This window comes from Lynx canadensis, chromosome C1 (genome assembly GCF_007474595.2).
Source record: "Lynx canadensis isolate LIC74 chromosome C1, mLynCan4.pri.v2, whole genome shotgun sequence".
NCBI classification, from domain to species: domain Eukaryota; kingdom Metazoa; phylum Chordata; class Mammalia; order Carnivora; family Felidae; genus Lynx; species Lynx canadensis.
The window spans coordinates 84,472,070-84,544,158 of NC_044310.1; the positions used below are offsets into that span (position 1 = coordinate 84,472,070).

Consider the following 72,089-nt stretch of genomic DNA (forward strand, 5'->3'; position numbering starts at 1 on the left):
AAAACCAATAGACATTCATAATCCTCATCCCATTGTTTTCTTAAAGAAACAAACAGCCTGTGGCTCCCTGAGGATAGATATTAGGTCCCTACCCCTTGGCTCTGCCACAATGTCTGACATATGTGGAGGTGCTCAATTAATGAAACCAGTGGTTTCCTCTCAGCTGTCACTTAAAAATACCACACTGAACTTGTAAACTAATACTACCTTAAGGCAGCTTCAAGAAATGTTAAATTATGCTTAATAAAAGCAATCAGTAAATGCATAATCTTGAACACGAGTAGCTTTGAATAAAGGATAAGCCTAAATAATAATAAAAATAGTAAGAACAGCACTATAATAATAGTAAAACAATAGTAATAAGAGTAATATTGGACACTTACTACATGCCAGGCACTGTGTTAGTACTTTACACGTTATTCCTTTACTTCTCACAACAATCGTGAGAGATAGGTATTATTGTTATCATCACTTTACAGTGTACTGACCTATTAGTTACATAGTTGTATAGGAAGGGACCACATCTTTCTTGTGTTCCACTGTGTGCCCAGCACCAGGCACAGTTCTAACACAACAGATATTTGTGAGCACATTATACTATTGAATAAGGAAGATATGTACCTAGCCCAGGGTTCCATACTTTTTATATAGCAAAGTCAGGACTCAGCATTAGATCACCCAAATTCCAAATTCCATTTGCTTATTGCTCTTTTTTTTTTTAAGTAGGCTCCACACCCAACTTGTGGTTTGAACTCATGAACCTGAGATCAAGAGTCACATGTTCTACCAACTGAGCCAGCCAAGTACCCTTATTGCTCTTTATTTGTGCCAGTAAAAAGTTAAAACAACCTAAATGTTCAATGGTATAGGAATAGTTACATGCATTTTGCTCTAGTAACTCTATGCAGTAAATATACAGCCATTAACATGTTAATTTAAAAACACTAACTAGCTACATGGAAAATGCTCATACATTAATGGGGGAAAAGAAAATAAAATTATATCTCTGCTTGATTACAATTATGTAAAAATTATGCATATATATTAATAAGAACTATAAGGGAGTAAAATATTAAGCCATCTTTTTTATGGCAGTTGGGGATAATGTATTGTAATTTTCATTATGTTATTTAATACAGCCTTCTAAAAAGTACTTTAAACAGAAGAAAAAGAGTAGCATGGAATATGCTTGTATTATGTGAAACTGCATTTACACCAGCGTGTTTGCATTTAAACACCACCTCAAACCATTCCCATTTCAAATAAATTGTGTGTTAGCGTTGAATAAGTAAGAATTCAGTTAAAGTCCTGGTAGATGGTTAATGTATAGTTTGGGGCAGGCAGAGATTATCATACACCTAAAGCAGAAAAAAGAAGCTACGAAGCCTTCAGTGCCTTCTCAAGAGGTCACCTTCATAAAAGTCTTCTATTTCTTTGTATAAGATCTAGAAAATCTACAGATCATTAATTATGTTGACAACCCTTTGTAAGATAAGGAATTTTAGTCACCAAATTCCCCGTATGTATCCATCTTCTTCAGCAAATTTAACACCAAAATGATGTTTCCTTCATTAATAATCTTTAGGTAGAAGTATTCAGGCATTCTGGGGGTCATTTCTGCAGCTTTCTTCTACAATTTAAGAGCCTTCACTTCCACTCTAGGCATCAGAGCTGAGATTACCGGATCTTCCAACAGGATAGATCACTGCCAACAGCTACACAGTCGGTGTGGGTTACAGCCCCCAATCTAAAGCATTTGAGTTCTGAGTTCTACCACTTACCAGCTGGGGACCAGAATTAGTTGCTTAACTTTCTGAACTTCAGTGTCCCTGGTTATAAAATGGAAACCATTATGGCCCTCAACTCATTGGTTTATAGAAAGGATTAATTGAGGAAATGTAAATAAGGTGCCTAGTCCATAATTAGTCCTCATTAATATTAAATATTACTATAATAATACCCATTAGTAGTATTGTATTTCCTTAACAAGTACCTGCAGTATTCCTTATCAAATACCTCCAGCAACTTCTGAATGCTTTGCATAGCCCTTCCACTGACTCTTCACCATATCTTCACTGTCTGTCTAACCTCTATTTATATCTTCTGTGTGTGTGTGTGTGTGTGTGTGTGTGTGTGTGTGTTCTAAGGTTACTTCATTTCTCTCTCACCTCTAAGAATTTGAAATCCTTCACCGAGATTTAATAGGTATACAAAAATTATTTGTTTAATGAATGGATAAATTCAATATCTTTTGCTCAATCTATAAATGTTAATTTAAGATTTCAGCATTTTTCCATTAAATTACAAAGCCTTTCTCTTAGTGTTTGATAACGAAAGCCACTCCAGTTGAGGTAGTAAATCAAAATAACTTCATCTTTTGTGAGGGAGAATGGACCATTGCCACAGTCCAGACTCGAAGGATACAAGAGTGATAGTCCCCCACTTAATTCATTAGTCTGGCCTGTGCATAAACCAGATGGATTTTGATGGATGACAGTGGAATAACACAAACTAACACAAACTAACCAGCACTCACCCCAGTTACAGCTACTGTCCCAGATCTGGTATCTTTACTACAGCATGTTAATAATGCCCTAGGAATGCCATATGTGCCTTTGATATGGTGAATATGTTCTATTCAACACCCTTCAGGAGATTAGAAGAACTTTGCATTCACTTAATATGAACAATTAAACATTAAAAATCTTGCTGCAGGGCTATGTTAACTCTACTGCCCTCTGTCACAATATAATCTGAAGGGACTTGAACCATCTGAACACTGCAGCACATCACATTAATACCCTATATTGATGACATCACTGTAATCAGACCTGATGAGTAAGAAGTAGCAAGTACTCCAGAAGTCTCAATAGGAAATATGCTCCCCAGAGAGAAAGAGAAACCATACAAAGATATTGGAGCCTACTATGGCCCATGACGTTCTTTGGGGCTCATTGATCTGAGGCATGCCAAAGATCTTCAAAATAAAGAATGAGTTATTGTATCTCTCATCAACTATTCCTATGAATTCAGTGTGTAAGAAGGCCTCTTCATTGTTTAGAAGTGGCAAATTCTACATTTGGCAATACTGATCTGTCCCCTTATTAAATGATGAAGAGACTATAATTATTGCAATGAGATGACAGAGACTAGGTAGCCAGATCATTTTCTTTAAAAAGGAAGTAGGATATAGAATTAAAACACACTTTGAATCACCATATCCATATAGAACACAGCTCTACTGCTCACTAGCAGTGTGACCTTGAGCAAGTTACAATGGCCTCTCTGTTTTCAGCTTTCTCACCTGTGAACTGAGAGTAATAATAGCGCTCACGCTCATAGAGCTGTCGTAAGGACTATTATGATTCAATATGTCTAGTGCTCTAATATAATGGACTGGATAGTCTGAGAAATGGAGGATAAGAAGAAGAAGCCCAAAAAATGATATAAACATTTATGTCATGAGCTGTTATTTTTAGTGAATGGGGTAAAGAAAGTTAAGGATTACTTTGACAAAAGAAAAAGTGAGGGGTTAGCTCTTATGCATAATGCACAGAGAAGCAAGGTCAGAGCGTGATGGGGAAAAAAAAAGATGCCTAGAGATGGGGAAGAGGACCCACACAGAGAAGAAGTGAGGGTGACTGGAAGACATGGGATGAGTAACCACAAAGGACAGACAGAAAGGACAAATTAGACTTTAGAGTTGGAAGGAGTGGGGCACCTGGGTGGCTCAGTCGGTTAAACACCCAACTCGATTTGACTCACGTCATGATCTCACGGTTTGTGAGTTCGAGCCCCATATTGGGCTCTGTGCTGACAGCTTGGAGTCTGCCTGGAATTCTCTCTCCCTCCCCCTCCCCAACTTGTGCTCACTCTCTCTCTCAAAAATAAATAATAAAATAAACTTTAAAAAAATTTAAAGTTGGAAGGAGTTAGGAAATATAACTCAGGTTGTGGAGAGTATGCAGCAGTAAAGAATAAATATCAAGGCCTTTACAAAGAGACAGAACAGTTGACAAAAGATTTGAACACTCTCCATGTTGGAAGAATTATAATTGAGAAGAGAAGGTGGGCATTTCTGTTCTTGCAGATACAACTGTCAGCACTCTGGTAAAATCACCCAAACTGGAGAGGGTGATTAACAAGAGAGGAGGTAATCAGAGTTATGAGAAAATAATTGCAAAAATAGTAGGTGAAATCACACCCATATGATCAAGCAATCAGTGGGAAGCAAATAAAACTAGAGATATTAAAGCCCCAAGCACCTAGTCAATAAATATAATCCTTCTCATGTCATTTGTTTAATGATTCCCACTGGCATGGATTTCATCAGCAAACAATGTGCCCAAGAATTGACAGAGAAGCTTTGAAGGTGCATAGAAAACCGATAGTTGGTTCATATGAACCAGAGAACTGTATCAAAATCTGAGCCCAGCACAATCAAACGAGAGTTTGGGCTCCCTACTAGAGAAAGACCTCCTTAGGTTGATATCTCACTCCAATGATGTGTTGCAAACTTGGACCACGTTTAACTTCTCCAGGCCTCAATTCCTTCATCTATAACATTAGAAGAATAATGTAGCTATTTCATATGATTGTTATAAAAATTAGATGAGTAAATACATGTCAAGTTCTTATGCCAGGTACTAACTAAACAGCATGTAAGTGTCCACTTGTATAATCTTTACAGAGGGTGTCCTTTCCCTTTCAAACTCACTGATAGGATCCATTCTATTAACTCTTTGTTTTGACATATTTAAAGAAGAAAGATTTAAATTATTTCCAAGTATTTGTTTCTTTTTTTATATATATATATATATATGAAATTTATTGACAAATTGGTTTCCATACAACACCCAGTGCTCATACCAAAAGGTGCCCTCCTCAATACCCATCACCCACCCTCCCCTCCCTCCCACCCCCCATCAACCCTCAGTTTGTTCTCAGTTTTAACTAGTCTCTTATGCTTTGGCTCTCTCCCACTCTAACCTCTTTTCTTTTTTTTTTTTTTTTCCTTCCCCTCCCCCGTGGGTTCCTGTTAAGTTTCTCAGGATCCAAATAAGAGTGAAACCATATGGTATCTGTCTTTCTCTGTATGGCTTATTTCACTTAGCATTACACTCTCCAGTTCCATCCACGTTGCTACAAAAGGCCATATTTCATTTTTTCTCATTGCCACGTAGTATTCCATTGTGTATATATACCACAATTTCTTTATCCATCATCAGTTGATGGACATTTAGGCTCTTTCCATAATTTGGCTATTGTTGAGAGTGCTGCTATGAACATTGGGGTACAAGTGCCCCTATGCATCAGTACTCCTGTATCCCTTGGATAAATTCCTAGCAGTGCTATTGCTGGGTCATAGGTTAGGTCTATTTTTAATTTTCTGAGGAACCTCCACACTGCTTTCCAGAGCGGCTGCACCAATTTGCATTCCCACCAACAGTGCAAGAGGGTTCCCGTTTCTCCACATCCTCTCCAGCATCTATAGTCTCCTGAATTGTTCATTTTGGCCACTCTGACTGGCGTGAGGTGATACCTGAGTGTGGTTTTGATTTGTATTTCCCTGATAAGGAGCGACGCTGAACATCTTTTCATGTGCCTGTTGGCCATCTGGATGTCTTCTTTAGAGAAGTGTCTATTCATGTTTTCTGCCCATTTCTTCACTGGGTTATTTGTTTTTCAGGTGTGGAGTTTGGTGAGCTCTTTATAGATTTTAGATACTAGCCCTTTGTCCGATATGTCATTTGCAAATATCTTTTCCCATTCCGTTGGTTGCCTTTTAGTTTTGTTGGTTGTTTCTTTTGCTGTGCAGAAGCTTTTTATCTTCATAAGGTCCCAGTAATTCACTTTTGCTTTTAATTCCCTTGCCTTTGGGGATGTGTCGAGTAAGAGATTGCTACGGCTGAGGTCAGAGAGGTCTTTTCCTGCTTTCTCCTCTAAGGTTCTGATGGTTTCCTGTCTCACATTTAGGTCCTTTATCCATTTTGAGTTTATTTTTGTAAATGGTGTGAGAAAGTGGTCTAGTTTCAACCTTCTGCATGTTGCTGTCCAGTTCTCCCAGCGCCATTTGTTAAAGAGGCTGTCTTTTTTCCATTGGATGTTCTTTCCTGCTTTGTCAAAGATGAGTTGGCCATACGTTTGTGGGTCTAGTTCTGGGGTTTCTATTCTATTCCATTGGTCTGTGTCTGTTTTTGTGCCAATACCATGCTTCCTTGATGATTACAGCTTTGTAGTAGAGGCTAAAGTCTGGGATTGTGATCCCTCCTGCTTTGGTCTTCTTCTTCAAAATTCCTTTGGCTATTCGGGGCCTTTTGTGGTTCCATATGAATTTTAGGATTGCTTGTTCTAATTTCGAGAAGAATGCTGGTGCAATTTTGATTGGGATTGCATTGAATGTGTAGATAGCTTTGGGTAGTATTGACATTTTGACAATATTTATTTTTCCAATCCATGAGCAGGGAAAGTCTTTCCATTTCTTTAAATCTTCTTCAATTACCTTCATAAGCTTTCTGTAGTTTTCAGCATACAGATCCTTTACATCTTTGGTTAGATTTATTCCTAGGTATTTTATGCTTCTTGGTGCAATTGTGAATGGGATCAGTTTCTTTATTTGTCTTTCTGTTGCTTCATTGTTAGTGTATAAGAATGCAACTGATTTCTGGACATTGATTTTGTATCCTGCAACTTTGCTGAATTCATGTATCAGTTCTAGCAGACTTTTGGTGGAGTCTATCGGATTTTCCATGTATAATATCATGTCATCTGCAAAAAGCGAAAGCTTGACTTCATCTTTGCCAATTTGATGCCTTTGATTTCCTTTTGTTGTCTGATTGCTGATGCTAGAACTTCCAGCACTATGTTAAACAACAGCGGTGAGAGTGGGCATCCCTGTCGTGTTCCTGATCTCAGGGAAAAAGCTCTCAGTTTTTCCCCGTTGAGGATGATGTTAGCTGTGGGCTTTTCATAAATGGCTTTTATGATCTTTAAGTATGTTCCTTCTATCCCGACTTTCTCAAGGGTTTTTATTAAGAAACGGTGCTGGATTTTGTCAAAGGCCTTTTCTGCATCGATTGACAGGATCATATGGTTCTTCTCTTTTTTTTTGTTAATGTGATGTATCACGTTGATTGATTTGCGAATGTTGAACCAGCCCTGCATCCCAGGAATGAATCCCACTTGATCATGGTGAATAATTCTTTTTATATGCTGTTGAATTCGATTTGCTAGTATCTTATTGAGAATTTTTGCATCCATATTCATCAGGGATATTGGCCTGTAGTTCTCTTTTTTTACTGGGTCTCTGTCTGGTTTAGGAATCAAAGTAATACTGGCTTCATAGAATGAGTCTGGAAGTTTTCCTTCCCTTTCTATTTCTTGGAATAGCTTGAGAAGGATAGGTATTATCTCTGCTTTAAACGTCTGGTAGAACTCCCCTGGGAAGCCATCTGGTCCTGGACTCTTATTTGTTGGGAGATTTTTGATAACCGATTCAATTTCTTCACTGGTTATGGGTCTGTTCAAGCTTTCTATTTCCTCCTGATTGAGTTTTGGAAGAGTGTGGGTGTTCAGGACTTTGTCCATTTCTTCCAGGTTGTCCAATTTGTTGGCATATAATTTTTCATAGTATTCCCTGATAATTGTTTGTATCTCTGAGGGATTGGTTGTAATAATTCCATTTTCATTCATGATTTTATCTATTTGGGTCATCTCCCTTTTCTTTTTGAGAAGCCTGGCTAGAGGTTTGTCAATTTTGTTTATTTTTTCAAAAAACCAACTCTTGGTTTCGTTGATCTGCTCTACAGTTTTTTTAGATTCTATATTGTTTATTTCTGCTCTGATCTTTATTATTTCTCTTCTTCTGCTGGGTTTAGGCTGCCTTTGCTGTTCTGCTTCTAGTTCCTTTAGGTGTGCTGTTAGATTTTGTATTTGGGATTTTTCTTGTTTCTTGAGATAGGCCTGGATTGCAATGTATTTTCCTCTCAGGACTGCCTTCGCTGCGTCCCAAAGCGTTTGGATTGTTGTATTTTCATTTTCGTTTGTTTCCATATATTTTTTGATTTCTTCTCTAATTGCCTGGTTGACCCACTCATTCGTTAGTAGGGTGTTCTTTAACCTCCACGCTTTTGGAGGTTTTCCAGACTTTTTCCTGTGGTTGATTTCAAGCTTCATAGCGTTGTGGTCTGAAAGTATGCATGGTATAATTTCAATTCTTGTAAACTTATGAAGGGCTGTTTTGTGACCCAGTATATGATCTATCTTGGAGAATGTTCCATGTGCACTCGAGAAGAAAGTATATTCTGTTGCTTTGGGATGCAGAGTTCTAAATAGATCTGTCAAGTCCATCTGATCCAATGTCTCATTCAGGGCCCTTGTTTCTTTATTGACCGTGTGTCTAGATGATCTATCCATTTCTGTAAGTGGGGTGTTAAAGTCCCCAGCAATTACCACATTCTTATCAATAAGGTTGCTTATGTTTATGAGTAATTGTTTTATATATTTGGGGGCTCCGGTATTCGGCGCATAGACATTTATAATTGTTAGCTCTTCCTGATGGATAGACCCTGTAACTATTATATAATGTCCTTCTTCATCTCTTGTTACAGCCTTTAATTTAAAGTCTAGTTTGTCTGATATAAGTATGGCTACTCCAGCTTTCTTTTGGCTTCCAGTAGCATGATAAATAGTTCTCCATCCCCTCACTCTGAATCTAAAGGTGTCCTCAGGTCTAAAATGAGTCTCTTGTAGACAGCAAATAGATGGGTCTTGTTTTTTTATCCATTCTGATACCCTATGTCTTTTGGTTGGCACATTTAATCCATTTACATTCAGTGTTATTATAGAAAGATACGGGTTTAGAGTCATTGTGATGTCCGTAGGTTTCACGCTTGTAGCGATGTCTCTGGTACTTTGTCTCACAGGATCCCCCTTAGGATCTCTTGTAGGGCTGGTTTAGTGGTGACAAATTCCTTCAGTTTTTGTTTGTTTGGGAAGACCTTTATCTCTCCTTCTATTCTAAATGACAGACTTGCTGGATAAAGGATTCTCGGCTGCATATTTTTTCCGTCTAGCACACTGAAAATCTCGTGCCAATTCTTTCTGGCCTGCCAAGTTTCAAAAGAGAGATCAGTCACGAGTCTTATAGGTCTCCCTTTATATGTGAGGGCACGTTTACCCCTTGCTGCTTTCAGAATTTTCTCTTTATCCTTGTATTTTGCCAGTTTCACTATGATATGTCGTGCAGAAGATCGATTCAAGTTACATCTGAAGGGAGTTCTCTGTGCCTCTTGGATTTCAATGCCTTTTTCCTTCCCCAGTTCAGGGAAGTTCTCAGCTATGATTTCTTCAAGTACCCCTTCAGCACCTTTCCCTCTCTCTTCCTCCTCTGGGATACCAATTATGCGTATATTATTTCTTTTTAGTGTATCACTTAGTTCTCTAATTTTCCCCTCATACTCCTGGATTTTTTTATCTCTCTTTTTCTCAGCTTCCTCTTTTTCCATAACTTTATCTTCTAGTTCACCTATTCTCTCCTCTGCCTCTTCCATCCGAGCCGTGGTGGTTTGCATTTTGTTTTGCATTTCATTTAAAGCGTTTTTCAGCTCCTCGTGACTGTTCCTTAGTCCCTTGATCTCTGTAGCAAGAGATTCTCTGCTGTCCTCTATACTGTTTTCAAGCCCAGCGATTAATTTTATGACTGTTATTCTAAATTCACTTTCTGTTATATTATTTAAATCCTTTTTGATCAGCTCATTAGCTGTTGTTATTTCCTGGAGATTCTTCTGAGGGGAATTCTTCCGCTTGGTCATTTTGGATAGTCCCTGGTGTGGTGAGGACCTGCAGGGCACTTCCCCTGTGCTGTGGTGTATAACTGGAGTTGGTGGGCGGGGCCGCAGTCCGTCCTGATGTCTGCCCCCAGCCCACCGCTGGGGCCACAGTCAGACTGGTGTGTGCCTTCTCTTCCCCTCTCCTAGGGGCGGGATTCACTGTGGGGTGGCGTGGCCCGTCTGGGCTACTTGCACACTGCCAGGCTTGTGATGCTGGGGATCTGGCGTATTAGCTGGGGTGGGAAGGCAAGGTGCACGGCGGCAGGGGGGGCAGGCTTAGCTCGCTTCTCCTTAGGTGATCCACTTCAGAAGGGGCCCTGTGGCAGCTGGAGGGAGTCAGATCCGCTGCCGGAGGTTTGGCTCCGCAGAAGCACAGAGTTGGGTGTTTGCGCGGAGCGAGCAATTTCCCTGGCCGGAACCGGTTCCCTTTGGGATTTTGGCTGGGGGATGGGCGGGGGAGATGGCGCTGGCGAGCGCCTTTGTTCCCCACCAAACTGAGCTCTGTCATCCGGGGGCTCCGCAGCTCACCCTCTCTTTGTCCTCCAGCCTTCCCGCTTTCCGAGGAGAGCTGTTAACTTATGACCTCCCAGACGCTAAGTCGCGCTTGCTGTTGGAACACAGTCCGTCAGGCCCCTCCGCTTTTGCAAGCCGGACTCGGGGGCTCTGCTTGGCCGGCGAGCCGCCCCTCCGCCCCGGCTCCCTCCCGCCAGTCCGTGGAGCGCGCACCGCCTCGCCGCCCTTCCTACCCTCTTCCGTGGGCCTCTCGTCGGCACTTGGGTCTGGTGACTCCGTTCTGCTAATCCTCTGGCGGTTTTCTGGGTTATTTAGGCAGGTGTAGGTGGAATCTAAGTGATCAGCAGGACGCGCGGTGAGCCCAGCGTCCTCCTACGCCGCCATCTTCCCCTCTCCAAGTATTTGTTTCTTAAAAACCGTCTTATTTATTTACAAAAATTGGTAAAAATAGGAGAAGAGGAGGCAAAGTACTAAGCCATCATAACTGTCCCCAGCAGTAGCTGGGTGTGGTTGTTACTCCTAAGTCACCAAATAAAAAATATTTCAACACACACAGTCATATGCGCCATATTTCCCACGTCAATTATAAAGACAATTAGTTCTCTTCACAAAGAAGTCTTTGTTTTGTGTTGATTCTACAATGGGTAACACATATTAGGGGCAGCTCAGAATTTCATTTTTAATTAGGATGAAATGGGTTTCTGGAAAAGAGAGTCTTGAAAAGCTAAGCTTTTGAACTTTCCAGAAGAGTTATAAACAATGAACTATGGTGTCTCATCAGAGGACCCAACCTCTAGGGTAGTAGAGACTTCCAGAGGCATTTTTTTTTTTCAAAATAGCAAGGACTGTGAAAGCAGAATATACTCTCTGAAAAGGTAGAGACGGAGGTCTCTGGGATGGCTGCTCACTTGGGAAAAACCTTCAGCCAAACTTTCTCCCCTGATGAGCACCCACCTCAGGGACATAGCCCTGTGCTACTGCAGCTGAGTAGGGGTTGTGGCTAGAAACATGATATTTCAGTAAAATAGCTTTCTTATCAACAAATACCCTCCAAATCCCAATGCTCATGAGGCAAAGGTACTACATTTCCTCTGAACAAGATAGAAACCCCTGTTCCAAGGATGGAAAATATTCAAGCAAAATTTTCCATGGTTATTTATAACATCAAATGTAAAAAAATTAAAATACTGTTTTGTGTGGCCTAAGTCAGCCTCAATTTTTCTTTCTCTAACATGGCAATTATCATTTCAGAATATTTCTCTGTTAGTTGTATAATCATTAAATAATTAGTGAGGATCTAGCCTTAGAGGAAAAATTCATCTAAATAGATATTTACCCCAAGGACTCAGAAACAATCTAGATGAAGTACAATAACAGAACTCAATCTAGATGAGACAGGAGCCAGAGTACTGGCTGGTTTCAAAGAAAGTATTTGAAATAGTTTGTGATTGTTGGAGAGACTCTGCTGTTTTCCTCATAGCAAGACCACTTGTCAGAGAAGCACATGATAGAGCAACAAAGCTCCCTATTAGGTCAAGTAAGTAGTCATTTCATTACATCCTTTTTAAATGTAACACGCCTCAAGAGTTAGAGCCATCCCAGGATAAGAACTACCATGTGTGTCTGCCCACCAATGCTCCATAGCACCCCACCCCCGTCTCTCATCTTTATTCCACCACTTCTCTAATCTCCTGCCTCTCATTTTGCCTCCATATATTGGGTCTGATTCTCCATTAAGTCCCTTGGATTGATGCTCCAGTCACAGACCATCAGTCGATTTCCAGGATGCCACTTCCTGTTTCAGTGCCCTGGCTTCCCACAGCAGCACACCCAGCCAGGCTGTACCTTCCCAGGTTTAGCCTAACACAAGCCTGACCTGCTGGCCAGGAAAGTAAGAAGGAAGTTTCAAACAAACTCTGGAATTACAGCAGGTCAGATACAGTACAGTGCCTGAGCAATAGACCCATCTCCAACCAGATTTGAGACAAATTATCTGTGACCTTCAGCCTTCAGAGATGTTGACCTTTAAACTGCAGCTCACAAGTGTTAGGTAGTGTCAGTCTTTGTGCAGAGGATACTAAGCAATTTGATGAGGGTCAGGGGCAAGGCTTCAGTCTTTTTGGAGAAGGAACAGTCTAGAAAAACAGCCCTAGATCCAAGGAAGTAAGAGACAAGATGATTACAATAACTAACTGGAGCACTGGTTTTGAGGCTTTGATCCCAATGAGAATTGAGGCACACAGGCCTGAGGTCATTCGGAGCTAGAGTAAGTCAGCAACCATGGTCCATTACTACATTAAGGAGAGAGCAATCCCGTTGCAGTGGAAGTGATAATAGAGACAGGATGAGCTGTTCCCAAGTCTGACTGTGCCAAGATGCTTTCCCTCCAGCCCCACCCTGCTTCCTCCCACTCTTCATTCTGAGGGTAACATCTAGAGGAGAGAAAGATTTACCGAGCACTGCCATCAAACTCCCACCCAAGCGTAGGCTGCCAGCAGGCAGATAGACTTAGCACTGATACAGTTCCCATGAAAATAGAAGCCTCTGTCTGTCTTATTGTTTGGTTTAGTCAGACAGATAGAAATCTCAGATAATGCTGATATGAGTAATGAAGTAATTTATAAACTGTTTGCCAGCAAATTGATCTTCATGTAATCTGCCACATTACATACATAGACATGCTCTAAGTAATCAGCACACAGATAATAAGTGTCATGGGGAAAATTCTTCATCTTATATTATCTTTCTTTTTATTTGGTTTTAAACTCTCCATGATGGTGAGTAACACCTCTGGTTTGCCTGGGACCTTCAACTTTGAGCACTGAAAGCCCCACACTCTGGGAGAACGCCCCAGTCTCATGCAGACTGGGATGGTTGGTCACTCTAGTGGGAATTCAAAAAGCCAGACTGGAGCCTTCCCGTACCACAGATTAAATATGTGGTTTGGGGCATATCAGTTGGCATAGCCTATCCTCAGATATAATGTAAGGCAACATTAAGACACACACAAAGCATTCCCTTAATCTTTTTATTATATCAGAGGTCCTAAACCAAGGATAGGCATCAACACCAAGTAAAACAAACCCTGAATAGTGTCAAGTTTCCCCTCTCCCTTCTGCCCTTTGTTAAGAACCACAGACAGAAGGTTCCAGATACAGTTGAGTATCTTCAAACATTTCAGTATTTATTAGGCAATGTATTCACTTTTAAAAAAATTTTTTTTTCAACGTTTATTTATTTTTTTTGGAACAGAGAGAGACAGAGCATGAACGGGGGAGGGGCAGAGAGAGAGGGAGACACAGAATCGGAAACAGGCTCCAGGCTCTGAGCCATCAGCCCAGAGCCCGACGCGGGGCTCGAACTCACGGACCGCGAGATCGTGACCTGGCTGAAGTCGGACGCTTAACCGACTGCGCCACCCAGGCGCCCCTGTATTCACTTTTAGTATGAATTTAATATGTATTCAAATAATACTCATTTACTTAAAAATATATTTGCCTTCCTGGAGCAAGCATTTCTCTTACTCCAGGCACCGCTAGCCTTTCTGTCTTACTGAAGTGGGGTAAGCAGTAAAAAAGCAAAGGAACACTTAGTAAGTTTACACTTGGTAAGAAACACTTAGCCCAGGAACTCAGGCTCACTAAAAGACTTATATTTATTCATAAAATAATGAAAGATGTCCCTTCCCCATGCCTTATGTGATGGTTAATTTTATGTGTCAATTTGACTGGGCTCAGGGTCCAGATGGCTGGCAAAACAATACTTCTGAGTATGTCTGTGAGAGTATCTCTGAAAGAGATTAGAATTTAAATCAATTGACTGAATAGCAACTGCTCTCACCAATGTGGTGGGCATCATCCAATTGGTTCAGGTCTTGAACAGAAAAAGGTGAAATTCCTTCTCTCCGCTTGGGTTGAGACATCCAATTGTCTACAATAACCTTGGGACCTGGGTGCTTCTGGTTCTCATGTTTTTGATTCAGAATGGGACTTAAACCAGTGCCCCTTCCCCACGTGATGATATCTATTTCCTAATAGTCCCTATTTCCAAATAAGATCACATTCACAGGTACCAGGGGTTAGGAGTTGATTTATCTTTTAGAGGAACACAATACAACCCACAAAAGATACTACCAGAAAAAAAAAAATCCAGTCACAGAGTGAGAACTGGTCTTTTCAACAAAAGTTTACACAAAGTCTCTCCTCTCTCTTTTGCTCCTTTCTCGCTCAGTTCCAGCACTGATAGCAGAGTTCTGTTTATCTTGAAAATACATGTTCCAAAAAATAAGTTGTAGTTGTTGAGAATGACAAAGTTACAGGAACATACAGTTCTGAACATAGCTCTAAAAACTAGCTTAACAGCTGAAAATGTCTGTATTTTCCACTAAAATGTTTTTCAGTTTTTGTAATTTCTGTGATATACTAAAGCAAACTCCTCCTTGCCATCTTATTTACATTGTCATTTTAAAGTATTGTTCTAAAATGTTTTTTTCCACCCCCAAAGGGCTGATTTTAAAAATACAGAAAGGGACTGCTTTTCTGTACTATCCTCCATTTGGATGTGGCTCACATATGAAGACTAGAGAAAAATAAAAATCAACATATGTGATAAAAATCAAAGCAAGGAAAGGCTGTTGAAGGGGGGAAATCTACCTCAGGGGGAAAAATGTGTGTTATTGTGACAGAGTAATTTTTAAGAAAAAAATTATTTATTTGTACTTTCTGTGTCTTTTTCTCTTTTTTCCTTCTCTCCTTCTCCTTCTTCTTCCTCTTCCTCATCCTCCTCCTCTTCTTCTTCTTCTTCATTTTTTTTAATGTTTGTTTAATTTTGAGAGAGAGAAAGAGAGAGCACAAATGGGGTTGGGGCAGAGAGAGAGAGAGCCTGATGCAGGGCTCGAACTCCCCAGCTGCAAGATCATGACCTGAGACGAAGTCGGACACTGAGCCACCCAGGTGCACCCCCACCCACTGCCTTTTTTTTTTTTTTTTGGTGTATTCAACTAGTGAAGATTGTTTAAAGAAAGGGGAAAAGTACCAACTGCCTCTGTTTATACAAAATTATTTTTTCTGCCTAATATCAAAACTGTGTAAATGTGACTATATAATATAAAATGAGGGACTGTATATTTGAACACTAAAAATATTTATTCATATTATAATTAATAACCATTAAAAATGTGTTGCCTAAATGCTCATACATTACAGAAATTCAAAAACAAAAGTTATTATATGTCAAGGTAAATAGTTAAGTAGTTTAACATAAATAGCTTAAATGTCTTTGACATTTTATGATCTGTTACCTCTAAAAAATCATCTTCTACTTACCATGTTGTTAACTCTATTCCAGCCACATTAGTTCCTTGTTATTTCTCTACTATCACAGACATATTTCTGCCTCAGGACATTTGCATTTTCTGTTTCTGCTATCTGAAAAGCTCAGCCCCAGACATCTACTAACGTTAGGATTTTACTCAAAAGTGGCCTCAGTGAGGCGTTTGCTGGCCTACCTAAAATTCCAGCATCCTATATAATACCTTTGTCCTCTTTTTCTTATTTATTTTTTTAGTTTTAGTTAGAAGTAATGGCTGAAATTTTCTTTCCAGATCATTCTGATCATATTTTTCATATATATAACAGCCAGGCTAGCTTCCCTAAAAGTTTTATATATGTGTGTGTGTGTATACACACACACACACACACACACACACACACACACACGGTATATATTATGTTTAGTATATATATTTATTTATATTTTTATATATTTATTTATATTATTATGTTATACATAAGTGGAAAAAAATATGAACTATTTTGTGGGAAACTTGCTTACACTGAGCTTTCCCCCATATCATTAAGTTCCTAAAGATATGACATTATGAAAAGTTATCTTTTCACTTAGGCTACTAGGCAACTCAGTGCCAAAATTGTTCAACTATAATTGAATTCATCTATATGTCCTGAATTTCTTATTAATTTTTCCTAATCTTGATCTCCCATTCAGTCTGTTTCCTTATTCTATTTTTTTTTTCATTTTTATTTTAGAGAGAGAAAGAGAGCATGATCAAGTGAGAGGGGCAAAAGGAGAAAGAGAAAATCTCAAGCAGGCTCTACCCTCAGCACAGAGCCCAACCCTGTGCTCCAACAACTCCAGGATCATGACCCGAGCCAAAAGCAAGTCGGTCACTCAACCAACTGGGCCACCCAGGCAGTCCCCTTTATTCTATCTTTGCCTTTTAATCCTATATTACACTATGTATTTTATGTGTTTCCTTAAGTTGTTTCAAATCATTGTGGAGTGTGCTTTGTGTAAGTAAATACCAAATAAGTAAATAACAGATAAAATACTAAGACCTTATATGGAGAGAAGATGAAATAATTCTTAGGTTTTATTCCTTCCAAATAGCATGAGAAAAAGATGGTCTTTGGTAGCTATTGTGGCTTCTTCTCCCCAACAACTCTCCTGCTCCAAAGAGTGTATATAACACGGTGGACCTAGCCTTCACCACGAAAAATAAGAGGGCAGTATGAGTTAGGGGCTTCCATTTGCTTCATTGTTTTTTTCTTTTGAACAGTTAAGGAAAGATACTTCAGGACTAGAATACATACAGTCTAGAACATAGCATATTCCAAACACTTGAAAAATATTTGCTTGGTCAGTAAGTCCATTAATGATTGAATTAATTAGCTGCTAGATGAATATTGTCCTCCTTGATGAACATGTCACTTCCTTTAGGGTAAATTATAATAATTGGTGACAATTCTTTCTTCTTTCTCTGTCATTTCAAGGGTTTGGTGGGCAAATTTTGATAAAGTTATCAAACTTCAAAAACATTTTTATACATATATATGCATTATATTATACATATATTTAAACAATTAATATACATATTAACTCGATTACACTGTGTGTGTGTGTGTGTGTGTGTGTGTGTGTGTGTGTGTGATGAAGCCAGGTTTGCTGCCAAGGGGTTGGAGTCAGGGACAATCTTCAATGACATTAATGTGTGTGTGTGTGTGTGTGTGTGTGTGTGTGTGTGTGTGTGAGATGAAGCCAGGTTTGCTGCCAAGGGGTTGGAGTCAGGGACAATCTTCAATGACATTAATGTGTGTGTGTGTGTGTGTGTGTGTGTGTGTGTGTGTGTGTGATGAAGCCAGGTTTGCTGCCAAGGGGTTGGAGTCAGGGACAATCTTCAATGACATTAATGTGTGTGTGTGTGTGTGTGTGTGTGTGTGTGTGTGTGTGATGAAGCCAGGTTTGCTGCCAAGGGGTTGGAGTCAGGGATAATCTTCAATGACATTAATGCATGGAAAGACCAGACAAACCATGAGGAAAAGACTCTGGAATCTATGAGAATCTACGAGGTTGCTCTCCTCTAAAGAGTTGAGCCCTCTTTCTGCATGCTTGTCCCTAAGAACTGAAAACAAAGTGCCCCAAACAACAGAGCCCACTGAGACAGGTCCCTTCATGTCTATCTCTTGGCAGCTGCACCAAGCCCTGAAGGTCTGCATGCTGGGCTCTGTCACAGCTTCCTAAGACCCACTAGGGAAGGAGTGCATGAAGGTAAATTCAGGTAGCAGCCACTCCCTCCACAAATAAGAATTCATGGTGGAGGTCTTTGACTGCTTCCTGGAACTTTCCTACAATTTAAAATCCTGAGCCTGATCCAATTTGTAAAACACGCAGGAACACACAGTTTCTAAGAGCTCTTCAGCTCTGGGGGGGAGCGGGCAGGTCCATATAGAAGAATCAAAGGTATCAAGTCCAATGGCACAAAGAGCAGCCAAGCCTGTAGAATGATGCTGTGAGCCCAGCAGTCCTGAGCCAAGACCCTGTTGACCAGCCTGTCTCTCACATAAACCCAGGCATCCCTCTCAGCTGGTGTTACTTCAGATTCCAAGGTTAAAAGAGACTTTAGCAGTCAGCAGTCTGGTCTTGGCATAAATCCATGATATAGAATTCCTGCCAGATGGTCATCTAGTCTCTACTCACTTGCTGTGAAGAAGCACAGCATTCCTATCAAGGGAGTCAATATATAAGCCCTTCCATATGCTAAGTCAGGCTCTATGCTTCCTGTATTTCCTCCTACTGGTTCTGGTTTGTCTTTAGTATGGCCACACTCTTCTTTCCTCAGACAGCCCTGTGCAGATGTGAAGACACTAAGTCAACACCCCCTAAGTCTCATGGGCCTGGTTCCTGGATTTGAAGATTGTCTAGACTGTAACAGTGTTATTCAGTGCATAGCTAAGTTGTAAGCATATGCTCATGTTCACAGTAGTGAATCCACCATTTGGAAAATTTATTACCAGGGACCTTACTTCACTGTCCTTCTGGAGTCTGGAATTCTTTGGAAATGAAATTTGGTATCTTCAAAAAAAATAAAAATAAAAATGAAAACACAAATAAGGAAAAGGGGATAAGAAGTATTGTGTTGGGTGGGGTGATGGAATTTTAGACAGGCCAGGGAAAGCCTCATCTAATGAGACAGACTCATCTCATAGTATGAGGGAGGAGAGAAACAGATGAGTCAACAATGACACCAAGATCTTGACTGAGCAGCTAGAAGAATGAAGAAGACACTGACTAAATGAGGAAGTTTCAGGAGCAACAAGTTTGCAGGAAAATGCCAGGAGCCCTACTTTGGACATCATAAGTTCAAGGTACCTATTAGACATCCCAGTGAAGCTGCTAGGTAGGCAGCTGGATAGAGGGATTCCCAGTTGCAGGGGGAAAAATTCTTACCTGGAGATATAAATTGGGGTGTCGGTAAGTGTACAGACAGTATTTAAAGCCATTGGTCTGGATGAAATTTCCACCAGGAAGACAATATATTGAAAAGAAAAGAGGACTCTCCTTTGAGTCACCTCCAACATTTAAAGATTGAGAAGATAAGAAGGAACAGCAAAGGGACTAAGAAAGAGAAACAGTAAGGGAGAAAAAGCTGACGAGGGTGGCTTCGTGGTGGTGAAATGAAATGTTTCAAGGAGAAAGTGGTAAGTTGCCAAATAGTACTATCTGTCAAATAAGATAAAGACGAAGAGACGGAATGACCATGGGGTTTCAGCCAGAGGTTACTGGTGATCACGACACGAACACTCTTTTACTTATATTAGAACTTTGTTTTCAACTTCATTCGTTGTCTTTCAAAGGCACTGAAATAACGATCTGTTTTGAGCTTCCCACAGTGATGTCAGGTAGCAGTATTGTGACCCCATATTGACAAGCGGGCTCAAGATCACACAGTTCTGAAAAGGCTAAACCAGATTCACAACTCCCTGAGTCACAAGGGTCTTTCCACTTCCCCCGCCTGGCAGTCTGTGGACATGAAATAATAGAGGGCATTTTCCAAGTTGTCCTCTGTCCTTTGAAAACTATCTCCCAAGAATAAATTTATTTAAGCCTCTCTACATTACTAACTTGGCTTATAACACCCATGGAATAACAAATGCCATTAATTTGCTGTCCACTTAGCACTGTGATGTGCCCTTTTTACCTCTGCCTACCCCTTCCCAACTGTGAGGGTTGTCTCCAGTATGGACTGTCTGGGTTGTTTAACGAGACCATGTTGGAATCATACAGTCATATTCTTATTTAATCTGCATTCCTGTTCACCACTTCCCCTTTGCAGACAGCTTTTATGCCGACTTTCTTTTGTCTGTCTCTTAAGGAAGGTGTTGGGATGCTGTGGTGGAGAAAAATTCTTAAAAAGGAAAGTGTTTTCCTAAGTTCCAAAATGCTTGCTTCTTTCGATGGTTGTCACACTCAGACAGCTACAGTGCTCTCTTCTGGTGGAGATGCATAATTATTTCGTACATGCTTCGGATGATAATCTCTGTGCTTATTTTCTCATGACGCAAGATGATTTGGGATGTCTTACATTAGAACTCCAATATGAGAAAATTTTAAATAATCTTGATTATTCTGTTCTAAATGCATTAAAGAATTATTGCAATATATGGGCCATCTAAAGAAAAAGGTTTGCAAGTAAAAAATAATCCTACTTCAAATTTAATTTTCTCCCCCCCTGCCCTCCATTGATCTCCACCCTTGGAAGTGTTCATCAAAACCTTTTCAATTGAAAAGGTGAGAAACAAATCCAAACTTACTAAAGCAAAAAAAAGATAATTTTTTGGCTCCTTTGATGAAAAATCCAGGGCATACAGGGTTTAGCTCTGGGCATGCTGGGTTTAGGGGCTCAAATAAAGTCATTGAAACCCATACCTTGGCTCTGCTCTCCTCCACAGATTTCATGGTCAGTCTAATCAGAAAGGCAAGTCTCTTTTGGGCTACAGCATCTCATATGCCTGCAGCTTTGGCTGAAAGACCAAATCGGGTGCCTGAAGCAAACACTGTGGCCAGAGGGACTATATATGTGATGTTCTTAGGTCGGGAAGCATTACATGTGGTAATAGTAGGTACAGGTCATCTCCTCAAGAGCAATAATAGTAACTACAGCTGTAAACCAGAACAAGAGTAGAGTTTTGTTACTAAAAAAAAAGAGAAAGAGAGGAAAGGGGGAAAATAGGAGTCAACTCCATTTGGGCACCAAATCTAAAGAAATCTTTCTACTGTGAGTGGAGTATTTTGTAAAGGATAGCATGTTTAGCTAACTGATGGGAAAGGGTAGTAGGAGTTAGCATTACTGAGCATCTTATTTAATTTTTTACATCTCTGTGTCATAGCTGATGCTGTCCTTATTCTACAGATGAGAAAACTGAGGTATGGAGATGTGCAGTAACTTGCCAACAGCCTTGTAACTATTTGGAGACAAAGCCAGCATGGAACCAGAGCTTCAAGCTCGGAAGTCTATGTTACCCCTCACCACGAGGCCCTGCACCCCTGCCACTGAGAGAAGGTAAATGAATGAGAGTTACATTAGATGCAGTTGACACTGAATGCCAACCGTGCAGGCAAGGTAGAAAGCCATCTGTGTGAAGGGGCCAGCTGTATTGTCCTTGATGTTTGTCACACTCTAAACCATGCCTGTTGCCAGAAGCCTGGTCCACAAAATTAAAATTAAAAAAATTTCCTAACACTGAATTGAAGGAAGCCCCTTTTATAATCCAGGGAGTCCACAAAAATGGTATTATTTTAGGATATTTTTGTATGACACAATTTCCCTTTAATGTAAAAAAAAAAAAAGGTCTGTCCATATCTATTCATGTTAGAATCATGTATGTAAAGGAAATAAAGTAGAAATTTTCCAGTTTGAAATTGGAAGAATAATCATGCTGTCTTCTGTCCTTGGCCAGCGTCCTGAAAGCCTTTTCAAGAAGAGTGAACACAGAGGTGCCTGGGTGGCTCAGTCGGTTAAGCATCCAGCTTTTGATTTCAGCTCAGGTCATGATCTCATGGTTTGTGAGATTAAGCCCCACATTGGGCTCTGTGCTGGCATCGCGGAGCCTGCTTGGGACTCTCTCTCTTTTTCCTTCTCTCTCTGCCCCTCTCCCACTCATGCTGTCTCTGTCTCTCTGGAAATAAATAAACTTTAAAAAAAATGTTTTTAATAAAAAAAAAAGAAGAGTGAATGCAGATGTGCATGTAACACTAAATGTTGTTGTTACTTGTTGGGATGAGCACTGGGTGTTGTATGTAAGTCAATTTGACAATAAATTATGTTAAAAAAAAAAGATGCAGACCGTTCTTTGCTTCTCAGCTTAAGTGCTCTGAAAATATGCAGCCTCCCTTGGTATTTAGAACTCTCTCTTGGCATTAAATAATTTCCTTGGGAACTGGGGCTAAAAAGAACATCTTAGAGTTCATTAAGTATCATGCCACTTAAACAAGATTTTTAATTTCTCTTGTTCTTCCTTTTGTTAGATAATCAATAACTGCCAACACGTATTTCTTAATGATGTAACTCCCAGAACAAGCCTGGAAAATGATGTCTGATGAACTCACAGAGGTTCCTCCTTATATAGGATGCAAGTCTATGCTTTAAAAGGGATGCTTTTCTGCTTGGATAAACAGAAAAGAAAGCTAAATGTTTCCAAAGTAACTCAGCCTTTTAGCCACAAAGGAAAATCCTGTGCCGAGATTCCAGAATTTCTCTTTGTCTTGGTAATTTTCCAGCACATGTTTTTACTCTTCCAAATGCCACATCAGAATCACAGATGGCAGCATGACTCGAGCAGGTTTGAGCTTCTCTGTTCTTTAATCCAAATCCTAAATTAGACAGAAGTTGATATTAACCTCTCAGCCTCCCGCACCTTTGTCTTTCCCTTCTTGTTCCCGGTTGTTTTCATCTCATTGAGCTTTCAATTGTTTGACCCCATTAGTATTTTTTGCCAGCACAATTAAAGCACCAAAGAGTCTTAGTAATGTCAATACCACTTCCTAGCAGCTCAAGCATTTCGTTTCTTGTTTCAATTTGTACTCCCAAATCTAAACTAATTGAGGTTATCAGAAGAATGCTGGGTGGCTGGCTTTGCCCAGCTTTAAAGGTAGATGTAATGTTGATAGTACATTTGAGTTTGGGCTTTAAAAATTATAATATCACACTTTAGGCTGTTTCTATATAGCACAAAATATTCCTCTAACATCCCAACATTTGGCTTAGGATGTTTTCAATTTTTCACATTTTATCCAGATGCTGTATATGGTTTAGATGGGACCTTAACTCTTAAAACTACAAATTGCATATATGTTTCATGTACTAAGATTTAAAGACATTAATGTCCCAAATTTCAACAAACTACCCAAAGATATGAATCTCATGCATGATACTAAACTGTTAACTTCTTTTTAGAATTCAGTAATTTTTTACTGAATGTCTACTATGTGTAAGACTTTGGTCTGGGAAGACTTTGAGAAATACAATAAGTAAGAAGAGATCTGCTCTCAAGTTAATGTCTGTAACACTGTTTAACAGGTTAACCCAAACATATGAGAACATATTACTTTGCTGTAAAAAGATTTCTGCTTATAGATGCCAGTGATTCTGTTTGTGTTTTGTTACCAATTTCCATGCATTCGTGTGCTGTAGCATGCAATTCTGGGCTAGCTTTAATGAATTCATTAATTCAACAAATATATAAGCACCAACTATGTTCTAGACATCCTACATGGCACTGAGGATAAAAAGAAAGTTATCTCCTGACTCAAGGGGAACATCTAGTCCAATAGATTTGGCTATCCAAATGGAACCCTAAGTATAATGCAGTATGGAATGGGCCATGGAGGCATGCCCAGGGTGTTCTGGGAGCACTGAATAGAGGCCACTATGCTTACATTTTTTTTTTTTTAATAAAATTTTAATGCTTATTTATTTTTTTTTTTTTATGAAATTTATTGACAAATTGGTTTCCATACAACACCCAGTGCTCATCCCAAAAGGTGCCCTCCTCAATACCCATCACCCACCCTCCCCTCCCTCCCACCCCCCATCAACCCTCAGTTTGTTCTCAGTTTTTAACAGTCTCTTATGCTTTGGCTCTCTCCCACTCTAACCTCTTTTTTTTTTTTTTTTTTTCCTTCCCCTCCCCCATGGGTTCCTGTTAAGTTTCTCAGGATCCACATAAGAGTGAAACCATATGGTATCTGTCTTTCTCTGTATGGCTTATTTCACTTAGCATTACACTCTCCAGTTCCATCCACGTTGCTACAAAGGGCCATATTTCATTTTTTCTCATTGCCACATAGTATTCCATTGTGTATATAAACCACAATTTCTTTATCCATTCATCAGTTGATGGACATTTAGGCTCTTTCCATAATTTGGCTATTGCTGAGAGTGCTGCTATGAACATTGGGGTACAAGTGCCCCTATGCTTACATTTTTAAGTTCCTCTCTGCCTAGTTTCCAAATTTCAAACCTTCTCCTTGCTAGCCCTTCTTACTCTAACTCACCTCTCCCAGTACTCTAAAAACAGAGACCACTGGGAGAAACACATAATGAGATAGACTTTAAATCTGGCTCCATCGCTGATGAGCTATGTATCTTTGTACAAATTGTTTTAACTTCTCTGAGTCTGAATTTCTCCCTCTCTAACATAGAGATGTTAATGCTTCTGCATAGATTTGATGTCAGCGTGAAGGAGGTAACTTGTACGCGGCATCTAGCAGAGAAGCTACATATAATAAATGTGAGTACTCTCTCCCAACAGCCACACCTTCAGTGACCTTATTGGCCATATCTTTTTAATTTTTTTTAATGTTTATTTATTAGTGAGAGACAGAGAGAGACAGAGCATAAGCATGGGAGGGGTAGAGAGAAGGCGAGACACAGAATCTGAAGCAGGCTCCAGGCTCTGAGTTGTCAGCACAAAGCCTGATGCAGGGCTGGAACTCACAAACTGCAAGATAATGACCTGAGCGGAAGTCAGATGCTCAACTGACTGAGCAACCGAGGCGCCCCACTTATTGGCCATATTTCATGTCTGGCCTTGTTAACCAGTCTGACTTATAATGTCCACAGCCAATGTTTATTGAGTCACAATGAGCCAGTTGTCTCAGTTCATCCTCACAACCACCCATTGAGTAGATACAGTCCAGCCAAGTGTTCTTACCTTCTCGTTCCCACCAAAGTCAGCACACTGTTCTTCCCATACATTCCTACTACTATCTACGAGTGGTCTATGCTCCCAGCCACCTCCTAGCTTTGTAGGCTCTTTCATATTTGCAGTCTTACAGATCCACACTACCTTCTTGGACTGCCCCTTCCTATGCATTACCCCCTATTTAAGGCCTTTTGCTGTACAAGTGTTCAAAGAATTCCCAGGCACCAGGCCACAAGGAAGACCATATTGCTGGAACAATAGGATTCCTTCTTCATAGTCTTTTCCTATTTCCTTCTCAACACCCCCACCACCACCACCACCACCACCAGGACCACCTCTGGTCCTGGCCAAATGCCTCCCAATTGTTGTAACCAGCCTTGTGATCAATTTCTGCCAAAGTGATTCTGGCTGGGATAAGCACATAGAAACCCTTTAAGGCTTTCCTGTCTGCTAGTTGCAACGTAGACTTATTTAGAAAGAAGAAAACTTGCCATTTAACTATAGCAAAAGGTAGAGTCTGTTTAATGTTACTAAGAAAAGCACAAGATGCTTTGGGAAACAGATGCCACAGAACCTCGAGGAACTCACCTGGCTCCTCACTATGTCTTTCATAAACCACATGAAGAGAAATTTAAGCCAGGAGGCCTTGATAATCCCAATAATCTCTTACTGGTTATCTCACTATTTTGCTTCCTGAAGCATCTATTCTGTTTCCATTTCCCTTTTCTTTAAGGAAAAGCTTTTTTTATGTGAACAAGCAATCTCTACCGTGATCCCCCACCAAAGGAAAGCAAGGATGGGCTAGAAACTACCTGTATTCTTCAATCTGTGGCAAGCTTTTTGATAAAATTGATGCCAGAAGCCAAACATCTCAGTTTGATAATGATAGCTCTTAATCACTAACATTACAATTTCAAGTTGTAAAGACCCTTCCGACCAACAACCACACATTTTCCATTCAGTTCATGGTTCCTTGGAGGTGAGGCACTTGGAGGGTCACCACTTGAGGTGTGCAGACTAAGCTATCTTCCTAGTGGCTTGATGGCATATCTGCTGTTTATGTTAATTACTGACATTGCCTGAAAATCTGAAATTAAAGAAATCAGTATCTCATGCATTTCAAGGGGTGGTGTTAGCCACTTCAGAATATTTCTTCCACCAGCTTCTTGTCATCTGAAAATCTGAGGAAATTTTCTTTGGCCTACAATCTATCTTCGGTCAGTCTTTTGGTCAAGGTTGCTAACTTTTTCAGTAATTGCTCAACCATTTTAATTCTTTTTTAAATATTTTTAACATATCTAACAACATAAAATCATTTATTTGTAACTTATTATTATCATAGCACTCATTACAATCACTTTTAGTCTAATAATAAATTACTATTGCATTCAGTAATGTGGTTGTTATAACATGTATATAAAAGCTTAGATATCTTAGATGTCTCCAAAGCCAATCAAACTCATTTTCTCAAACCCAAATCTAAAATGTATTCTTCAACCAGTGTTTGTTAACTCCATAATTTCCCCTCCTCTGTTTTGTTACTCAAGCTGGAAATGTAGGAACTTTTCTCACTCTGTAACCCTCTACCTCAGGCCCCTACCTCAATATTAGTCATTAGGATCTATTGATTCAATCTCCCAAATCTCCCAAAAATCTCTTTATTTTTAACTTCTCACCATCATTCCTGCTGCCATCTAGGCCAACCAACTATAATCATGAGGCCTACTCATTGGTCTTCTAAATCCTTTTTGTCACTTTAATTTATTTTCCAATCTGCAGCCAAAGTTAATCTTAGAAAAATCTCAAATCTTTTATTTCACTCCCTTACTTAAAATCTTCAGTGGCTTTCCATATCTATTATCTGTGTTTAATACTAGTAGGCCCCAAACAACCTGAAGCCTGTCCCCTTTTTGTTCTTTGCTTCTGACCTTTCTCAGCCTTGTGCTCATTTCTTGGCCACATTGGTTGGTCCAAGCTCTTTTCCACATCAAGATATTTTCAAATATTTTTCACTTCCTGGAACATTCTCCAACATTCTCTTATGTCCCCTTAACCAAGCTAACTCTTATTTGTCTGCAGGATAAATAAAACAGCTAAAATGTTCATTCAAGGTGGGGGGGGGGGGGCCTGGGTGGCTCAGTTGGTTAAGCGTCTGACTTTGCCCCAGGTCAAGATCTCATGGTTTGTGTGTTTGAGCCCCCTGTTTGGCTCTGTGCTCAAAGCTCAGTGCCTGGAGCCTGCTTCAGATTCTGTGTCTCCCTCTCTTTCTCTGCCTCTCCCCCACTCGTGCTCTACCTCTCTGTCTCTCAAAAATAAATGAATGTTTAAAAAAAATTTTTAATGTTCACTCATAGAATATTTACTTCCTTCATCCATCCTATTCCACAGACACACTCCCAACTAAGCTTCCAGTTCTGTTTCTACAGTACCCTGCATTTTTCCCTCATAGATCAGTCGAGTCACAATAGTAATCACTTGTTTACACTTGTGTTCTTTGTGGAGTGGTAGCAGGTAGAGACCTTAATCCACAAATCCAGATGTGCAAGCAATAAAGCATTGCTTTGTTTTCTTTAAATTAACTTAAATCCAACACTGCTTAAACAACTTGATTCCAAATCCCACCAATCTGCAGAGCTTTTAATCCCAATAATTATTACAAGTATCTGTCCTCTTTTCCTTAGTGTCCTATAAAAATCCAGGTGAGGCATCTTATTCTGTCCCAAAGCATTGCAGAGGCCTGTCTTGTTTTTGGTATGCACTGAATACCGTACCGCTTTTTTGCCCTTTTGACATTGTCGCACACGGGCTCTACCTGCTTTGTACCTCTCTTGAGAGCCAGGAATCTTTACGGAGGAGAGTGAAAAGTCCATGTCTAGGACTTGAGTCTCTGGATACACTTTGAGTCCTGCCATTGCCCAAGGGTGCTGCCAAGGAAAAGGGTTAGGGTCATTCAACTGGCAAACCCAACAGCCCTGCTCCCACCCTAGTCTGGGAAATCAGCATTCTTTCTCAGTGACCCTGACAGTGTTCTGCTCTCCCCATTTCTCCACTCTCTATGAACACAGTCTTTCAGAAAGAGGGTAGCTTTCAAAGAATTTCTACTTTCTGCTCTCAAAAAGAAAGCTTGTAGCAAGAAACAAAATCATCTGCTGACAATAAGGAAATGACCAATGGAGAAGGAAAGAACATACAAAATAATGTGTATAGACAATTCATTAGGGCAACTCTTGCCCATAAAGCATGTTCAACACATATTTATTGAAAGAATGGATGGATTTGAATTAACACATAACCCTATCATATGTTTCATATGTGTCCAAGTGTGTTGACAGACATGCCTACATGTACCGAGGGAGAGAAATGTGAGGTGATTTTTATGGACAGTAAGGAGGCAGCCTTTCTGTTCCCTGTGTTACCCATCATAGCACCACATCCAGCGCCATGGCCAGCTATGCACTTGCAGACACAACCACAGTCATTGTGGGAAATAAAATAAGAGGAAAATTAATAGGTATCATAGGAGAGTTCTCCATAATACATGAAGCCTAGGATGTGTTTTCCATAGGCTAATAGCAGTCTGCCTTCCCCTACAAGGTAGACAAGGAGTGTGAATGATTGGAAGATAGAACTGGTTGTAAGACATCTTTACCATGTGTGAAGCCGAATTGAGTATTTGGGGTATAATCAGAGTTTAAATCAAGTAGGATCTAACAAATCATGTACTATGGTACTTAGATAACCTTCCTCTCAAATACACAGAATATTTCTACTTCCCTCTGCCATAATTGAGATAAGTTCAGAAAGATTTATTACCCTTCTTTATAAACGCCAGACATGGGGGGCGAGGGAGAGATAGAAGCTGATTCTGACGTAGTTCCTCAACAGGATTTCTTATTTTTGCAGAAGACACCCAGCAATTGGGCTATGCTGGCAGAAATTTGTTTCAACTCTCTAAAGCACCACATTGTCTAATATGTGGTTGATGCTTAAGAATATCAAATAAAGAACAATCATTTTCTGGGAATTCAGCTCTCTCCCAGCTATGAACAGTTGGATTTTGCAAAATGTGTTTGTTTCTCTAGCACTAAAGCCGATCTGGACTTTGGCAAGGCACCTATCCTATAGGACTGGTTCTTTTAAGAACAAGCCCCAAGCTCCCAGAAGCACATTTGCTCAAATGTGAGTGGGCTGCAATTCAAGTAATTTGCTCCCTAGCGCCTTGTGACAATCTTGTTTCTGTTTCTGTGTTCTTTCTCCAGCTCCCCTCCTGCTTTGCCCCTAAAGACTGATGCACCATTTCATCTGCTTTTTCAAAAATCTAGTTTCCTTTTCATGTCCCACTTCTGGGCTCACATACTGTCTCCTAAGCCCACTATTTCCATGGACTGATAATCTTCTATAGAGTCCCCCATCTTGCAAAAGATTCATATTTGGACCTCCAAGATATCTATGCCCATTTATAGCCCCACTCGATGAGCCCCAGACCCAAACCTAAATTAGGATCCTAATTAGGTTAGGTTACATAATCCTGTCTCGGAATCAAAATCTTATCTTCAGGTTCCATGGTGTAGTGGTTAGCACATCTGCCTTATACCCAGAAGATTCTGGGTTCAATTGCCAGTGGAACCACAAAGTTGCTTTAGTTTCCATTCAAAAGAAATTTGGTGAACCCTGTCTCAGAATCTGAACCTTTATCAAAGAATTTTAATACTGGATTTCTAGTTTTAAAAGAATCTCAGGATAACAAGGTACAGGGCTAGCCTGATATAGATACCCTGGCTATCAGTCATATCCAATTTATTTCAATCACTGGCAAAGCCAACTTCTTAAACCAAGATATTCAGCTTTCTTTAAGCAGATTCCATTATTTAATATTTAAGCTAGTGCAGAATCATTTTTTGTGTGTGTGGCACACACTCTGAACACCAGGCAGAAAAAATTACTGTTATCCTTTTATTCTGAGAATATAGGACACATTTTTCCACAGGATGATTTAGGTGTTAAGAAAAATATATGCATCCGGACACATTAGATTTAGTGACACAGTTGACAAGTAAAGGCACATCTCCATCCTCTGCACCATAAGTTCTTCCTCAACATAATTATGACAAGGAAATGCCCAACTCACACTTACCAGGTGAATAACACATTGCATAAGTCATATGATGAATGAGGATAAAATCAAGTCACAGAGCATTACTGGAGAGAAAAATAACATCAAAGTAGAATCCAACCATAAAATTACAGCCAAGGATGCTGTCACAAGTTAGCATGGCTAATGGAAATAGCAAGTCTAACAATTGTTGCTCATGGACCCAACCATCCTTCTTCCACCCCACCCAGACCATCTAATCCACCCTTACCTTCAGCCCTGTTACATCATCAGAAACCAATCCTAGCCTTAGGAATGGGTTTTAAGAAATTATAAACTAATATGTGGATGTGATACTCATACAAACGCTGACCTTGCTTCCTAGAACACAATCCACAATCGCATCTGGGTAGTTTTTTTCTGCTCACTCAAATTTTACAAAAATATGGCTTTTGAAACCAAATGGGTATAAATTCTAATCTTATTTCCATTAAGGAAGCTTTACTTCTGATCCATTGCCTATGAAATAAAGATAAAATATTTATTTGCAGAGTTTTATAAGCATTCAGTAGGATAATGTGCCTAACAGAGTCAAGTACATGGTATATGCTTAACTTGTTGCTTTTTAAAATTCTCATAACTACCATTCTTTAGGTTTCCATTAGTTTAGTTTGATACCTTGTTTGTTACAATTTTTAATATCTCATCTCAAAAATTGCAACACTCTAATTAGGCATTTATTCCTCTAGGCCTTCACTGTGCAAATAAAGTATCATTAGTCACATGTGGTATTTAAATATAAATTTTAATTACTAGTTTTAAATAAAATTAAATATTCAATTCCTCAGTTGCACTAACCACATTTCAATTGCACAATGGCCACATATCGCTAGTGGCTACTGTACTGAACAATACAAATAGCATTGCCATTATGGCAAAAAGTTCTATGGGACAGCACTGACACAGATAATATCTAAGCACCTTACAATGTATTCCATTGATTAGCTCTGAAGCATTTCATAACCTTTTCCTCAACATGTCAACAGATGACAAGTGCCCCAGAGACCATCTGCTTCTGTAACACAAGTTTTTAAACTTGAAACTTTTTCACACTGTGGTCACTCATTCTTTCTATTAGTTTCTCTTAAAAAGCCTGCTTTCCTAGGGGCACTGGGTGGCTCAGTCAGTTAAGCATCAGACTTCAACTCAGGTCATGATCTCATAGTTTGTGAGTTCAAGCCCCACATTGAACTCTGCGCTGACAGCTCAGAGCCTGGAACCTGGAGCCTGCTTTGGATTTTCTCTCTCTCTCTCTCTGCCCCTCCCCGGCTCATACTCTGTCTCTATCAAAAATAAACATTTTTTTAAAAAAGCCCTTTTTCTCCTCTAAACTTCCTCCTAACCAAGGCATCTGTTCACATACAAATTATCTTGTTTCCATTGTCATTAAACATCACATCCTTTTTTTAAATGCTTATTATTTATTTTTGAGAGAGAGAGAGCGAGGAGGGGAGGGGCAGAGAGAGAGGGGGACAGAAGATCTGAAGTAGGCTCTGTGCTGACAGCAGAGAACCCAATGCAGGGCTTGAACTCATTAACTGTGAGATCATGACCTGAGCCAAAGTCAGAGGCCTAACTGACTAAGCCACCCAGTGGCTTAATGTGCCCCATTAAACATCACATTCTTGGGTACCTAGGTGGCTCCGTTGGTTAAGCACCTAACTTCGGCTTGGATCATAATCTCACGGTTTGTGGGTTCAAGCCCTGGGATGGGTTCTGTGCTGACAGCTCAGAGCCTGAAACCTGCTTCAGATTCTATGTCTCCCTCTCTCTCTGCCCCTCCCTTGCTCGGGCTCTGTTTCTCAAAAATGAATAAATGTTCAAAAAAATTGTTTTTAATTTTTAAAAAATCACATTTTTAAATTCAACTCTGAGTTCAATGAACTCTTCATTTACAGGGATCTAAATTTCAGAATATTTAATAAAATAAAGTTAGTCATGAAATTAGATCACTAATGTAAATTTCTACCCAAACTGTTTAGGAGAACTATGTCAAGCTAGCTACATAGAGCTCAGGTCATGTTTTTCTTTATCAAAGTGAGGAAGTATCTAGTATTTAGTGTATTTAGTATTTAGGGCATAAAAGATAGCAAAATAAAGCAAACTAAGCTGTAAAATCCTATTCCCAGAAAATCTTCAATATCTTACTTATATGCAATAAATATCTAAATATTTGCTAAGTTATATTAAAAAAACCCACAAAATTTCCTTTTCCCTCTACCAGCCTCTATGTGTGTATGAGGGGCGGAGGGAGGGTAGCCAGGTAGCAAGGGGATTAGGAGGGGTGCTAAAGATAAAACAGAAGAATATAAACTAGCTATAAAATTAGCAAGGAACAATTTATTGCAATTCTTGGAATATTATTCTTATAACTCTGTAATATGACTTAATGTACCGAAGGGACAAGTTATTTCATATCTACAATTTGTGTAGTGGAGGTCTATTCATCTTTTAAAAGACATATACTCTGTTAAAAGGGTAATAGTAAGTATAGATTTTAAACTGAATGTCAAATGAAAAAAGAAACTCATACAAAAAATAATGGCCCAAATTAACGCTGTCAAGGAAGAATATTCTGGTGATTCAGAACTTGGAGTCAAAAAACCCCGAATATTTGTCTACCCCTGCCCCCTTGTGGTGGTATGTGCCTCTTAGGTAAAACAAGCAAATTTTTTATAGATTTGAAACCCAACACGTCAGTTTTGAAAACAGAGAAGAGAGAATTAAAGTAGAAAGGAATTATTATATTTAATACATAATAAAATAATGTCATTTCCATTAGCATGCATGTTAGTGTAACATCTGTGGTTAATTTTTAAAAGCTGCTGTACAAGAATAGTTATAAATGCAAAATCCAAATTTGTCTGAGACAGAAAGAAATAGCAAAATTATGGTTAATTTTTATTTTAGGTGTTCAAAGTCCTGTAATGGTAATTATACAGAACTGTGTTTTAACCATAGACTACAAAGGATTATATGATATATGTCATTCACCCAAGATGATGGATGTTTACTGAAGATCTACCATATGCCAGGCATAGGCTTATATTTTGGGAAGCAAATAATTGTTTGGAAAAACAATAATAAACAGTCTTTTCCCTCATGGAGTTTATGCCTTGTGGAGAAAAAATACAAGCAACATATAATCATACTAAAAAATTACAATCTCCAAATGACGTTTGAAGAAGACAATATGATCCTATGAGAAGAAATATATCTAGCAGAGGGGAGCCTAAAAAATAGAAGAGCATTTTGGAGGCTGTGCATTTGGAGGCAGGGAGTATACGAGAACTCCCTGAGTTCTCTGTGCTCAGTTTTACTGTGAACCTTAAACTGCTCTAAAAAATAAAGTCTAGTTTAAAAAAAAAAAAAAAAAGGAGAGAGAGAGGCATTTCATAACAAAGGACACTGGGGTAGGTATGAAGAGGCATGCACAGGAAAGCAAACAGGCAAAGGTTCTGGGCTGAACAGTGGCGTGGCATATTCTAGAGTCTGAAAAGGCCAGTCAATGCCTGGAGCCCAGAAAAAGAATGAGTCCTCCAAGAAACCCAAAAAGGTATCCAGGGGCCAAAAATTGCATGAGCATATGGGCCATCTTATGAATTTAAGAGTAATAGAAAGCTATTAAAAGTTTGTAAGAGTAATAGAAAGATATTAAAAGGTTTTAAATAGGGTGGGGCACCTGGGTGGCTCAGTTGGTTAAGTGTCCAACTTCGGCTCAGGTCATGATCTCGTGGTTCAAGAGTTCAAGCCCCATATTGGGCTCTGTGCTGACAGCTCAGAGCATGGAGCCTGCTTCAGGGTCTGTGTCTCCCTCTCTCTCTGCTCCTCCCCCACTCATGCTCTGTCTCCCTAATTTTAAATTTAAAAAGTTTTAAATAGGAGTATGACATAATCTTATTTGTATTTTACAAATATATTAGAATGTTTTAAATAAATGTTAAGAAAAGAGGGGCTAAGAAAATTATATGCTGCCTTTATAGCAGCATATAGTACTGTCCTTAAGGAGGACAAGTATCTATCAGCCAGACAAGAGATAATGAGTTTAAAAAAGAAGAGGAAAATAACCTCTGACCACAGAAGCTTAGAAACCTATGATCAGAGAAGTACCTAGGTTGTGAAAGAATTCATAGACATCACTTAAGAAGGATGCCAGAGGAAGAGAGACTTGAGTTAACACAAGCAAGTTGGGGAAATTGGAGACAAGACTGACAGCACAGGCAACTTTGCTGGCAAACAAGCAGACAAATTCACCAAAACTCAGTTCACCAAATGGCCAAATCACTGACAACCAATCCATCAAATATATGGATTTGACAAAAGATAATCTTATAAGTTTTAAGAAGAGTATTTGATTTGATGACCGAATGTGAAATAGTTCACATGAACTAAGTAAAATTTTGCTTTTCATATGGGGATTCTCAGTTTACACTGGTTTTTACTTCTTTTTTAAAATGTCATTTTAAAAAATGGGGGCCCCAGGGTGGCTCAATTTCTCGAGTGTCCAACTTCAGCTCAGGTCAAGATCTCGGGGTTCGTGAGTTTGAGCCTCATGTTGGGCTCTGTGCTGACAGCTCAGAGCCTGGATCCTGCTTTGGATTCTGTGTCTCTGTCTCTCCCTGCCCCTCCCCTGCTCATGCTCTTTCTCTCTCTCTCTCAAAAATAAATAAACTTACATAAATAAATAAAAACAAAAAATAAAATAAAATGTAATTTTGTATTGATCCAATCTTTCAGCTTTCACCTGTTATCGTTTATTATATTTTTAATCAATTTATTTTTTACCCTTCTTCAACATCTTTTTGATTTGATTTATTGTGTTCCTTGTTTTTTTTCCATTGTTTTTTGTGCTTTTCTGAATCATTTTGCTAATTGCTAACCAAGTCGTGATACCCTAACTGTTCTTTGACAGAAATGACATTTTTAGTTTCATGGGGAAGTAATGTTTTTAACTAATTCTGATTCTTTTGGATGACTTTAAATTGTAATTCTAAATTTAAGTTAATTTAAACATTTTATTTCATTAAATTTTAGTCTAGTTTAAAATTCTGATTTATTTTAGTGCCTGTGAGTTAAATTTAAAGTTTAATCTTCATTAAAGTTTAATTTAATCTTAAACTTTAAATGCTAGATATATAAAAGGAAAGCTGGATGCCATTTGAGGAATTGGCAAAAGAATTAGAAAAATGCTTAAAATTCACCAAAATAGAAAATGACATTCAAAGATAACTGAAAATATTTCAGAGGTAGACAAGTGATCCCATTACATATAAAATGGCAGGGTAGGGGGAGGTTGGAAAATAGCTTTTCCTTTGAAAAAAAATTTTTATTTTTTTTAATTTTTTTTTTCAACGTTTATTTATTTTTGGGACAGAGAGAGACAGAGCATGAACGGGGGAGGGGCAGAGAGAGAGGGAGACACAGAATCGGAAACAGGCTCCAGGCTCTGAGCCATCAGCCCAGAGCCCAACGCAGGGCTCGAACTCACGGACCGCGAGATCGTGACCTGCTGAAGTCGGACGCTTAACCGACTGCGCCACCCAGGCGCCCCTGAAAAAAAATTTTTAAATAAATACTGATACTGTTTTTGCTATTCTTACTATTCTGCCAAGTTCCCAGGTGATACATCAACCTTAAAAAGTTAGTATCCATAAAATCTTATTTCATCATTGGGAAACACACTTAAACATCCACAGAGCTTTAACTCTTAAGACTGTTTGGAATAAATTGATAAATCTGATGAATCCAAGCATTTGGCAAATGGTCATTCAGTGAACTGGTCCTTTAGCAAAGTGTTTTCAAATTAGGAAGTGTCTGATTCACTGTAACAGAGATAAGCTCTCTTAATTCAAGTCTCTCACAATCTGCAGGAGGGATAAATACTCAAATAATTGCAAACTTTCTGATAAATGTTTAGAAAGGAGGTGGGTGCAAAGTTCTATGGTAGCACAGGAAGCAGGGGAGGGGAGCAGCCAACTCTGCCTCAAGGAAAACTTCACAAGGTTCACAACAGCAGTGACAATATAGCTTATTATTGAAATATTTTTCCAAGCATAAAAGGAAGAAAAAGATAAGTAAGCTTTTTCAAAGTATGAAAGGGCCCACTGTTTTCTGAGAATGGCAAATAATGTAGTTTCAGCATTGAATGTTCCGGAGACATGGATCATGACAAATGGTAGGAAATGGGGAGTGAAAAATCATTTCAAGTTGAGTTACATTTTAGAAATAGAATGTCTTGTTAATTAACAAGACTAGAGTGTATTATGCTAAACAAAATAAGTCAGAGAAAGACAAATATCATACGGTTTCACTCACATGTGAAATTTAAGAAAAAATAAACAGATGAACATAGGGTAAGGGAAGGAAAAAGAAAATCAAAACAGAGAGGGAGGCAAATCATAAAAGACTCTTAACTACAGAGAACTGAGGGTTGCTGGAGGGGAAGGGGGGGTGGGGAGCTGGGCTAAATGGGTGATGAACATTAAGGAAGACACTTGTTGGGATAAGCACTGAGTATTCCAATGAATCACTGGGTCTGCTCCTGAAACGAATACTACACTGTTGTTAACTAACTTGAATTTAAATAAATAAAAATTTTTAAAAAGACTTAGAAATTGACTTAGAAAAAGACTTAGAAATTGATTGGGGTGTGATGAATGATGAAGGAGTAGAGCCTCATTTGATGTGCAGTTTCCAACTTGGACTCATTTAGAAATGAGTTCGAGGTGCTTGTGCAGCATTTAAATTGAGAATGTCACATAGAAATTGCTTAAATGGTTATAGAATTGAAGACCAATGTTCATATTCATGTGGATAAAAGACATGGGCATGAGTGGCATATAGTTTATAATAGAAGTGAATGATATCAGCAGAATATTTAGAGTTAAAAAAATGGAATTGGGGGCTAGAACCCCAAGGAGCACCAACATTTAAAGAGGTAAAAGAATACCCAAAATGAGACTGAGAAAGACAAGTAGGGTGGAATGAAAAGGACACTAAAACAGGGAGCTTGGAAAGAAGGAAAAAGAGAAGAGAGTAGTCAACAGAACTAAATATTTCAGAAAGGGTAAGTGACTTAAGAACTAGGCAGTTTCCACTGGATGTATTACTCAAAAAGAGGAGGCAATTTATTTGAGTAGTGAGGACACAAACCGGGTGCTTGGAGAGTGGAGGTGAGGAGGTAGAAATAGTAAATGAAGATCGTGAAGAATGGAGCAGTAAGCTTCAGGGAGTAGTTTTCCTTGAGATTGTAGACATTTGAGCATGTTTAAATACAAGTAGAAAGTGAAAATAGAATGAGGGACTTTAAAGGTACATGGTGGTTCAATCACACTTGCTTTGTGAGCAAACTGCTTGATTTTTCTGATCCCAATTCTTTCATCTGCAATATGGGGATATAAAATAGTGCTGACTTCATGAGCTCTAATGACATAACCCATACAGAGCGTCACATATTACCTGGAATATACTAATCACTTCATAAATACTGGTTAATATTAAATAGCTTAAGGAGTGGAGTTGGGATAGGAGGAAAGGATGAAATGGGGATTTGGATCCGTGACTATGTATAGATTTGGCAACAGGAAATTAACAGGTTGAGTCACATAACCACTATTCTTTACCAAGTACAGAGCAGAAAAAAAAATGGTAGAAGAATCAGAGGTTTAAGAAGTGAGAAAAAGGACTGCATTCCTTATATCTAAGGGAAGATGGAAGGAAGTATAGAAATTAAATTTATCAGGTATCTTTTATGAATCATGCATTAGAACAAATGCTTTGTTTATATTATCTCATTCAGTTCTCAAAATAGTTATTATTCCCATTTCCTAGATGAGCAAACTGAAGTTTCTATATTAGAGTAGGCTAAGGTAATAATAACATCAACCAATGATTCAATATGGAATAAGTTTATTTCTTGCTGTCAGAATAGTCCAGGATAGTGACAGGGCTCTATTGCCATAGCCACTTAAGAATTGAGGTCTATAAAAGCTTTGCCATGTTCAACGGTATGATTTCCAAGTTTGGCATCTCCAGCCAAGTGGAAACTAGCAAGGAGGGGCTTCTACCTGTTTTGGTGGTAGTGGTTGTGGTGGTGGTGGTGGTGGTGACAGTGACATGGTGGTGGTGGTGGTGGTGGTGGTGGTGGTGGTGACGGTGACAGTGGTGGTGGTGGTGATAACAGTGACAGTAGTGGTTGTGGTGGTGGTGGTGGTGATGGTGACAGTGGTGGTAGTGGTGGTGATGATGGTGACAGTGGTGGTTGTGGTGGTGGTGGTGGTAGTGGTGGTGGTGGTTGTGGTGGTGGTGATGATGGTGACAGTGGTGGTTGTAGTGGTGGTGATGATGGTGTAGTGGTGGTTGTGGTGGTGTGGTTGTGGTGGTGGTGATGACGGTGACAGTGGTGGTTGTGATGGTGGTGGTGGTTGTGGTGGTGGTGATGATGGTGACGGTGGTTGTGGTGGTTGTGGTGGTGGTTGTGGTGGTGGTGGTGATGGTGACAGTGGTGGTTGTGGTGGTTATGGTGGTGGTGGTGGCAGTTGTGGTGGTGGTGATGATGGTGACTGTGGTGGTGGTGGTGGTGGTGGTGATGATGGTGACCGTGGTGGTGGTGGTGGTGGTGGTGGTGATGGTGACGGTGGTGGTGGTGGTGGTGGTGATGGTGACGGTGGTGGTGGTGGTGGTGATGACGGTGACAGTGGTGGTGGTGGTGATGGTGGTGGTGGTGACAGTGACAGTGGTGGTGGTGGTGGTGGTGGTGACGGTGACAGTGGTGGTTGTGGTGGTGGTGGTGGTTGTGGTGGTGGTGATGGTGACAGTGGTGGTGGTGGCGGTTGTGGTGGTGGTGGTGATGACGGTGACAGTGGTGGTGGCGGTTGTGGTGGTGGTGATGACAGTGACAGTGGTGGTGGTGGTGACAGTGACAGTGGTGGTTGTGGTGGTTGTGGTGGTGGTGGTGATGACGGTGACAGCAGTGGTGGTGGTGGCGGTGATGGTGATGATGGTGACAGTGGTGGTGGTGGTGGTAGTGGTGGTGGTGATGACGGTGATGGTGTTGGTGGTAGTGGTGGTGGTGGTAGTGGTGACAGTGACAGTGGTGGTTGTGGTGGTTGTGGTGGTGGTGGTGATGATGGTGACAGTGGTGGTGGTGGTGATGGTTTGTTGGTTTGCTGTGGGCCTGGAAGATGGTATTGGCCAGACTGGGAAGGGGTGCCCATAACCTCTGTACATACCCCATTGACTAGAAATCAGCCACATGCCACAACCAGCAATCTCTATAAATGTTTATTTGTTTGAAGAGGCTTGGGAGAAAGGAAGAAGATCACAAGTTTATTTTAAAAACACTGAGTTTAAGATTAGTTTATATGTTTAAATGGAATTTCCCGTGTAGAAATAGAGTTTGAGAGAATCTCAATGGGGTTTGGAGAATCCTGAAGCTGTCAAGTAAATGAGAACACCAAGCTTTGAAACAAATAAGATTGCCCAAAAAAGATATTACAGTAGTCATAAAATGTAATATTTTCATAGATAAAATAGCACTGAGAGAATCCCTACCTATTAATTTAAAAGTTTGTAAACATAAAATGGGGGTTGAGTCCCCAAATTGCTAAGTAAACACTTAGAATTACTATTCCAGAAACTATAGTAAAGAAGTATACGTGATCATTTACAATACCACAGTTCACTTTTCAAATGTCTTTTTTCCCCTGTACCAATAAAAGTATTTGCTATACAATTAAAGACCAAGTAGCAAAGGAGACGTTGTCTACTTAGGAACTGGAAACAATTATTGATGTTGCCTGGCAACTAACCGATGATCTATTTAAGATTATTCTGTTGCATTTGATTCATTTTCCTGATATATTTCAGGCCATATACTAACTATGTAAACGAAGATTTAAAGCAAGCAACCATCACATGGGTGGCTCAGTAAGTTAAGCATCTGACTTGTGTTTACAGCTTGGGTCATAATGTCACAGTTTCATGGGTTCTAACCACAGGTTGGGCTCTATGCTGATGGCGTGGAGCCTACTTGGGATTCTCTCTCTTTCTCCCCTCTCACTTTCTCTCTCCTTCTCTCTCTGCCTTTCCCCAATCTCACTGTCTCTGTCTCTCTCAAAATAAATAACTTAACTTTTGGCACAAAAACAGACACTCAGATCAATGGAACAGAACAGAGAACCCAGAAATGGACCCACAAACGTATGGCCAACTAATCTTGGACAAAGCAGGAAAGAACATCCAATGGAATAAAGACGGTCTCTTCAGCAAGTGGTGCTGGGAAAACTGAACAGCGGCATGCAGAAGAATGAACCTGGACCATTTTCTTACACCATACACAAAAATAAACTCAAAGTGGATGAAAGACCTCAATGTAAGACAGGAAGCCATCAAAATCCTTGAGGAGAAAGCAGGCAAAAACCTCTTTGATCTTGGCCACAGCAACTTCTTACTCAATACGTCTCTGGACGCAAGGGAAACAAAAGCAAAAATGAACTACTTGGACTTCATCAAAATAAAAAGCTTCTGCACAGCAAAGGAAACAATTAGCAAAACTGAAAGGCAACTGAAAGAATGGGAGAAGATATTTGCAAATAACATATCAGAAAAAGGGTTAGTATCCAAAATCTAAAAAGAACTTATCAAACCCAAACACCCAAAAAACAAACAATCCAGTGAAAAAATGGGCAAAAGACATGAATAGACACTTCTCCAAAGGAGATATCCAGATGGTCAACCGACATGAAAAAAATGCTCAACATCACTCATCATCAGGGAAATACAAATCAAAACCACCATGAGATACCACCTTACACCTGTCAGAATGGCTAACATTAACAACCCAGGCAACAACAGATGTTGGTGAGGATGCGGAGAAAGATCTCTTTTGCGCTGCTGGTGGGAATACAAGCTGGTGCAGCCACTCTGGAAAACAGTAGGGAGGTTCATCAAAAAATTAAAAATAGAGCTACCCTACGACCCAGCAATTGCCCTACTAGGTATTTATCCAAGGGATACAGGTGTGCTGTTTCAAAGGGACACATGCACCCCGATGTTTATAGCAGCACTATCAACAATAGCCAAAGTATGGAAAGATCCCAAATGTCTATCAATGGATGAATGGATAAAGAAGATGTGGTACATATATACAATGGAGTATTACTCAACAATCAAAAAAGAATGAAATCTTGCCATTTGCAACAACGTGGATAAAACTAGAGGTTATTATGCTAAGAGAAATTAGTCAGTCAGAGAAAGACAAATATCATATGACTTCACTTATATGAGGACTTTAAGACCCAGAACAGATGAACATAAGGGAAGGGAAGCAAAAGGAATATAAAAACAGGGAGGGGACAAAACATAAGAGACTCTTAAATATGGAGAACAAATAGAGGGTTACTGGAGGGGTTGTGGGAGGGGGATGGGCTAAATGGGTAGGGGGCATTAGGGAATCTACTCCTGAAATCATTGTTGCACTATATGCTAACTAAGTTGGATGTAAATTAAAAAAAAATAGAATTAAAAAATTAAAAATTAAAAAATTAAAAAATAAATAAACTTCAGAAGAAAATCAAGCAAAAAAACAAACAAAAACAAACCTCACAATCTTAATGGACATAATGCTCAACCCAGCAAAATCATACAATTCCTCTAGAATAAATTCCTTCAGGAACAGCAAGTGTAGTAAAAGGAGCAATAAACTTAGATTCTTTTTCCTAGTTCTGTAAATATCTCCTTGACTAATTTGGGGAAACCCTCTTTCCTTGGGGAGGCCTCAGTTTTTCCATCTGTAAAGTGATGCAAGTTTGAACTAGATTAGATTCAGTTTATGAGACATTATTGGTGTTTATTGTCAAATTCTGTGCCAACTATGGGGGGTAGAAAAATGGTTATGACACAATCCATGTACCAAGCTGTTCACCAGTAGTTCTCCCGTCTTTCCTGGGCACATGGAAGACTAAACAGCCCAGTTCTGCTATCTAGAACCCTATGATTTGTGATGGCCAGTGAAATATGAACAGCACAGACCAGGATGAGTCAGGATGCCCCTATTAAATTTCTAATCTTTCTCTTCCGCCATGGAAGTCAGAGAAAAATCCCTTTTGCTGAGAAGGTAGAGCCTCAAATTTGAAGTTGCCTGGATCTCTGAATCCCTGAATGGAATGGCAGACAGCCGTCCTTGAGAGCTGCCCTGATCTGCCTCAGACTCTTGCATGAGTGAGATGTAAACTTTTGTTCTGATAATCGTCTGAGTTACCCACAACAGAGCCTACTGTTTCCTCACAAAGGAGACTAGTTATAAGGCAGGCAGGATACAACTATGTACCATGGCATAAATAAAGTGCCCTTGACAGGGAAAGGGAAGAGGAATTAGTTATTTCTAAAGAAGTCGGGGAATATTCAGAAAGTAAAGATGAGTGTGGCAGTCTGAATGAAGCAACTAGAAATTTAACATTGAGATGGCAGTCAAGGATAGGCCCTTAGGGAAAATTTAAGAATTGGATAAAGGCAAGGTAATAGAGAAAACTGAGAAGACAGAGGGGAAAAGAGAAAACCAAAAGGAAATGGTGAACTCAAACCCAGAAAGGAGAACATTCCAAGTCAGAAACGGTTTATAAAGTTGTTTCCTGGGAGATCATGAGATGTCATCTGAGAAGAGGCCATTTGATTTGAAATTATGGAAGTCTTGAAGACAATCTAGATTATAGTCATTTGAGAGATGAAAAGGAGGTAAGATATGCTTATGATAAAATATTAGAATAGCATTTATCACAGTTAGGAAATACTTGCTGCACAAAAATGCTCCCCCAAAATGCGGAGAGGTTTAAGGTCAAATACATTTTGGACATGCTGCATACTTTATACCTACAAGGACATTTCTTAAAGATATATTCAGAATTTTCTCATGAGAAAATGGGGGGGGGGTGTGCAGGGGGTGGTATCATTTACTTACAAACTGATAATACCAAAGCAAGAAAGCAAAAATAGCATCCTAAAACAAGTCCACAAGTGTTGATCAATAATATTTAGCTTCTACTGTCACTAACTTTTGTGTCAGTAAGCAAAATAAAATACATGACTAAGGAACAATTTGGATAAAATTTTAATTGAGTATGTTCTGAAAATAAAAGAACCAATAAAATATGTGTCACTTCTGATGTAACACATTTGTAGAGAAGTCAGATTGGCAGCCTGATCACAATGATGAGATGTCTGATTTTGGCCAATTTTCTGTTTTTTCTTAACATAATTTATTGTCAAATTGGCTAACATACAGTGTGTAAAGTGTGCTCTTGGTTTGGGGCATAGATTCCTGTGGTTCATTGCTTATATACAACACCCAGTACCCATCCCAACAAGTGCCCTCCTCAATGTGATTTTGGCCAATTTTCACAAGTTCCCTTCCTCTGATCTGTAAAACAGAAATAAGAATAATATCTACTCCAGGAGGTTTTGGGGGGAGTAAAAAATAAAACATGGAAAGCACTTAGAATATTGCCTGGCACGTAGACAATGTTCAATAAATATTAACGATTATTATTACCATTACTATGAAACTTTTCATATCTCCAGCATTAAGCTGACATTTGGCAGAACTCAAAACCTGGGCTCCCTGATGAAGTGATGTTAGCGACTCCGGAAAGCATTAAGGCATAATTTACACACTAATAATCAAGAGTTGACAGAGAAACGATTATGTTTGGTTACTTTGATTTCATGTAGAGAAATCTGTACTTGAAAATGAACTGCCAATAGCCAGGATTCTTGCAGGAGAACAATACTTGTGGGATTTGCTTATTGTCCACGTGATTGCATGAAAATGGAATAATTTAATGCATATTCCTATCTGGGCTTCACACTTAAACACACACATGTTCCTAGCTGAGTGCATAACAAGTCTGTGCTTTTCTATCACCGCCCTAATCATTGGATTAAATCATTCCTCAAGGAATCTGTTTTCTGAAAGGATACTAGATAAAAATGTTTAGCCATTTTTATAATTAAAGGCAATTCTTTAAACCTTAACATGAATTAAAAACTCGAACATAAAGCCTGCTCTGAGGAAAATGCGATTATGTATGTTGCTACTGCCAAAGAATTCCCTCCCCGAGAACTTACACCCTGTGATTGTGTGGGCTGTGAACATCGTGAGAGCTTTCCTCTCAAACCTCCCAGACTGAGCATTGCCTCCCACACAGCTTTTTTTTTTTAAAAAAAAAAAAAAACATAGGATTTTTAACTCATTTTTGCCTTTAATGCCAGACTTATTCTGAGGTGATTTATGGAATCCAGCATTAAGCACAGAAAAAGTTGTTGAAGTCACCTCTCCCCCATGTTGCAGTAAAAATAAATAGCTGAAGCTATCTGCAAAACAATGGTCCTAGGTTGTGTAGATTTAAAACTCATGCTCTGAGAGCAGCACTGAATTCCCCTTAGAATGTCTTTGGAGATGGGTTTTTTATATCAGCCATCTGGGCTTTTTATATCTGCCAACCTCAGAAGGCATTTTACACATTCCCTGTCTGTCCAGAGAGAGGTCCCTGAAAGCCCATAATAATTGCGCTATGGTGAGAAGAGCAACCCAATGGTTCCTGGTTGCTATCTTCCACCTCTACTGAGACCATACAGACTCTTCTTTCCCTCTTCTGGCACCATCAAAGCCAAAAGGAAGGCAACCTGTTCACCTACATTTCAATAATTCTACCACAGGTCTCTGCTTTCCAAGGTGGAGAGAAGTGTTTTAGGAGAAAGGGGTGTCACTCCAGTGTCCTGTTGTTATTATGTGAGCTTTCCAAATTTCATCACATTCCCTTCAATCAGCCCCACCAGAAATAGTCAACTGGCTGACTTTGAAGTTACAAAACCCTTTTAATATAAAGAATAGAGGGGCGCCTGGGTGGCGCAGTCGGTTGGGCGTCCGACTTCAGCCAGGTCACGATCTCGCGGTCCGTGAGTTCGAGCCCCGCGTCAGGCTCTGGGCTGATGGCTCAGAGCCTGGAGCCTGTTTCCGATTCTGTGTCTCCCTCTCTCTCTGCCCCTCCCCCGTTCATGCTCTGTCTCTCTGTGTCCCCAAAAAATAAATAAACGTTGAAAAAAAAATTTAAAAAAAAAAAATAAAAAAAAAAGAATAGAGTAAGATCTGTCATGTGCACTTGACTCTTTCCACCACCAGCTTCACCTGGCCAATTCCTATTTATTCTTCAAGTCTTACGTGTAACGTATGCAGGGACACTTTCTGTCAACCCTCTCCCCCACACACACCAGTCTATAATAGGTCCCTCTATACAGTGTTCTTAGAATTAGAAATTTTCTTCATTGCATTTAACACAACTCTAAGTATGGGGTGATCTGTAATTGTGTTTTAGTGTTTTTCTCCCCCACTGGACTGTTTGCCCACCCATGGTTACTGTTGAATGAGTGTTGATCAAATGGATCATTGAGGGTAGTGTCTTTCATTAAAGAAGCAAGGCTGATGAGATTATGGCTGTGCTTAGATTTCAGTTGTCAAACAGAGGCATGATGAGGGAGAAATCGGGATGAGCCACTGCATCACTTTGGCATTTAGAAAAGCATTTAATCTAACTATAATTCATTTCTGGAGCCGGGCCCTTTAAATTTTAAATGCAGCAAATAAACACACAGATATCATCATATCCTTGGGAATACTATTTCTCCCCTGTTATTGTTTTCTATAACTGACCCAAAACATTAAAATGCAGTGCCTGCTTTTGTAGCCAAACACATAGGATCCAAAGTACCATTACAAAATAGCCCATTGAGGAGAATAAAAATTTACTACCACCTTCTATTTGTTTCCCTGATCAATTGCCTCTAATGGCTACTCTGTGCTATTCCCCTGCCTTCTCTGCTGTTGATGTCTTTCCAGCTGCCTTGTTTTCTACTTGGTGTCCTCTCTTACTTCACATACTTTATCGTAGGCACACTCTCCACTGGTGGATTTTCCACTGTGTGGAAGATTCAGAGCACATCATTAACCCCAGACTGACCTCCTGCTCCTGACATTTACAGAACTGCCCAGAAGTGCCCCTCTCCCCTTACAGCTGGTCTGTGCTCAGAAAATGCAAGCAATTATAATACTGTCCTGAGGTAAAAACATAATTAGGAAATCAAATCACTGGAGGCAAAAATATCCAGAATAATGCTTTCCAAAGCCAAACATAAGTGATTTATTAAAAATTATCTGTTCTCATTTGTTAGGCCGTTTTCCAGAATTCAAAATCTCATTTAACACTTCTATCCTTACCTATGATGGCACATAAAAGGTTATTTGAAATGTTGTTTATAATTATGAATTCTTGTGGTCTTACAGAAATCAAAATACCAAGAACAAATATATGCAAGGATAACAAAGCAGTTGCAAGCAAATGTTTTTTCCTCTAAATAGATTCTCAAAATTTCTTCTTACTGAATAAAATCAACGATGTAAGTGGGTTCTGCTAGAAAATATTAACAGGCCTACAAGCAAATTGATTCAATAAATACTTATCAGGTGCCTGGCATGTATCTGACACTGATGAAATACAAAACTAAGCCAATTTGTAACTTCTTTATTCCTCAGTATCTTCATCTGCAAAAGGATAATAATAATAGCACCTAAATCAAATATTTGTTGTATTGCATGAGTTAATACATGTGAAGGACTCGGGGAGGGCCTGGCATCTAGTAAAGGCTCAAGAATGACAGTTATAGTTATTTTTATATTATTGGTTTAATAGTAATTATAATTGTAATTACTAATTTTTTTTTAATTTTTTTTAACGTTTATTTATTTTTGGGACAGAGAGAGACAGAGCATGAACGGGGGAGGGGCAGAGAGAGGGAGACACAGAATCGGAAGGAGGCTCCAGGCTCTGAGCCAACAGCCCAGAGCCTGACGCAGGGCTCGAACTCACGGACCACGAGATCGTGACCTGAGCTGAAGTCGGACGCTTAACCGACTGAGCCACCCAGGCGCCCCAATGTAATTACTAATTATTGTAGTAATGAAGAAGACTCAGCCTAATGGCAAGACGTAAATGTAAGCATATAAATATGGACTTCCTGTGGTTGTTTTGGAAGTTTCTAGTGTTTTTTCAAACCTCATTTGCCTCTATAATATCACTACATGAGTAACAAGTCTGGTACAGATCTGACCGAGCATTGGACATCTCAGAGACTTTAAACCAAACCAGTAAACTAAGATCTTGCCTGACCTCTTCTTCCCCTTCACTCATTTCCAGAGAAAGCTTGGAAATATTTCTTTCTGGAGAAGGCCCAAGTTTCCAGCTCAGTCTATCCTGGATCACTTTTTGACTACCTTAAAGTGAGCCTGATTATCAGGTTAAACTCTGAACATAATTTGTTTATCTGTTCCTTTTATTTTTTTTTTATTTTTTATATTTTTGGTGGAGAGAGAAGTGTAATCTATAAAATGGGGATAATTATAAAACTAACAAGCATTTCCATAATCCTTTGAATCAGACACTCTTGCAAGCACTTTCCATGTATTGTTGTTTAATTCTCACAATAACAGTTATTATCCCCAATTTACTGATGAGGAAGTTGAGGCACAGAGACATTAAGCAATTCACCCAAAGTCACACAGTTAACCAGGATTTGAAACCAGTCAATGCTCTTAAGTACAACAATATACTGGTGCTTATACTACTCTATTCCCACCTACATAATAAATTTTGCATTAGCCAAAACTTCTAGTGTTTTAAGGCCAGAAGCCTTAGGAGCTCCTGAGTGGAAAAAAAAAAAAAGCATTTGTTTTGTCCTATTCAACAAAGTTTAACTGTGCAGTTCCTACAACTAAGGTTACCATACATCTAACTTACCCAGGACAGTCCCAGTTTGCACCTGTTGTCCTGGTGACAATTATAAACAGCACTCCCTTTCACTTTCAATGGCATCTTTCTGAATAATTTAAATTACATGTCTGGTCTCTAACTTAATATGTCTGAAAATGGGAAATGAATCTGTGTGTATATGTGTGTCTATGTTTCCCTTCAGATTTTGAATTATTTCGTTTTTTTTTATTTTGCTTTTGTTTTGTTTTTTTTTGAGAGAGAAAGTGTGAGCATGAGAAGAAGAGAGGCAGAGGGAGAGGGGAAGAGAGAATCTCCATACCCAGTGGAGAACCCAACACGGGGCTAGATCTCACCACTGTGAGATCATGACCTGACCCAAAATCAAGAGTCGGATGTTTAACCAACCGAGCCACCCAGGAGCCCCTTGAATTCCTTACATTTAAAATGCTTTTTTAACATTTTTTTGAACTTTTTTTCATGAATTTGTCTCGGACAGATTTCTTCATTTAAAACTAAAGCATCCATCTTCGTTGTCCCCTGGCAATAGGGGTAGGGGGTATGAGGAGTAATGGGCCTTTCCACCCATGACACAAAGTGTTGACAATATGTCTAATTAGAACTCAGTTACTTTCCTATTTTTCTGTTTAGTTCATGAATTGTTGTTGAAGTTACTTTTATAAAAGTATTTGAATGCATCCTTTACCAAACACTATTAATCACTTTGAATTTGTCTCAATCTCCACATTGACGTATTCACTCATCTGATTATTAAGTAAGAGAAAAGCATCCTCTTCTGATGCATGAAATTTTCAGGGGTGGCTTCAAAGTTTTCATGCATTTTGGGGGTATATATAAAGTAACAAGTAATGGGTTTTATTTCCCCCAGTGAATTTTCATTGCTTCTTGTTCTGGTTTAGTTGTCCTTGATGCTGTTTTGTTTTATGACTTCCTCTCATCCTCTCTTAATCCAAAAATAAATAAATAATATTCACAATTATACCTCTTTTATATGCCTTCTGGGTATCTACCCGCCACTTCTCATTGTTTTAAAAACAGAGTGAGTCTCCTGTTACAGATTAGAAGGCGATATCTGACTAGAACGCCCTTCTTGTCTTCTCCCTCTGGTAAAATCTTACCTATCCTTCCAAGCCCAAATTAAATATCTTCTCTTCTGTGAACCCTCTAGCCAGAATTAATTGTTACCCCCTCTGTGATACTGCAGTTTTGTTCATTCTGTATTATGATTTTATCCTCATCTGTCACCTCCATCAGTTGCAAGCTTACTCAGAGCAAGGACTATATCTTACTTGTTTTTATATCTCTCCCTTGGCCTTAACACAAGGTCTGGAATATATATATTAAAAAATGCTTGATAATGAATAATACTTTATAGCACACAAAATTATCTCACATATATTATCTCATCTTAGGTCTATAGCAATATTATGTAGTATAAGATTATGAATTTCTGCACTTCATAGATGAAGAACTGAGATCGATAAAGGATATGGAGAGAGGCTGTAAACCAGTCTATATGTTTCTAACTAATTAGATTTATACAAATTATACATGACCTAGTTTTCCAGGGCTTCAAAATCAATAACTTCGATTTAAGAACTATTTGATTTGACAACTTTTTCTAGTGTCCAGAGAAGACTTCTGAATTTTTTTTTTCTGTTTTGAGTTTATGGTAACAGAGTTATCAGATTTGCTATAAAGTTCACCATGGCAGCTTCACTTGACACAAACTATAAGGACACACTATATACACAAGTCAAGAAAGACAGGTCTTGAAATTATATTTCCCAAGTAGATTTCCATGAATTTTAGAATGGCCTCCAGAATTGACTGGCTTCCACAGAGCAGACCTTGGCCAATGTTCATGATGCCAGCCTACCAAGAAAATTTCCATGCAACAACAGACCACAGACAGCTAAGGCAACATGGGTAAGACTGCTCTCAGACCACTGAAAAGTTGTCTAAGCTCCCTTTGCAGTGGTCGCATCCTTTTCCTCTTAAATCACTCACTTACTTTTCTCTCTAAGGAGGTAGGGATGCAAGAAAAGACATTGACATAAATTTACACTTGACTCCTGAACAAGAAATAATGTGAGCTTACCAAATTTTCTGAATTTAATTACTAAATTTACTAAATATATATAACATTATACATATTAGATATGTATTAGGTACATATCATTAGATATAAAGATAGTATATATATTTCCTTCTCCATTCATTACTAAAATCATTTTTAGTCCAGAAACACAAAATAAATTAAGCATATAAGCAAAGGGAACAGAATCAGCAAGTTGAGCCTAAGCTACAGTGTACCATGGTCAGACTGAAATAAGACAAGTCAGGAGTGTTTGTTCTTTTAGCCAGTATTTACTGAGCACCTGCTATGTACCAGGCATGGTGCTACATGTTAGAGAGTTAGTACGAGATGAAATTGACATGGTTCCTGACTTCAAGAGCTTCTACTCTCACAGGAAAGCAGACTTTGAACACTTACCTGCAGTAAAGTCTAAGTGCTACTATTCAAAATGTCCACAGAAGCCTGAGGAAGTGATATTTAAGCTCAGACTAGTGGATAGATATGTTACTTAGATAAGGGAGGGTCAGGAAGATAGGGAAATGAGAATGTGCTTTTCAGGTAGAGAAAGATAAGGACACTAATGAGAGCCTACTGCCACATATTCTCTCTGATTAAGAAACACTACATCTGGCTGTTTGAGTAAACACAAGAAATTAAGAATATAGGGAGAGAGTCAAAGCTCGAAGGGGTAGATAGAATATAAATCCTGGAGTACCTTAAGTCATGTTAAGGAGTTAGGACTTTAGAACATTCAAAACAATGGTATACCAGTGAAGTGAGAGGAGTACTGACATGATAGATCATTCATTGAGTGCTGGATGAAAAAAGGATTGGAGGAGGCAAGATTGGTGGTAAGGAAATCATCAGGGAGCTATTACAAAGTCCCAGTGTAATAGATTGCAAAAATGGCTATGAAATATTCCTCTCCCTCTATCCACAATCTTTGGCAGTGTCTTGCCACAGTGAGTCAGGGGCTCTGGATGACATTAACAAATACAGCTCAAGGGCCTGAAAAATACTTGTACATCGGGGCTTCTTCTCTTTTACTGCACTTAGAATACTGAGACCACCATGTGGATGAGCTAGCCTGCTGAAGAATGAAAGGCCACATGTGGAAAAGAATCCAGCACCCTGGTCAAAAGCCATACAGCCATGAGCTGACAGCCTGTCCATCACCAGATATGTAAGTAAGGCCATGGTAGGTCATTAAGCCACCAGCGATCTCAGCAGATCACAGACACAAGAGTAAGCCCAGCAGAGCTTAGCCAAACTTGTCCAGACCTAAAAAACTACCCAGCTGGCACACATAATTGTGAGTAAAGTAAAATGATTTCTATTTTAAGTCACTATGTTATGGGAAATTTTGTATTGTGCAGCAAACACTAACTGATACACTTGGCAAGAGATGATTCTGGCCTGAACTAGAAGGTTAGTGGTGAGGACCAGCAGAAGATCATCAGATCAGGAGATATTTGGGTGTTTTGATCAAAAGAACTCCATTATGTATGGCTTGGACCAATAGGTAGATAGTGGGTCCTACTAGCTGAACTAGAGGACAGTAAAGGAGAAAAAAAATATAGGGAGGAAGATGGCAAGTACAGTTGAGAATGTGTAGAACTTCAGGTGATTCTAACAGGCCAACAGATAGATGGTTGGAGAACACTCAAGAGAGATCCAGGCTGCAGATACAGATTTAAGATTTGTTGGTATAGAGATTCTGGTATAGAAGTCATGATAAACTTTCCTGAGCAGAATGAGGAGAGTGAGAAGCCTAAGGGCCTCTGGTAATTACTATGTCATTTTGGACAAGTTACTCAACATTTCTGAGCATGTTTTACTACCTGTAAAATGATGTAATGTTAACCGACTTACTGAGCTATAATAAAGATTATATAAAATTTACTTGGTTTCAATCATCTGACACACAGTAAGGAATTAAAAACTGCTGATTACCATCCCCATCACTTACAACTAAACTGCACACAATGTATTCGAGTCAGTTTTGCTCCCTGCTTTTACCTCTTGAATATTTGAGGATTAGTGGTGAGTTTCAATCATGGGCAATAAGAATACTAAATCCTCCACTCTTCTTTTGAAATCTTTAACAATGTTTCTTAAGTTACATGCATCAGAATTACCTGTGATTATTAAATATGCAAATTCCTTAGCTCCACCCTTGACCTTCTGAACCAGAAAGTCTAGAGGATGCAAACAGGATCCTACATTTTTAATAAGCTCCCAAAGTGATTCTATACACACACTCCAAAGGTTCACAACCCAACCCTTCCCTGTGCCCCTTAATTAATAATTAAAAGACAAGCAGAACTGGCTGAAGTTTATTTGATATCCTATGAAATTTACACACAAATGGCTACTTGCTTTTTTTTAATATGAAATTTATTGTCAAATTGGTTTCCATAAACACCCAGTGCTCATCCCAACAGGTGCCCTCCTCAATGCCCATCACCCACCTTCCCCTCCCTCCCAACCCCATCAACCCTCAGTTTATTCTGCTTTTAAGAGTCTCTTATGGTTTGCCTCCCTCCCTCTCTAATCTTCTCCCACAACTCTACCCCCACTACTACCACCATCACAGGTAAAACTCTGCAAATACTCCCCCTGCCTGTGAGTTTGACTGGTCTTTCTTGAAATGGAAATCCTTGGCTTCTTCCTGAACCATTTTGTTGTATTTCTGAAGTAGAGTCTGACCCATCCCACCATCCCAAAGCATCCCTTTCAGAGCAGCATACTTGATCTCCTATTGAAGTTCCAACTCATCACTCAGGCAGCTCTGCATGGTTTAATATGCAGTTACATACATTACATGGTTTTAGACTCATGAAATCGGTTGCTGACTAAGAATAAATATTGTCTCACAGCTGTTAGAAAGGTTCAAATACTTTAAACTGAATGCAGGAAGAAAATAGGTCCAATCTGTTCTGTTCTGCAAAATGTCAATAGAGACTGTTAAGCAGGCACGTCTGATACTTTTCTTTTTGCACAAATTACAGGGTAGAATAGAAACCAGGATAGCATGAATAGAAAGTCATATTTCAGGAGAATAAAAGCAGTGGCAAATCAATGAGCTGAACCTGCACAGGTAGCTACTTGTCATGAGTGTCTGAAGCTAAGTCCATCTGAAGAGAGGAGGAAGCACTTCAAGACAGAGGTCTCTAATCACAGGGCACTGTTCTAGGCACATGTTTTTCTTTTTTTTTTAATATGAAATTTATTGTCAAATTGGTTTCCATACAACATCCAGTGCTCATCCCAACAGTCTAGGCACATGTTTCTATGAACTTGCTCGTTCATAACACTTGGAATCAAAAATGCAGGGCCCAAAAATAAACTGTATTCGTCTTTCTGAGAGCAATTTGCCTATTTCTTAGCAGCTGCAGCAGAAGGGAGAAGATAAGCTAGGGAGCCACACACATGTTCTAAAATAGCATTAAAGGCCTATGATTAAAATACCTTTAAATCTGTTCAATAACACATTCCAGCTCAAAGCGTTTCTCCTTCCCAGCTCTCTCTCTGTCTCAACCCCCGCCTGCAGAGAGCCTGTGTAATTGCCGAATCACTGATGTTTGAAACAAAGAAAAGATAATCCTTCTCTGAATAAAATCATTAAGAGAGTGAAGAAAGCCCAATCTCCGTGCTCCTATCATGAGATTGGGTTTTAATATTTCTGCTGGTACATTGTGAAATACTTATTTTTAAATAATACGTTAGCTGCAGGCTGTTGATTTATTCCCGTTTGAATATTCAGCCCCCACACACCCATGTTAAAGCACATCCTGTGTCCTTAACATACTTCAGCCCAAATAATAATCACAGATGGAGTGTGGTGCTCACCCCAAGAGCACTGTGCACCACTCTGTTTCTACCTTCATGTGTAGAAAATCTTTGGTCTTAAATTTTTTTTATTCTAGAAGAAATCAATGTATATGCATATTGTTCTCAATCAGAAGAGGGTGCTCCTCAAAATGAAAAGATAGCATGTGTCTCCCTATGCCTGTGGTCTGCTTTGATTCCACAAGTGCTAAACGTCATGGTCACTGATGGTAAGTCCCGGTGTGCACAATTGCTGGTAGGAGTTGACACTAGGCAACTCAAGGAATCTATTGAGAGACACAGTTTCAATCTCAAGAGAACTTTGATAGGTCAGGTGAGGAAAGGGGGATTGCTTATGTCACTCCTTTTTTTTTTTTTTAATTTTTTTTAACGTTTATTTATTTTTGAGACAGAGAGAGACAGAGCATGAATGGGGGAGGCTCAGAGTGAGAGGGAGACATAGAATCCGAAACAGGCTCCAGGCTCTGAGCGGAAAGCACAGAGCCCGACGCAGGGCCCGAACTCACGGACCGCGAGATCATGACCTGACCTGAAGTCGGCCGCTTAACCGACTGAGCCACGCAGGCGCCCCGTATGTCACTTCTTCTTTTGATAATTTCCTTTTCCTTCATGCCTAACTAGATCTAATTGAAATGAAGTTTTCAGGAGTTTCTGATGGCTAGGGATCTCAAAATCTGAGGATTAAAGAGGAAAAATTATTCTCTAATCACTGTAAATTAAATTAAACTCATTGCAATATAATTCAATTAACCCTTTCTCTGATCAAGACACTACTCAATGAATGATTCAAATACAATATATTCTACAAGCTTTTTTCATTAAGGCTTACTAATAATTGCTTTACAATGAAGTAAAAAAAATATTAACCCCATTTTAAATACTATAGGAATTCTGAGGCTCAGAAACTTTAAGTAAACTTACATAAAATCAAGATGCTAGTAACACAAAATAATTCTGAAACCACTATTCTTATTACTGTAAAGGTGTGTTGGAGGAAAGACTAGTTCTAGGGCAATGTCTTAGTCCGTTTGGCAGCTATAACAAAATGCCATAGACTAGCTGGCTTACAAATGACAGAAATTTATTTCTCACAATTCTGGAAATTGGGAAATCCAAGATAAAGGTGTCAGCAGATTCAGTGTCTGGCGAGAACCCAGTTTCTGGTTCATTTCTGGTTGGTAGCCATGATCTCACATGGAGGGAAGATGAGGGATCTTGTCTCTTTTTTTTATACAGGCACTAATGTCATTCACTTGGGATCTGCTCTCATAACCTAATTATCTCCTAAAGTCTCCACCTCTTAATGCCTTAATACCTTGCGGGGTTGAGGTTTTAACATATGGATTTTGGGAGGACATAAACATTCAGTCCATTACAGGCAAGATGTATAGATTAAATGAGATACTTGATGCTATAGCTAGAGGTGAAGGTTCACTGGATTCTCAAGTAGCAGGTATACCTAGAAATAACCTAAGTAGAAAAAAAAATTGCTAAGCCTTCAAATAACCTCTATCTCTATATTCAACTAGAAGTTGAAACTGTACCAATTCTTGAGGATCCAAATTGTAATGATTTTAGTGCAAAATTGTATGTCATTTCTAGATTTTACAGATATTACAGTAAATGTAGCTGAACATACAGCTGGAGGTTTGTACTGCAAATTTGAGCAGTATTGTGGAGGTATCCAAGTACCTACCACGCCCTTCCCCCCCACCCTACCCTGTGAGGAAAGCAATAGCAGGTAATGTCTTCTATTAAAGTTGTCATGTTTTTACCATGTGACCTTGCTATACTGGTCATAACTCAACCAGGATGCCCACAGCTAGAATTCACAGATGCCCTTTTCTCAGTGGATGACAAAATACATCACAAGAATTACTATTGGGTCCTGGAATAGTTGTTGAATCTTGGGAAATGTTCCAATTTTCCATAAAGCTAACTAAATTGTAAAATTTGGAAAGCAGTTTTCTATGCTTCCTCATTTCTCCATGAATTCTCAAACTAAATCCCAACTACCTGAAGAAGATAATTCACCAGAGCCTAACTAGCAATATTCATCAATATTACCATAATTTTTAGCCACAAATAGGGAGAACTATTTTACTTGCATTTAAAGTCATTGCAGACACATCCACTAACCATCAAAAAAATGCAAAATTAAAACCACAACAAAGTATCATCTTATACCTGTCAGAATGGCTGTTATCAAAAAGACAAGTGTTGGTGAGAATGTGCAAAAAAGAGAACCCTCTTGATGGATCGGGAATGTAAATTGGGCAGCCACCATAGAAAACAACATAGAGGGTCCTCAAAAATTAAAAATAGAACTACCATACAATCTAGCAATTCCACTGAATGTTTATCCAAAAAACTGAACACCAATCAAAAAGATACATGTACCCATATGTTCATTGCAGCATTATTTATAATAGCCAGGATATAAAAGCAATCTAAATGGGGTGCCAGGGTGGCTCAGTTGGTTAAACTTCCAACTTCAGCTCAGGTAATGATCTCAAGGCTTGTGCGTTCGAGCCCCACGTCGGGCTCGGTGCTGAGAGCTCAGAGCCTGGAGACTGGTCAGATTCTCTCTCTCTCTCTGTCTCTCTCTCTCTCTCTCTCTCTCTCTCTCTCTTCTCTCTGTCTCTCTCTCTGTCTCTCTCTCCCTCCCTCCCTCCCTCCCCTGCTCACGCTCTGTCTCTCTCTCTCTCCTTCAAAAGTAAACATTAAAAAGAATTTTTTTAAATAAGTAAATAAATAAAAGCAACCTAAGTGTCCCTCAATAAATGGACATCCATCAGTAGATGAATGGATAAAGATGTGGTATATATATAATAGGACTATTACTCTGTCATCAAAAGAATGAAATCTTGCCATTCGTGACAACATGGATGAACCCAGAGAGTATTATACTAAGTGAAATAAATCAAATAGAGAAAGACAAATATCATATGATTCTACTTACATGTGGAATCTAAAAAACAAAACAAATAAACAAAATAGAAACAGACTCATAAATACAGAGAACAAACTGGTGGTTACCAGAAGAAAAGGGAGTGGAATGATGAGCTAAAAAGATAAAGGGGATTAAGCAGGACGAACTTCTAGTTATAAAATACATAAGTCAAGGGGATATAAAGTGCAGCATAAGGAATATAGTAAATAGCATTGTAATAACTTTGTATGGTGACGGATGGTAACTAGACTTATCCAGGTGATCTTTTTGTAATGTGTGTAAATGTTGAATCACTGTGTTGTACACCTGAAAGAAATATAATGTTGTATGTCAATTATACTTTAACAAAACAAAACAAAAAAGAGTTTCTTGAATTCTCTAATAAAAAAATAACAAAGAAAGAAATCCAGCTAGCCTTGACCAAAACAAACAAACAAAAAACCCTCCTTAAAAATAGCTTAGCAACTTTATATTCTCTATAAATCTATCATAAATGATTAATAAAATAAAATTTTCCATAACATAGTAAAGTCCTTAGAACAAGTGGACTTTTAATTTGCTTGCTGTGTGACCTATAATAAATCAACTTATATTTAATTTTGTTTCTGTTTCCAGACATGTTACCTTGGACAAGTTACTTTGCCTGACCTGTCTGATCCCAAATGTTCTCACCTTTTAAATGGGCATAAAATTAAAAATAAATAGTAAATAAATGGGCATAAAATTGGTTCTTATTTCATAGAATTATTGTGGAATAAAAAGAGACAATACCTGCCAAGCATTAGATACAATTCTTAGAACATAGTTAATTTTTTTTTTCTTTCCTTTTGTTCTTCTTAGTCTCCAGTCCTGGCTACTTAACAAGTATAACCACTGCAATGACAAATATATCTCACTGAAGTTTGCAGTCTAAGACATAATAAAAAGGTCCCCTTTCCCTGAATTCTTCAATACTCAGCCCCGCCTGAGGTCTCCACATTTCTAGAGTTGCAGGCCCTCACATGAGGAAAGGTGTGCATGTAAAGGCACAGTCTTAAAGAAAGTTCCTTCCCAATTCCCCCCACAGGGGCAGGGGCTTATCTACTCAAGAGCTGAGGCAAGAAGAAGCAAGGTTATGGTCTTCCCACAACGTGTGCAAAATGTCCTAACAATAAATAAAAACCCAGATGCTCTTGGCTGCCATTTCCACCCAAGGGACATGGTCAGACATAGCTAATAAAACTCTGGCTGACAGGCTGTCAGAGGATCATTTATTTTCATTCTGTGCACATAAAAGAAAGCACTTTTGAACCTATGAAACATGCCAATATGCACATTAAAATACATTCTTCCCCATTAGAAGTTTGACTTTCAAAGCAACGTAAAGGTCGTGTATCAAAATTAAGCAGATGCAAAGAATCTCAAGACATCAACAATTCAATGTTAGAAACTTGAAATGGTTCAATGAAATGAAATATCCGTATTTTATTCACCAGGTGAAAAATATTTTTGACTCATCACAGAAAAGGGATGACTGACAAGCTAACAAGTTAAGCCTGAGACTTCAAGAAGCAACTCAAATTACATTGAATTATAAGTGATATGAAATAAAAAGCCACAAGTGCTAGAAAGCAGATGGAGGGGGGGAAATTTAGCCAATTCCTCAATGCGATAGAAACATCTTCCTGGTGATGCTTAAATAAGGTGCAGAGTAAGAAAATCTGTACAGACTTCTGAGTTAGAAATTGGGCAAATTTTCTTTGGCCTGTTAAAATCTGATAGGGTGATTTAAAATTAGTAATCTAATACCAAAGGAAATGAAAGATACTTCTCCACACACTCTTCCTCGCTAAAAATAAAAGTCCATTAGACCTTTTTGTTTACTGCCAAGGAGATAATTAAACATTTTTTGTTCTGTTAAAGGCCAAAAATGTTGATAGGCTATGGTGGAATATAGAACTACTTTGAAGAAATAGTTCAATAGTTGGAAGCCATTATGGCCTTTATGTTAAAAGATCTAGTCTACTGATCTCATTCAAATACCTATAAAATCCAGGTCAGTAATAATATAACAATAAGTAATAAGCAATGATAAATAAAGTAATAACAACTACAAAGTACTTATTATGTACTAGTGATGGTTCTAAGTGCAACACATACACTTATGAGATAGGTGTCTTTTATTTATGTTCAGTTTAAAGATGAAAACCTGAAATGTAGAAAGGTTACATGATTTGACCAAGCCACATAGTTAGTGAGTGGTGGAGCTTAGATTCAAACTCGAACAATCTTGTTCTAAAGGTTGTGCACTTAAACCAAAAATATAAGAGAAGGAACAGGGAAAGAATGAGAACACAGATGTTCAGTTTTATTGTTGGGAACAAAAAGGCAGGATGGAGACTTTAGCTAATTGGAGAATAAACCTATCTGTGAGTCAAATTCAATCCTTGTCTTGCTGGTTTGCAGACTTAGGCCTGAAGAAGATAAGGACTACATTGCCCAGAGTAGGACACGGTGGAAGCTATAGCCTTGAGCATTGATCAGGGTAGTCTTTCAAAGCCTCATAGTAGCTTGATTCCTAGAGACTGGGCAGTTGGATGAAGGTGGGGTTCTGTGGAGTGTCATACACTGGCTTACTTATTCATAACACCTTAAAAAGGACAGGATCTGAGTCATTGACAGCTACTTGAGTTCCGATGGAAATGGAGCAGGCAAATAGAGCCATGGGCAAAGTTCCTGGAAGACTTAGCTCTTGAGAAGAGATGCTACCTGCAGAGCCAGACACTTTCAAAAATATCTTATGGAATCAGAAAAAAAGCAATAGCAATCTGTGATAGATCAGAGAGCCAGGGATTGCTCTTATTTTTCCTGGACTGTGCAAATCACAAGGTTTGGAATAGCCCAAGAGATAGGGCAGGACCTGAAAAAAATGAGTGATATTAGAATTAATCCTTGGAAAATGAGAGCAAGAAAAAGTTCCACGAGGGCAAGACCTGTCTGCCTTCTTTTCCAAGACTATCCCCAGAATTGAGCACATGTCTGGCATATGCAGAATAAATAAACCAGATTTTCATTTTATCCAGAAAAAAAAAAAAAGGCTCCATGGTATTTCTTCCATCTCAGGTTTTGGAGCAACTCTTACTCTATTCATTGTTGATTTATAGATTCTTTTTAAGCTGAAAGGGACTTCCACAATTATTCTTATATTTTATAGATGACGAAACTATGACCCAAGAACCCAGCCAATTTGTGGGAGAGCTAGGACTAAGGACTCATCCAATCCTTCCTCACTCTAACAATATATCTACTTACTTACCTTCCAAAAATTCTTATAGTCTCAAAATAAAACTTCTGTTAAGAATAAAACATTTCGGACAATTACTATCTTTTGCATTATAGGTTTTGCACTCAGTCATGCTATTGTGCTCATGCAAAAGTAATTTCTGCTTCATATAGATGGCCTTTGTGGCCTCACCACCAACTTTCACACACCCCATTTACTTCTATCCAGAACACGTCCTACTTGGAGCTCAACCTCTCCTCTCCACGGAGACTTTCTTAACAATTCCTTTATTGAAATTTACCCATTTACAACTGGGAGCCACTATTTGGCAATGGGCCCTTCCCACATTCAAAGAGGCAATTAGGGTCATTCACACTAAATTGGGTCAAGTGAAACATCTTCTCTATAATAGATAATTCATCCAGTCACTTTTATTTGCCTCTGAATCATTAAAGCAGACATTTCGAAGCGCAAGTCTCTTACCAATAATTTCTAGTGAGTCAGTGTTTTGTTTATTTTTAACTTAAGTTGGAATAGCTAATCTTTCTTTTCTTTATTACCCTCTTAGGGTTTTGTCCTATTCTTACTCAGAGGTATGAGAAATAATCCTTCCCCAGTTAGTTTTGAAGAAAACCACTGGAGATGAGAAGGAAGCCACAGAATGCTAAACAGGCTAAAGCCACAGGATGCCAAACACAAGATTACAGTTAGAAGGGATGTCAACATCATTGAGACATAAAGTATCCTTCATTTTTTCTACACACTCCCAACAATAAATATCTGGCATCCATCCGCAGACAAAAGTGCCTTTGAGGGAGCTGTGGGATCCAGCACCATACACCAAGGGACTCGGAAAGAATCTCACCCATCCATGCATCAGGCTATAGGCAGACAGACCTTGGTCCCATGTGTGGACCCTCAGTAGCAAGGAACTTGCTCTAGTCTCTCTTGGCCCACAGTCTGGGAGCCCCAGAGAAAAATGACTTTTAGACAATTACTCATGGATGAGAGAGCATTTCTGGAAGTCCATATTTCCGGAGAAGTTCCAGCACTTTGTCAGAGCAAAAAAACACAAGTTTGGATGCATTGGAGTGGGTAAGAAAAACAATTTTACTTTACTTGTGTCACCTATGTCCCAAGTTGGTATGGCTTAGGGCCAAGAAATATCTTCATCAGCCTGTCATTTATCTTGCAATGGAAAGGGAGAGTATGTGAGAACCCAACTTCCCCAGCAATGTGGGAAGCTATAAAAGGAGCTCATTTCTCTCTTGCCCCATCCTCAGAACTAAATCAGGTGCTCCATAACCAGGGAGCAGAAAGAGTCTGGTAGATGAGAATATCAAAGTAACTTCAGCTATCATTTAGAGTAAAAATGGGGAGCTACTGGCAGGTTCTGAGCACAGTAATGGCATAAATGCTAAGAAGAAACAAAGAGCAGGCAAGAGAACAAGAATAGAGGACAGTAAAGAAGCTACTGAAATAATCTCCAGGTAATAGCTATAAACAGCTGTTTATAATGACAGTGGTGGAGATGGTAAGAAATGGTAGATTCTGGGTATTCTTTGGAGGTAATTCCAAGAGGTAATGCTGAATGATTATATGTGGAATATAAGAGAAGACAATTTCAAAAAACCAACTCCAAGTCTTTGGGATGCAGCAACTGCAATGATGAATAAATCATTGATCAAGGTCAAGAAAACTAGGGAAGAAGCTTTGAGGCAAAGATCAGGTGCTCAGCTTTGGATATGTTACATTTAAAATGATTATTAGATTTTATAAATTGAAAACTCAAGTAGGTAGTTAGAAATATGAGCCTAGATTTAGAGCAAATGTCCAGGATACAGTTCTATATCATTTATTCATCAGTACACAGATTGTGCTTAAAACCATGAGATTTGAGAAGACCACGAGTGCCTAGAGACAGGAACATTCACATGTAAGGTCTAGGGCACTTCTATGTGAAGGGTTTGGGAAGATGAGGAAAAACTAGCAAAAGAAACTGAGATCAGGGAAAAACCAAAAGAGTATAGCATCCTGTAGGTCAAGAGAAAAAGGAGCTTCCAGAAGGAGAGAGTAATCAATGGTATCAATGTTATAGATACATTAATAAGATGAATGCTATGAAGTTACCATTGATTATAGAAACCTAAAAATCATTGATAGAGTTTGAGTAGAATGATGGAGAAAAAAATCTAATTGAATTGGACTCAAGAGAGAGTGGGAGGAGAGTAATTGAGGATATAAAATACAGAGTACTATTTCAAAGAGTTTTTCCCTAAGGGAAAAAAGAGAAAATAGTCAGCAGTTTGAGACTGAAGGGGGTTAGGAGAAAGGTTTTTATAATCTAACAAACTATGTGTATATTGGTAAAGGCATTGGACTGCACTTATATGGAAATTACAATTTTCCTTGAAAATTGCAGGCTAATTTTTATCTCATTCCTCTTGAATAGCTATGTTTAAAACTGGCATGTATTTTGTTAACAAGAAGACAAAGTTGTAGAATCAAACAATTCAACTTGGGGATACAGAGTAGTGTTAATAATTCTAATTGGATCCAATCCTCAATTAGATATTTCCTTCAATATTTTGAGTGTGAAAAATTCTTATCGATGCCCTTCATTATTACAGATTCCTGAGTATTTTTAACTTTTAGTACTAGAGTGGATGTAAACACCCTACCACATAAAACTGGGAAGACAAGCATGGGATGAAAGGTTAATACATCTAACAGCACGAACACATGTACTGAAACTGTTACAGATTTCACTGAGACATTAATGTATTGCTAGTCAGTAACTTCTATATTTTTCATGTTCACTTTTACAAGTAAATAATTTGGGACTTGTAAATTAATTTTAATTATATTGAGGTGTAAGAATAGAATTGAATTTAAAACCATTATGGTACACAGGTTTTCCCAGCACATGAATAGTATGCAACTGAATCTATGAATCATCTTGGTAAAAATAAATGGGATTCTCAGTTTCGAATTTGACTGGCTCCTGTGAAATGTTTCTTAGAAATGTGCATATCAATGTGGTATGTGGCATACACCAATGGTTGTTTGCCAAAGTTATCTTCCCTTTGCCTTTACTGCCAGAAACCTCAAATTTTAGCTACCAAAATACATACAGCATCTCAGAACATAGACATTCCTTAACTCTATTTGCACCTGAGTGTGGCTGTGTGACTGGGTACAAGCCTGAGTGAATGTGAAAGTAATAGAAGGCATCTTCCAGGAACTACTCTTAAGGAGAGGGTACTTGCCCTGATTTATCCCTTTCTACTATCTGACTGGAATGGAGTTTTATTGGAGCATCCAGTAAACATGGGAATAGTGACTGTACAGAAGAAAGGTAGGAAAGGAGACAGAAGCCTAGATTTTTTCCTGACCCTATGTAATACCACTTCAGCTTTATGCTGTCTGCTCCAAACTTCTCAAATGCAGGGGGAAAAAAAGTGTCTCGGGGCACCTGGGTGGCTCAGTTGGTTATGCGTCCAACTCTTGATTGTGGTTCAGGTCATGATTTCATGGTCATGGGTTCGAGCCCCATATCAGACTCTGCACTGACAGCTCAGAGCCTGCTTTGGATTATTTCTCTCCCACTCTCTCCCTGACACTCCCTCAGTTGCTCTCTCTCTGTGAAAATAAATATTTTTTTAAAATGACTCTACTGTTTAAGCCACTATTAGTTGATGCTTCTCTCTTGACCCTGATACATGGGATAATACAAAGAGGCCCAGAAAGTAAAAACTTTGAATGATGTAAGATAAAAATAGGGGACAGAAGTCCCAGGAATAATGCTTGAAATATTTTTTAGAAAGGGAAACTATGAATGCACAGATCCATATGCAGAATAACTAATTGTCCAGGAAAATCTCTTTATCTCTAACTTCATCTAAGATATTTATTTATTTATTTATTAAAGCAAGGATTAGAAAGGCATCTATGGCATCTTAAGCCCATTCTTGACCACCCTTCTCGAAATAAGAAAAAATGCTTTATGACTATCTTTGTACTCTGGGTACAAAACATGAAATTCTTCCTTACTAATGGAGTTCAGATGCCCAAGCAAAAATGAAACCATGAATTTTGGTTAAACAAGGGGACAGTTGCCTCTACTGATAACTGCCTTGAATGAAATTTATTCAAAGGATATTAGAGATTGCTATCAGACTGCCTGAAGGAGAAAGAAGGAGATAATAGCCCTTACTAATAAAAATGCCTTGATAAAAGACAAAAGATAGGAAATATGATCAAAGAAGGAAATTGATGGTGAGGTTCAGAAAAGAAAAACTACTTGTCATACAATATACTTTGAACCACATGAATAAAAAAGTACACCAAATCGAGATTTTACTACAACTTCCAAAACCAATACTTTTCTTCTTTGATTGTTTTTATTCAAAAGTAAAGGTGTTTCTCTTTGGTAGTGAGCACTGTGGGTAGAATAGTGTTAATTCTGGCATCTCTCTGTGAACATGAGAACGTAATAGGAAACTGGACAATTGCTCACATTTGACTCTATTAGACATTGACACTGGAAATGGCCAACGCTTTGTTTCAGAACAAAGGACATCAGGATGCTTGCTTAATCTCTCAATATTGGAAGAGGGCATTTATATCTCTACCTACCTAACTAACTTCTATTTTCAGAAATACATGAAACTTTAAAATATTGCACTACTAGCTATTCTTATAGGGAAAATAGATTAAATAAATTCTTGAAAAGAGGCAGTGTATTTGGTCTTTGGTAAATGGAAAGGGTGTACAAGTTCTGGAAAATAGAATGACTTTTTAAAAATGTGTCCACACTGGAGAGTGTTATGCTAAGTGAAATAAGCCATACAGAGAAAGACAGATATCATATGGTTTCACTCTTATGTGGATCCTGAGAAACTTACCAGAAACCCATGGGGGAGGAGAAGGAAAAAAAAAAAAAGAGGTTAGAGTGGAAGAGAGCCAAAGCATAAGAGACTCTCAAAAACTGAGAACAAACTGAGGGTTGATGGGGGGTGGGAGGGAGTGGGGGGGTGGGTGATGGGTATTGAGGAGGGCACCTTTTGGGATGAGCACTGGGTGTTGTATGGAAACCAATTTGACAATAAACTTCATGTATTAAAAAAAAAAAGAAAATAAAAATAAAAATAAAAATGTGTCCACAAGGAGGAGCAATCAGGCTACTAAATAGGAAGGAAACAAAGGCGTTCTGCTACCTAGGTTGAGATGAAGAAGCCAAGAAGAAACCAACATGACTATGAACCAAAAAGGAAAAGCATATGGTAAAAGTGCCTATGGTTCTGCAGGAATGATAAAAGAGGAAGGAAGGGTTAGGGTATGTAAACAAATTTCTGCTTCTGCATTTCAGGCATAGCTCTCTAGAATTTAGTTTTGTTTCCATCAGTTAGAAAAAAAATGCACAAGTACATACTCAGTCTAGTACTACCACAGGTACAGACCTAATACAATTAAATAAGATCTATTATTAAATACAGTTGAGCACAGTAAAATGAGTAGTGAGGCTACTGGAGGACGATTACTGGTAGGAAGACTCTGTAACAGGAATATGCAAATGCCCTACGAAATATACACGCATGGTAACTGTAATAACAACAAAGGCCAAACCCAACTCAATCTCTAATTAGATTGACTCAACTCCCATGCAAAAGACTGAGCAATGTGAACGATGTAACAATTTCTAGGCACCTATCCCCAGATTCTGTTTACCACAGTCACTGCATTCCTACATAAGATTAAGATCATGCATGCAAAAATCTGTAAGACACATAAAGAAGCAATTTTTAAAAACTGTCCAGGGAAAACCAAATTCAGATATGACCCAGATGTCTAAGTATTAGACAGGGAATTTAAAATAAATATGCTTAAAATGTTAATGACTCTAATGAGAAAAGTGAACAACATGCATTAATACATGGGAATTTCAGCAGCCATAAAATCTGTAAGAAAAAATTAAAAGGAAATTATATAAATGAAAAATGTAGTAACAGATAAGAATTCCTTCTACCAATCATTGGTAAATTCAACATGGCTGAGGAAAGAAGCAGTGAAGTTTACAGGTCAATAGACAAAATAAATAAATAAAGATCAGTATAAATCAGCCAAACTGAAACAGAAAGAGGAAAAATGAGTGGAAAAAAAAGGAATAGAACATCCAAAAGCAGTGAGACAAAATCAATCCAGCATACACATAATTGGAAACCCAGAAGGAAGAGAGAGAAGGAAGACAGAATTATATGAAAGATTAATGTTTGTGAATTTTCCAAAGCTACTGACATACACAAAACCACACACACAGACACATACAGACATACACATACACACAAGGAAATATCATATTAAAACTATAGAAAACCAATTATAAAGAGAAAATTTTGAAGTAATGCAAAGCAAAAGGATGTATTACATACAGAAGAATAAAGGTAAGAATTACAGCAAACTTCATGTCAGAAACCATGCAAGCCAGAAAGCAATGGAATGCTATCTTTAAAGTATTAAAAGGAAACAAAAAGAACCTGTCAACCTGAGATCCTATATCCCATTAAATGCCTCTCAAAACTGAAGAAGAAATAGATTTTTTTCAGAAAAGCAAAAACAGATAAATTATCACTAGCAGACTAGTGGTAGGTTATACTATGACAAAATGCTAAAGAAAATTCTTCAGGAAAAATGAACACAATGCCACACAAAAACCTGCAATTATACAAAGAAATGAAGAATACTGAAAATGGTATAAATTAAGATGAACAAAAAAGAATTTTTATTTTTAATAGCTCTAAAATTGGCTGCCTAAGGGGGCACCTGGGTGACCCAGTAGGTTAGGCGTCCGACACTTAATTTTGGCTCAAGTCATGAGCTCACAGTTTGTGAGTTTAAGCCCCACGTCGGGCTCTGCACTAACAGCACAGAGCTTGCTTTGGTTTCTCTCTCTCTCCCTTTCTCTCTCTCTCCCCCTCTCTGTCTCTAAAAATAAATAAACTTAAAAAAATAATCTAAAATAAAATAAAATTAGCTGCCTAAGGCAAAAATTATAGCAGTGAATTGTGTATTTATAGTATACGGAAAGTACTATGTATGTCAACAATAGCACAAAGAATGGGAGAAAGGAATTGGGAATATATTGTTGCAGGGTCCTTACACTGTATTAAGCTGTGTAACATAATTTGAACATAGGGTAACTAATTAGATATATATATAGTAAACTCCATACTAATCAAAATAGACAAAATTCAGGGCCATAATACAAATCCTAACAAAATAAAAAAATTAAAATCTTGTAAAATATATTCTCTGACCATAATTAAGTAAGCTGTAAATCAATGACAGATACCTGGAAAAATCCCAAAATACTAACAAAGAAACAATATGCTCCCAAGCCCATGGGAGAAAGAGGAAGTCATAAAGGAAATTAAAGAAGATTTAAAATTAAATGAAAATGAAAACACAGCATATCAAAATGTGTGGGATGAGCCTAAAGTAGTACTTAAGAGAAAATCATAGTACTAAATACTCCTATTAGAAAAGAAGAAAAATTTCAAGTCAATGATCCAAGCTTCCAATTTAAGAACTAAAAAAAAGAAGAGTAAAATAATCCCAAACCAAGCATAAGGAAAGAAATAATAAAGGAACGAGCAGAAATCAAACAAGTTGAGAACAACTGGTAATCTACTATTCTTATATCCCTTATATACATTCTTATATTCCTTATATTCCTTAGAACTATCTTCCTTTTATATTAATTAATCTTTCGTTATGCTGATGTCCTGTTATAGTCAACAATCCTTTTTATTTAACTTCTCCAATTCAAATTACTAATTATTATGTGGTTTTTCTTTCTTGATTAGACACAGACTAATACAATTACACTTCATTCTTCCTCAAAACCAGTGGTTTGAATAACATATGGAAGGCTTTGTACTACCTCTCTCTGAGGACTTTCAAACCACCCCACTGCAGAGCCTATAAGCCCCACTCTAAAAAAGGAGGGGAGTCTATTTTTTTTCTTGTCCTGCAAGAAAATGCCAATATGGCACCTGCATAAAATATGTGAGTCAAAAACCCAAAGAAGCTTGCAATTTTCTTTTACCCCTTGAATAGAAGGGGTATTAAAATCCCTCCCCCATTAAATCCCTCCTTTGGGACATGTAGGCTGGGGAAAAGAATTGTTCAATACATGATTAAAGCTTCCCATTGAGAAGAAAGCACAAGATTTTTCCTCTCATGTGCCACGTAAGACTTCATTACAAGACTATATTTTTCTCTAAGCTTAAAAAAAAAAGTGAAATTCTGTGCATAGTCTTCCAAAATCCCATATGATTTTTTATATGCTGAATATTTTAATACCATATACTTTTCTACTTGGAGGCTTATTCTTCCATATCCCTATCTGGTAGAAGTTAAAAGATAAGACCAGAGTCTACAATAATAATTAGAGTAGGAATAGGAAAAAGGAGAGGGAAAAAAATTCATTTTTTATGCTGATTGATTTGAATTTGACATGCTCGAAAAATTCTGACTGGCTAATCAATAGATTTGGGAAAAGAAATGGCAGAATTGAAAAAACTGTAGACTATAGATAAGGAGAGTTAGAATTAATTTATTCATATTCATTGACCCTTGAACACCCTACAGAATTCCCACTATGTGAATATCTCACATCATGGGAAACACAGTATCAACACAACACTCCATTCCATATATGGACAACAGATTGTTAGAAAGTTTTATTTACTTTGAACTGAAGTCCATTATCATTGTTCTTCATTTTATTCCTTGGGTTTATACAGAATAAGTCTAAGTCATTTTTTATACAATAGTCTTTCAAACAGCTACAGATTTATGCCATGTTCTCCCTTACCACATTTTCTTTGTACCTTTGGTAATGACAAACTTTGGTTTGCTCCCAGAACGAGGCTCACAAAATGACTAAGATAGTGATTCTCATCAGTAATGAGATAAGACAGAGTTCTCACCTTACTACCTCAAGTGATGAAAGACTGAACATCCAGTTCTAACTTCACTTAGAGTCTGAGAGAAGTGAAAACAAACCATCTGTCCATAATTGCTCCTGAGCAGAAGCCACCTCAGTTCAGAAATGCTTCTTTCTTCCCAGACCACCTGTTAAGACTCCCAGAACTTTTTAGGTTCCTCTACTGGATACTGAGCCTGTGATCCCAGGATCTGTCATGAAGGACCTCATGAGAAAAGGCTAACATGTTGAATACGAAGATGTGAAGAAAGACATTTTACATTTTCTCTAATGATCTTCTCAAATTATTTTAAGTAGTTCATTTCCTGATGTGTCCTACTAAAAAATTATTTGTCTCTTAGAATGTCAAGGTAAACATTGACAGTATACTGTTTGCAGGAGCTGGTTAGAATATAGATGCAAGGTTAAGTTTAAGTTCAAAGACCAGTATTTTTCATGTAATCCACAAGATATGCATTGCATGCTAAATCCTGAATTAGATTCCACACCTGCAAAGAAAGGATTAAATGATTCCAGCTCCCACAGAAAATGACCGAACAATTTCTTCAATGGAACCTGGGGCATTCCAGACTCATCTCAGTTCTGGGAGGTTCCAGTCACTTGTCTCCAAGTCTTATTTCTTAAATGTTGATTGGTGTTACATTATATACACTATTTAAGTTAATGTATACATCTCTCAGATTAAGTTCAAAATAGAAGATACCCACCAGTTGTGTTTATTTAGTGAAATAGAATAACTGGAACTCCAAGCACAAATGTACAGATGACAGCAAAATCTAAATCTGGTCTAGATCACGGAAATAAGTATCAGCTCCATGATAGAGCTCTCATTTACATAGGGAGGAGGGGCAATATATTACAATACAAGACAGCAGATGCTATGTGCGAAAATAGCTACACACTCAAGAAGGGAGGAATCCTAGTGGGATCCAATAGATGGGGAAGGCTTTCTGAAAATGTAGGCTTATCCTGAGCCCATAAAGGAAAAGTAAGATCTAGATAAAAGAAAAGAAGAGAACAAGTCATTCCAAGTGGTGGGAACTGTATAAATCAAAATGTGGAGGCAGGAATGTGCAGAGTACATTCTCCACCGGACAATTAGTCCAATTGGACTGGAAGGAATAAGTCAGTGAGAGATAAGTATAGAAGGCACGCAGGTCAAGGCCAAAAGGTAAAGGGTCATTTAAAAAATTCAATTTATAGGAGTTTCTATAAGAAAGAGTATTTTAGACTCAAATCAACAACACGAGAAACAGGTGCTGGAGAGGGTGTGGAGAAAGGAAACCTTCTTACACTGTTGGTGGGAATGGAAACTGGTGCAGCTACTCTGGAAAATAGTATGGAGGTCCTCAAAAAGTTAAAAATAGAACTACCCTATGATCCAGCAATTGTACTACTAGGTATTTACCCAAAGAATACAAAAATTCTAAATCAAAGGGATATATGCACCTCGATGTTCATAGCAGCATTATCTACAATAGCCAAACTATGGAAATAGCCCAAGTATCCATCTACTGATGAATGGATAAAGAAGATGTGGTATTGATTTGGGACTTGCATGAAAGATATTCCAGGATTAAACCACCAATTATTTCAATGCAGATGTAATTTGTCATTTTATTGAAGTTAACTTTAGTCAAACTGTGTTGGCCTATGTGAGAATACATCCAGATAGATAAGAAATCAATGGAACTATATTGAAATTACAAATCTGGTAACTTTTAAATGTTGTATTATGTTCCCATTTCTTGTCCTAAAATAAGAAAAGTTGTATCTTTAAAAAAAAAGAAGCAGCTGTGATAAATACACACACACACACACACACACACACACACACAAGAATATTACTCAGCCATTAAAAAAAACAATGAAATCTTGCCATTTGCAACAAGGATGGAGCTAGAGTATATTATGCTAAGTGAAATAAGTCAGAGAACAACAAATACAATATGATTTCCCTCATATATGGAATTTAAGAAACAAAACAAACGAGCAAAGGGGAAAAAAGAGAGAAAGAGAGGCAAACCAAGAAACAGATTCTTAACCATAGAAAGCAAACTGGTGGTTACCAGAGGGGAGGTAGGCAGGGGGATGAGTAAAGTAGGTGATGGGGATTAAGGAGGGCACTTGTGATGAGCATTAGGTGATGTATGGAAGTGTTGCACCCTATATTGTACACCTGCAACTAATATTACACTGAATGTTAACTGGAATTTAAGTAAAACCTAAAAAAAAAAAAACTAAGGCATTCCTTTTACAGCAAAAAAAAAAAAAGCATTTTATCACTGGCATGATTTAGAATCACTGGTGCATAGTGATTTTTAAAAAGTAGACCATTTTTCACTGGTGTTGTTATTCTCTTTAAACTCTCCACATGAGGAGCACAGAGTAATGTAGAGAATTATTGAATTACTATATTGTATACCTGAAACTAATACAACACTGTATGTTAGCTACACTGGAATTAAAATTTAAAACTTGGACAGGAGGTGCCTGGGTGGCTTAGTCGGTTGAGAGACTTCAGCTCAGGTCATGATCTCACAGTCTGTGGGTTCAAGCCCCATGTTGGGCTCTGTGCTGACAGCTCAGAGCTTGGAGCCTGCCTCAGATTCTGTGTCCTCCTATCCCTCTGTTCCTCCCCCCACTCGTGCTCTGTCTCTTTCTGTCTCAAAAATGAATAAACATTTAAAAAATTAAGAAAAAATAAAATGTAGATAGATGATAGATAGATAGATAGATAGATAGATAGATAGATAGATAGACAGATGATAGATAAATACTCTCTGCAGGCAATGCATCTCCTTTTTGCCTGTACCCAAGAGTTGACTGCTTTCATTTTCCCTATAGTACCACACTGATTTAGAATATGTTATAGAAACTTCATTATGAAATATCATGCTCATTTTTTACATAATTCTCCCGCCCCCTTCCCTCATGTCTCTTTCTCTCTTTTTCTAAGCACTTACAATTTTCTAGGCGAGGGCTAAACTTTTTATATACATTATCTCTCTTAATCCCAAAGCAATCCTGTAACTATTATTATCCCTACTTTACAAATGAGAAAACAAGACCTGGAAGAGTTAATTGGCTTGCCCAAATTTACAA

At 38.6% G+C, this 72,089-nt stretch overlaps 1 non-coding gene across 1 annotated transcript; it reads left to right on the forward strand.

The window, feature by feature from the left end:
• The first annotated feature begins 29,397 nt into the window (after positions 1-29,397).
• Positions 29,398-29,470, forward strand: TRNAI-UAU. The gene has a single exon. It is a non-coding gene; the product is annotated as a tRNA-Ile (tRNA).
• Positions 29,471-72,089: the final 42,619 nt, after the last annotated feature.